This window comes from Salvelinus sp. IW2-2015, linkage group LG4q.1:29 (genome assembly GCF_002910315.2).
Source record: "Salvelinus sp. IW2-2015 linkage group LG4q.1:29, ASM291031v2, whole genome shotgun sequence".
Taxonomy (NCBI): Eukaryota; Metazoa; Chordata; class Actinopteri; order Salmoniformes; family Salmonidae; genus Salvelinus; species Salvelinus sp. IW2-2015.
Genome location: NC_036842.1, coordinates 23,470,501 through 23,542,589, shown reverse-complemented (window position 1 = coordinate 23,542,589; position 72,089 = coordinate 23,470,501). Strand labels below are relative to the sequence as shown.

The 72,089-nt window shown below is 43.6% G+C and overlaps 3 protein-coding genes across 5 annotated transcripts in view; all 3 read right to left on the bottom strand.

The window, feature by feature from the left end:
- LOC111961692 (calcium/calmodulin-dependent protein kinase kinase 2) overlaps positions 1–10,714 on the bottom strand; it is a 20,081-nt gene extending 9,367 nt beyond the window's left edge. Inside the window, exons 1-5 of one of the 3 annotated variants that reach the window (XM_070442421.1) lie at positions 10,170–10,714; positions 6,893–7,494; positions 6,293–6,340; positions 2,238–2,291; positions 1,571–1,622 (exon numbers count right to left, since the gene is read on the bottom strand). In XM_070442421.1, coding sequence (XP_070298522.1) covers positions 1,571–1,622; positions 2,238–2,291; positions 6,293–6,340; positions 6,893–7,426 — 688 coding nt within the window. In that variant the 5' untranslated portion in view covers positions 7,427–7,494; positions 10,170–10,714. The remainder of the gene's footprint in view (positions 1–1,570; positions 1,623–2,237; positions 2,292–6,292; positions 6,341–6,892; positions 7,495–10,169) is intronic. The other 2 variants (XM_023984148.2, XM_023984150.2) reach the window with 2 other exon arrangements.
- Positions 10,715–11,114: 400 nt separating this feature from the next.
- LOC111961691 (small nuclear ribonucleoprotein Sm D3) lies at positions 11,115–15,301 on the bottom strand. The gene is made up of 4 exons (XM_023984147.2): positions 15,046–15,301; positions 11,812–11,950; positions 11,495–11,687; positions 11,115–11,378 (listed from the first exon to the last, which is right to left on the bottom strand). Exons 2-4 carry the CDS (start codon positions 11,935–11,937, stop codon positions 11,311–11,313), a joined length of 387 nt encoding a protein of 128 aa, XP_023839915.1. The 5' UTR covers positions 11,938–11,950; positions 15,046–15,301; the 3' UTR covers positions 11,115–11,310.
- A 27,128-nt stretch (positions 15,302–42,429) lies between these two features.
- LOC111961690 (adenosine receptor A2b-like) lies at positions 42,430–64,512 on the bottom strand. Its single transcript, XM_023984146.2, has 2 exons — positions 64,083–64,512; positions 42,430–44,141 (listed from the first exon to the last, which is right to left on the bottom strand). The coding sequence occupies exons 1-2, from the start codon at positions 64,412–64,414 to the stop codon at positions 43,148–43,150; spliced, it is 1,326 nt and encodes a 441-aa protein (XP_023839914.1). The 5' UTR covers positions 64,415–64,512; the 3' UTR covers positions 42,430–43,147.
- Between the last annotated feature and the right edge of the window lie 7,577 nt (positions 64,513–72,089).

The following is a 72,089-nucleotide window of genomic DNA, read 5'->3' as shown; positions in this document are numbered from 1 at the left end:
TGAAACAATTTCAAAGATTTTACAATTACAGTTCATATAACAAAATCAGTATATTTAAATAAATTCATTAGGCCCTAATTTATGTATTTCACAGATATGCATCAGTTGGTCAGACACCTTAAAAAAAAGTGGGGGCGTAGATCAGAAAACCAGTCAGTATCTGGTGTGACCACCATTTGCTTTATGCAGCGTGACACATCTTCGCATGGAGTTGATCAGGCTGTTGATTGTGGTCTGTGTAATGTTGTACCACTCTTCAATGGCTGTGTGAAGTTGCTGCATATTGTCGGGAACTGAAACACACTGTCATACACGTCGATCCAGGGCATCCCAAACGGGCTCAATGGGTGACATGTCTGGTGAGTATGCAGGTCTTGGAAGAACTGGGACATTTTCAGCTTCCAGGAATTGTGTACAAATCCTTGCGACATGGGCAGTGCATTATAACGCTGAAACATGAGGGGGTGGCAGCGGATGAATGGCACGACAATGGGCCTCAGGATCTCGTCACGGTATCTCTGTGCATTCAAATAGCCATAGATATAATGCAATTGTGTTTGTTGTCCGTATCTTATGCCTGCCCATACCATAACCCCACCGCCATCATGGGGTACTTTGTTCATATCAGCAAACCGCTTGCTCACACGATGCCATACATGTATGTCTGCCATCTGCCCGGTACAGCTGAAACCGGGATTAATCTGTGAAGAGCACACTTCTCCAGCGTGCCAGTAGCCATCAAAGGTGAGCATTTGCCCAGTAAAGTCAGTTTACGATGCTGATCTGCAGTCAGGTCAAGAACCTGGTGAGGACAATGTACACACAGATGAGTTTCCCTGAGAAGGTTTCTGACAGTTTGTGCCTGGGTCGTTGGTCTCAGACGATCCCACAGGTGAAGAATCCAGATGTGGAGGTCCTGGGCTGGCATGGTTACACATGGTCTGCGGTTGTGAGGCCGGTTGGATGTACTGCCAAATTCTCTAAAAGTACGTTGGAGGCGGCTTATGGTACCTCTTTGTGCATACTGCACTATAGGCTATATTATTCACCATTTGAGGACGTGGGAACTCAAAACCCTTAGCAAGAATGCTAACTCTAAATATGATTTTTTTGCTATATAGCCATGTAGGCTAATTAATGAATCTATCAGTAAATGTAGGCTAATGACCTACAAAAACTTTCCAGCGCTAGGCCTAGACTACTTGATGAACAACAAGATCTCATGGTTTTACCAATTTGACTTCGGATTCTGATGTTAATCCACATTTCTCCAAACGTAAAATTTCTAAGTTGCTTAAACGTCAAATTTCGAAGTGTTTTTGACACCCTGGGTTGCTTCTGCTGCTCTGTATCTTTCCAGGCAGATACTTTCAAAGCAGGAATCAACATAATGCATAGGTTTTAGAACAATCTACATGAACGTTGTGTAGCAAAATCACAGAAAACTACTCACGTACGGAAAATGCTTCGGTAAGAGGAAGGGAATGTTGGTAATTTTGCGTTTATTGTCCAAGAACTAGGCTATGTACTCCCCGATGGATTGCCTATCTGCCCTAGGCTCTGTACTTACGTGGGAAACCTGCCTGCCTCATCAGCCTCTTCTTGGACAGCACTTTCATTGCCTGGAGGAGGGGAGGAGAGAGAAAGAGAGGGAGGGAGGAGGAGAGAAGTCTGACATCAAAGTATGGAGAGAGGTACAGTAAAAAGAAGTGTAGTTACATGCTTCTCTGGATAGAGGAAGGAGTAGATGTGAAACATTACCCTACTTTTACACAATACAAGAAACACATTACAGAACTACAGAACAACCAATTGCCTCTGTTATGCTTCACATACTGTCACATCTCATAGCGATAGGGTTGTCATGATAACAGTATCGCGATACTACAATACCGGATTTTACATGGCAAAAAGGTAAACACAAAGCAAACTAAACTTTTTGGTCCTTTAAAAAACCTACTGTATGTAACATATTGTGTAAAATAGCTTGGAAAATAAACATGTGACCTGCGTGAAAACATAAGGCTGCTTGTTTCTAACAGTAGGGCTGTTTTCCTCAAGAAGATTTGGGCCGCTTCATGTTTTGTTTCTTTGCCACGATACCTCTGAGTATGGCGATAATGGTATCGTGACAACACTACAGAGCGATCAGTCCTAATGATGACAGTGCGAGAGAGTGAGTGTGTGTGTGTGTGTGTGTGTGTGTGTGTGTGTATACGGTGGCCAGCAGGACTCACATAGTAGGTGTTGTCATCTTCATTGTAGGCCAGCTTGACAACACCATATGAGCCCTTGTCAGAGAACAGGAGAACAGTTAGACAGAGTGTGACATTCAGCAGCTGTCAATCATCCACACAAATAAACACTACAAACACGGATGCACGCACACACAGAATAGCTATCCCAAGTTGACCCATCGGAAATGTATGGACTGAGTACTCAATGAGGAACAGCTTCAAAATCAACAGTCTAATTCAAATCTACCCACCCACATCTTAGATTTGTGCCTAATTAGTGCAACACAATCTAGTTTGTCTATCAAGCTTCTCTACCCACCCACATATACAGAGCTTAGCCAAATTAGTTGGAAAGACTATTCCTTCACACACACACACACACGTGCAGGTCCCAGCTGGGAGAACAGATTGGAGCTACAGCAGGAAGCCCATCCCAGACTAGAGATGAGGTGATAGCAGGACACAACTCTCTCCAACTCCATCCTGACAGGCTCCCATTGTCTACTACTCCACACAGAACAGAACAGACCCACTCAGCACCATGCACACTACTCAAGGAGAAGACAGAAGACTAGGGCTATTTATACCAGCCTCTCATGCTCCTCTAACTCTCTCTGGGCCGGGGATTTTCAGGGAATTTGAAATTAGGACAAGGCTGGCAAGGAGAACTGAGAATGATGGCAACTGCCCCTTAATGATCCTCCATCTTTTTAACATGCAGTGGGAAATAGATAGAGGAATGGGGACTTCTTCAAAATAAAATCAAAACGGATAGAAATGGGGACTCTTTTATTCCAACAGCCACTAAGAACAGTTTGCAGTTCTCCCAGGGTCAGTTCGGTGAGTTGAAACAGGAGAACGGCAAGATGACAGTAATCTGAAAGTGATTGAGAGAGGACATCAGTTCTGTGTGTGAATCCATGATAAAAATGACAGATAATCTGATTTATATCTCGAGGGACAATCAAGGCAGAACAACATGGTTGTGGACGGAATTGCAGAATCTCCACATGAGACCTGGAGGGCGTCAGAGGACAAAGTGAGGGAAATGATCTCTGAGAAATTGAAGATGGACAACAGGAAGATTAAGGTGGAGCGCGCCCACAGGACTGGAAAACCCACAACCAGCCCAAGTGATAGGCCCAGGTGATAGGCCCAGGCTGATAGTGGTCAAGTTCCTGAGGTTCAAGGACAAGGTAGCTGTTCTGGAAAGAGCCAAGAACTTGAAAGGAATGTATATCTTCCTCGTTGAGGACTATCCTGAAGCTGTGCACCAGAAGAGGAAAGAACTGATCCCAGCCATGAAAGCTGCCAGAGCCCGTGGGGACATTGCTTACATCTGCTACGACAGGCTCATTGTCCACCCTCCCTCCCAGAAGCCTGGAAGGGATGAGAGAGCCAAGCCTATGGGTTCATAGCTTCAACCCCGCAGCACGTGCACGTGTGTGTGCACGTACCCACCCACCCNTTGCTTTGTCTGCTCTTTTCAGTATTATGTCTATATCTGATAAGCTACACAGGAAAGGGCTGAAAATAGCCCATATTAATATATGTAGCCTTAGCAATATTGTTCATTAAATCAATAACTAGCTAACATCAGATAACCTTCATATGTTAGCCATTTCTGAGAATCACTTGGATAATTCATTTGATGATACATCAGTAGCAATACAAGGATATAACATTTATAGAAGAGACAGAAATGCTTATGGGGGAGGTGTTGCTGTATATTTTCAGAGCCATATCCCTGTAATGCTTAGAGAAGATCTTATGTCAAGTGTTATTGAAGTGTTGTGGTTGCAGGTTCACTTGGCACATCTAAAGCCTTTTCTTTTGGGGTGTTGCTATAGGCCACCAAGTGCTAACAGTCAGTATCTAAATAATATGTGGGAAATGCTTGATACTGTACAGTATGTGATGCAAACAGAGAGGTCTACTTTCTTGGGGATGATGGGGAAAAACTTGATGGAAAAAAACTTGAGTACTTTAAATGAAATTATGGGCAGAAAGACACATTCAACTCCATCTTTCATCAAATCAGATGGCTTATTCATCACAAAACCATTTGATGTTGCCAATTATTTTAATGATTACTTTATTGGCAAAGTGGGCAAACTTAGGCAGGAAATGCCAACAACGAACAGTGAGCCACCACATTCATGCATAAAAAAACAAATAATGAAAGAAAACCATTGCAAGTTTGAATTTTGTAAAGTTAGTGTGGGAAAGGTGGAAAAATGATGGTTATCGATCAATAATGACAAACCTCCTGGCATTGACAACTTAGATGGAAAGCTACTGAGGATGGTAGCTGACTCTATAGACTACTATCTGTCATATCTTTAATCTGAGCCTAGAGGAAAGTCTTTGTCCTCAGGCCTGGACAGAAGACAAAGTAATTCCACTACTTTAATGGTTCTAATAGCAGACCAGAAGCTTGCTGCCAGCTCTTAGCAAACTGTTGGGAAAAAATTGTGTTTGACCAAATAAAATTTTATATCACTGTAAACAAATTAACAACAGACTTTCAGCATGCTTATAGAGAAGGGCACTCAACACGTACTGCACTGACACAAATGACTGATGCTTGGTTGAAAGAAATTGATAGTAAGAAGATTGTGGGAGCTGTATTGTTAGATTTCAGTGCAGCCTTTGATACTAATGACCATAACCTGTTGTTGAAAAAACGTATGTGTTGTGGCTTTTCACCCTCTGCCATATCGTGGATTCAGAGCTATCTATCTAATGGAACTCAAAGGGTTTTCTTTAATGGAAGCTTCTCTAATGTCAAATATGTAAAGTGTGGTGTACCGCAGGGCAGCTCTCTAGGCCCTCTACTCTTTTCTATTTTTACCAATGACTTGCCACTGGCATTAAACAAAGCATGTGTGTCCATGTATGCTGATGATTTAAACATATACACATCAGCAACCACAGCTAATGAAGTCACTGATACCCTTAACAAAGAGTTGCAGTCTGTTTTGGAATGGGTGGACAGTAATACACTGGTCCTGAACATCTCTAAAACTAAGAGCATTGTATTTGGTACAAATCATTCCTTAAGTTCTAGACTTCAGCTGAATCTGGTAATGAATGGTGTGGCTGTTGAACAAGTTGAGACTAAATTACTTTAAGTTCTGCAGGCTCTAGTTTAGTCTAATCTTGATTATTGTCCAGTCGTGTGGTCGAGTGCTGCAAGGAAATACCTAGTTAAGCTGCAGCTGGCCCAGAACAGAGAGGCACGTTTTGCTCTTAATTGTAATCAGAGGGCTGATATAAATACTATACATGCCAGTCTCTCTTTGCTAAGAGTTGAGGAGAGACTGACTGCATCACTTCTTTTTATAAGAAACATTAATGTGTTGAAAATCCCAAATTGTTTGCATAGTCAACTTACACACAGCTCTGACACACACACTTATCCCACCAGACATACCACCAGGGGTCTTTTCACAATTCCCAAACCAGAACAAATTCAAGAAAGCGTACAGTATTATATAGACCCCTTATTGCATGGAATTTCATTCCATCTCATATTGCTCAAATAAACAGCAAACCCAGTTTCAAAAAACAGATAAAGCAACACGTCGCGGCACAACGCCTCTCCCCTATTTGACCTAGATAGTTTGTGTGTATGCATTGATATGTAGGCTACGTGTGCCATTTTAAAAAATGTATGTAGTTCTGTCCTTGAGCTGTTCTTGTCTATTGATGATCTGTATTATGTCATTCTGTATTATGTTTCATGTTTTGTGTGGACCCCAGGAAGAGTAGCTACTGCTTTTACAACAGCTAATGGGGATCCTAATAAAATACCAAATACCAAAAAATACCAATACCAACAGATAGTCTGGTTCCTTGAGTATACAGCATATTGCACTTCCACTTTAAATGTGTAGCTTCAGTATGGCAATTTTAATGAATTCTATTGTGTAGTTTCTGTGTTTTCATATTTTATGTACCGTCTTTTTAAGCACATGACCAAATGAATTTCCCCCTGGTGGTATAATAAAGTTGATCTGAATCTGAAGTGCTTTGAAGAGCGACGACAGTACCTTTCCGATTTCATCTTTGAGCTTGTACTGGTTGAGCTGCACGCAGTCCTTTGAGAGAAAAAAAAGAAATTGGCTGACTAATGCATTTTTCTTGGTCTGCAACAATCATCACATTAAGTATAGCATTAGCAGAACCAACAATCCATGTAAAAGCAATGTGCTGACCAACACAACCTTCATTATGGACAACCTTGGAAAACAAACTACCAAAAGTCAGCATGACTAAACATACAAAATTGAAGTCTGTACAAACCATCAGTAATGGGATCTGCTAGTTTATATTGAGTCAAGTATAGAAGTGTTCAAGGAGCAGGGTAACAACCTAGCTAGAGACCATATGGTGCAATTTGGGATACAGATCATCTCTACATGGAGTCTACTAGACTATGCTTCTGAGATCTAATGGGGAGTGAGCTGGCATCTAATGAGACCATGGACCTTACCTTCATATAGAATCAACCTTTATACCAGTATGCTGCTTCATTTACCACTGGGGACAAATGCACATGTTCAGCTGATGTGCGTTCATAGAATTTGGCTAATACAAAAATGGTGTTTTATTAAAAACACCAGGTGGGAGGGTAAAAGGCCGTAGCCTACCTGCAGGTCAGTGATGGAGACGCGGTGAGACTCCACGGTGGGTCTACGGGGCAGCCGGGGGGAGGAGTGGGGCGAGGTGATGGGCGAGTAGGGAAGCGAGGGGTAGATGAAGCGGCCGTTGAGCCCTGGGGAGCCGCAGGGAGACGAGGCCGTCTGGGAGCGCTCCTGCAGGGACAGCTTCCTGTCCGACAGGTTTAGTCTTCCCCGGTGCTCCTGGGGCTTGGGGAACAGGGCCACGGGGCGGCCCACAGCGTGGGACAGCTGGTCGCAGGAGGGGGTTCTGAAGAGGGGTGCGCCAGGCTCAGGGGTCTCGGAGCTGTCCATGTCCTCCACCTCCTCACCCCCCTTGGGCTCGTACTCGGTCACCACGATGAGGGACTCCATGTAGTCTGGGACAGGGTGGGGGTGAGGGTTCATCGTTGGGGCAAGGCCGCTGCACAGCAGGGGCTGTGTGTGAGTGTGTGTGGGCAGGGGGGCATGGCCACAGGGCGACGGGGCCTCAGCAGAGGGCCAGGAGGAAACACACGGAAACATTACGTAGACTGTCCCCAGAGCCTATTGGCCACTGCTCCATCAGTGGTCTACCTCAGGAGAGCAGACAGCTAAGAGAAAACACACAATAAAATGATATTTCACCTTTCAACACAGAGAACTTTAGGGATGAAAAAAATATATAATAATGTCTGAAATTTAGGCTATCAGTTACAACACAGGTCTGTCGACAGACATAGAGCCTAGGTCCTGACCGTGTTCATGGGCAAAATAGCAAGATGAGCCAGACCCCCCTGGAATTCCAACCTGCAACAACTTTTTAGCTCTTTCAACTCAAAACATGTTGAGGTGCCAACAAACAAATCCTAGGAAAATGATGCTAACACAGAGCAAGTTCATAACTTGAGAACCAATCAACCAACACCTGTATGGACTTAGGCTAGGCTACGACATTACTAGCATACAGTTTCTCCATGTGCTAACAACTCCAAATATGGCTGGAATCAGAAACAACATCTCTGAACAGTTGGACTCATTCAAGCCTCCATAAGGGGTTTGGTTATCTATTCTAGCCAACCAAGGTTGTTAACCTCTATCTCAAGTACCCCCCCCCCCCATATCTTAGCCCATTATCTGTTCTGATGTTGACTCTGCCTTTCAGGGGTGTGGGAGCTGAGTGTGCCACATAGATAGGGAAAATCAAAGCAGCCAGAATAAGATAAACACTCCTCCCCAAGTCAAGATCACAATGAGGAAAACATGTGTGGGAAGAGAAGCCCCCTCCAGGTGGCCCCCTTTCTCCTATCCATCCATCTCTCTTTACCACCACAGTCTTGGAGTACATTTATTTTGCTCTCTCCCTGACTCTTTTTCAACACTCTTTCACATTTTCTCTATTCATAAAACTCCCTCTAGCTGCCTCGCTATAATCGCTGTCTGTGTGTGTCTCCTGCTCTGCCTCTCCCTGTCCCCTCAGTCACGTCTCCCACTCAGCTTGATGTGGGTGCTCATAGCTCGTGTTGTCAGTGGTGGCTCTCTCTCTCCAGCCTTTCTCCCTGCTGTACTTCACCACTGACCCCTAGCTCATTATATCCACAAGACAGCCTCCTACTAAACACCCCCACACACACTCACTGGCAGTCTACATCTGCTGGGGGAGAGTCAACAACAAGGTAGTGTGCGTTTATCTTTTGATGAAGAGAAACATTTCCAGAACATGCAGTGGATTAGATAACCCTTGTGAATTTTCCTCCGTCCCTCGTCACCAAGTAACAATACAATATCAAACAGGGGCCAGTTTCAACAGATCACAGAGAATAAAGGATATCAGAACCAACAATGAAGTGCCCCCTCGTTCTTTTCAGAGCAGAGTAGCACTGTAACCTCCCCTGGTGTCACAACTAAACTCTGATAGCCTGATTTAGCTTGAGGAAAGTAGAGGAACTATGTGAGACGTGGCCAAAGATGTAGGCCTAGCTAGCCTGCATAACCCACTGTGTACATTAGCCTTTCTATAATCGGAGTGCAGTCAACTACCCATGACCTACTTTGATCTCAGATGGTTGACGAGGCAGAGCTCAACACCTATTTCCACTCGCATGAGATGCTAATGCACACAGTCCGTGGTTGAGATATTCACAGACACTCCAGAGTTACATACTAACACATTTTCTTGTCCATATTCTTGTCAAGTCGGCTGAAATGGAGTCCAAAGACAACTTACTTCCTTGTTCCTAGAGATCTGAGGCTGAAACCATTACACTACACTGATTCCTCATTACACTGGATCGCTGAAGAAGCAGCTTCCAGGCCTGGAAACAAACAGATGCTACTCTGCTCCAGGTGCCACTTGCTCTTATCATAACAAAAGTCACATGATCTGACCTGGGGGGGGTTTCAATCTGAGGACACCACTCACACAGGGCCATCTATAGCAGAGGAGTATTCTCAACATCATTATTAACAGATCAACCCTGTCACTGATCTATAGCCCGAGACCAGATAAGCCCCTGTGAATGGCAAGAGGAATCTCCTCTCTCAAGCAGACTATAGCTGATGTGACTACTGTAATATTTATGCAGTGGGCTCAATGGGATTGACGACTAAACATCTGGGAACCCATTAGCCCTATTTCAAATATACTTGACCAAACAGTTGTTGCAAACACTTGGCAAGTTTGGTATCATGATGTTAACTTGGTGCCTATGACGTATCGATATGGTCTGTTGACAATTGAATGGGAAGTAATTTGCATTAAATGTCAACGTTATTCTGCAAGCCCACACTTCGGTACCCAGGTGGCTCATTCCGAGGAAGATGCTTATAACCTGTACATGCACACACCAACACACAAAACAGAGAACCATGCAAGGTTCACATTCACAACAGCTTACAGAAAACGAGCAAACGTTACTGCTGTACAGGATATGTTACATAGCTAACGTTCTAGTTAATAGCTAGTTTGCTAACCCTAAAGAAGATTGCAATTTAAAATAGTTTAGCTATAGTTTAGGGTATTTATTGCTAAATAAGGTCATGGTTTAGCTAATTGCATATTTATGTAAGCGATATTAAAACGTTACATTTTCAATACACCTTGACATATTTCCCACGTATCGTCGTATTTGGTTGTAGAGCTAACGTTAGCTAGCCAACGTAGTTAGCTTTACGAGACAGAAATATGTTGGGGGAAAAGCGACGCTCGCGCTTCACAAAAACAATCCTTCGACCCTAACGTGATGGGTGGTAGAAATACTTACTAGCTAATCGTTGCACAAGAACTTACCTTGTCATACAGTGCAACTGTCAACGTTAATGGTGTTCCGCGCACTAGCCACTTGAGGTATGAAGTATCGCTGATGTTGCCGGTTAGCTACATAGAGAAACAGAACCGGGGTATTGTGATAGTTAGCAAAATTCCTGTTGGACCAATGCAGACACCGTGTGGCCGGTGGGTGAAATGCTGTGGGTGATGGACCCTCTCAAACAAACGGTTGTATTATTTCCTCCTGAAGTCACAAAAGAAAATAGCTTTTCGGAGCATAACCGAAACAAACTTGCCATGGAATTGCCCTTTCTTGGCATAGGAGAATATAGCCTTGATGATTTCTGGCTCCAGTGTGGTACAAAAACGACATGACCAAAAGTATGTCGACAACTGGTCGAACATCTCATGGAAACCCATTTCATGAAGCTCCCGATGAACAGTTATTGTACCGACGTTACTTCGAGGCAGGTTGTTACTCGGTAGTCAGTGTTGCAACCGAGGACAATTGATTTTTACACTGCTTCAGCACTCGCGTTCTGTAAGCTTGTGTGAGCTTGCACTCGCGTTCTGAGCAGTTGCTGCTCCTAGACGTTTCCACCTCACAATAACAGCACTTAGTTGACCGGAGCAGCAAGTCACCGAGCTCTTCAGTAAGGCCAATTCTACTGCCAATGTTTGTCTAAGGAGATTGCATGGCTGTGTTCAATTCTATAAACCTGTCATTAACAGGTGTGGCTGAAATAGCCAAATCCACTCATTTGAAGGGGTGTCCACATACTTTTTGTGTATGTGTGTAATATATATATATATAACATACACACGTAAGAGTAATTTTACAACCCAGATAGCTAGGTAAAGGGTGGTCAAATATGAAAGTTCTTCAAAAAGTAATTGCATGCCACAGCCATAGACATTAAGGGTCATATCACAATCACCCAATAAGAGACCAAAAGGCACCTCAAATAGAAGTTAGCAGACAGGGGAACTGACAATTTATTACAAATATACATTTATATATATAAAAAAAAAATTACAATGTCAAAAACATGTGTCCGTCTTGCAAAATGTAAAAGTCTGGCTAAAGAAAAAAAGTGTTCTCTTAAGAAAAAAAGATTAAAAACACTACCATGCAATCATTTTTAATTAACCATTGCAGATACTATCGCCTCTTCTGGAAAATGGTTCCTCTTCCAATTCCTCCGCCACGACCCCGTCCTCTTGCAGCAACTGCAGAAATACCAGAGATAAAAATATTACGTTACTACTCATAGTCGAGTGAAAATGAGTGTTATTGACCCTCAACAATTTCCCATACTGGTATATGTAGAAGCAGTAGCACTCACCCTGGGCTTTGAGAATGGCTGCCTTCCCCCTTCCTGCTCCGGTGCCCTGGTTCTTGTTTTTCATGCTCTTTAACATAGGAGCATTCTTTAACATGTCCGGTAAAATCAGGAAGCGAATCTTGCTGCCCCGGATGTAGACCTGCTCTAGTTGGGCTACACGGCCATCCCGATGAGTCACAGTGATATTGGACATCTGAAAGGAAGAGGTAAGAGTTAATATACTTCCTACACACAATTCTGTAAAAGGGACAAACAAATCCCTCACATAATAATAAAATAACTATTGCCTGAACCCTAAAGGCAGCCAGATGACACACCTGGCAGTTCATGTTGTCCTCAGCCTCAATGAGCTTGCCTCTGTACACTTCACCAGTGTTGGTCTCACAGGTCACAATGTGACCCTCTGCTTCATGCAGAATCTTGATGGGCACGCCGATGGACATATTTGCAGAGGTCCTGTAGAAACAATGAGACAAGGTTTAGATTGACAGTGTCTCCAGAGATAGAAAACTATTTGTCGTTTATTACGGGTCGGCAAGGGTAGCCTAGCGGTTAGAGCGTTGGGCCAGAAACCCAGGTAGCCTAATATCTCAAAGACTAGTGATAAATGTTCATAAGAAGAGAGTGAAATGCTAATAGAATGTTTCACATGATGTCATTAGGCAGAGCAGGCAACATATGGCACACAGACAGCAGAGCTGGGGACAGACTGGAGAGACAGGGAGTCTCAGGTAAGTTTGTTGAGTCTTTGTTTGGCAACATTATGAAAGGTTCTTTCTTTTTTTGACTTGTAAATAGGGACATAATTGGAAAATGCCATGGATACCCCATTCTCAACTTAAACTGGTGACTGACTCAAATTGTTTAAGGCAATGGTATTGCTGTTGTGATTGTGTAGTTTTGGGTACGGTAGTAATGAGTATGGAAACACCTTATTTATTTTCTAGGAGACACGACTGAGTCAGTGAGGGTGGTGAAAGAGAAAAGAGCCAGGGAGAGAGACTTCAGAGGACAGTGTCACAGCCACGGCAGGACCAGGTGTCAACCTTGTTGCCAGCAGCACCAGTATAGGGGACAGTGGCACAGCATTGTCCAGTTATCTCAGGGATGGTACAAAAACCATATCAGCCACACCCACAATTTATAGAACCACAAACTCTTGCCAACTGAGTGTTGACGTTTCGAGATGGTTTCGCGATTTCCCTCTGGTACATTATAATCCATCAATAAAAGGAGTGTTGTATTTTCACTGTAGCCAGGGTTTTCAAGCCAGCCATCTTTTGGCCAAAGAGCAGATGTTGCCTTCATAAGTGCGGATTTGGAACTGGAGAAAAGCCATTAAAATGCACAGACAATCAAAACTGCAACCCACCGCCACTTTGTAACTGTAACAGCACACCAGCTAAATCTAATCCAGTGCCCAGTTATCCAGCACGTGGGGTAATACAGCAGGAATGACAAAAGCTACCTTGCCATTGTATGGGAGAAGAAGCAACGACATTGATTGAATCCATTGAGAACAACCCAAGACGATTTTGCTGCAAGAGCAGTGGATCACTATAGGGCAGATTTTTAAAAAGGTTGGATGGTGTGGAGGTTCAGTTTGGGCGACCGTTTTGACCAGGACAGTCTAAACGTCCTGCAAAAGTTGGAAAGAGCGCTTCTCACGGGGGAGTTGGATGAGTCTCTAGATCAGTACCTGACGACTGACTAACATAGATTCTCTTTTCAGTGCAGTTGCCTCTTTCGCATCAAATACCTCCTGTAGCAGCAGTGGAGAGGCAGCAGAGGTCCTCAGGAGGCTTCCAGTGGAGGTGCGGGGGTTGGTTGACCAAATTGAGGTGTGATAGAATTTTGTCTGAAATGTACATAGACAGACTGGACAGTCACTCGAGGGAAATATCTGCCAGCAATGTTGGATCATTGAAACCCGCAAACATATGTTCGGTTCTTTTGTTCAGTAGTGTGTATAGCAGTGGTTCTCAACCTTTTTTGGGTACTGGAACCCCTGCATATTTTGAGGCAAGGCAGGCAATGGTTTTGAGCGGTCCTCAGGGACCTCCACCCCTCTATATTATATGTAAAGGTACTGGAATCCTTGTGCTGCTGAATACTTCATTACACTTTTTTATTTCACGGACCCTTGCAATTACAACCAGGGACCCCTGTTTGAGAACCCCTGGTGTATAGTATGATATTTGTTATTTGTTTAGTAGTTTTTAGTACAATGACAAGTACACTTACTAATTATTTATTTTATTTTAAATTGCATACTTTGTGTGACATACTTGTCCATAGCTGTTTGGAGAGTTGAGACGCTGACTGAACAACTAAGTATTTCTGAAGGATATTTTGGTTGAGTTGTTTGGGTTATTCATTGAAGTAGTTCTCGCTTTTAGAACTGTACTTATTCTGAGTGTTTTGTTCTTGTAAAGATGTTGTAATAGACTCAGGCCAGTGGCACATTTAATGACTATATAAATGAATCAGAAAAAGTTAAATAAAAAGGTCAGTTCAGTGCGGAGACCAACTTTGTGATGGTTCTCAATGGAGATTCTTTGAGATGAGATCGCACCATGTTCATTGTATTTATGAAAACTGCACCCATAGTGCCACCTACTGGCCTTTTTTTGGTATTGCTGGTTGTAAATACAAATGCCTGCATACATACTGGACTGATAAGGAACACTGCTAGGAACTATTATTAGTAGTAGTATTATAATGATTTAAACAAGTTGGGACAACCCTTCAGTTAACTACTGTACCTATCAATTATCCAGTAGTAGTAATTATGGTTCCTCAATATACATTTAACATATTACAACGTAGGCTGTATTACAGCACTACTTTGTGTCCCCCCCAGGAATTGCTCTTGAGAAAATTTCATGTAATTGTCCCCTCCAAAGTTGACATCAGATTTTCGCCCCTGGTGGTGGTCGCAGTAATCTGATTTTCTACTTGGCCATGGAGTTCAGTTTCTTTGTCACCTCTGCTTGCTGGTTTAGGCCTGGGTTACAATTGTATTAACATTATGTGATTGAGCCTGCGCATAGCTTTCACGGTGGCCTAAATTGAAAACAAACATGTTCAATTCTACTGGAAAGTGCGTATCAAGGTTAATCGCTACCGCCACAATTGAGCCAGGTGAATAAGAAAAATGTTCAATTCAAAACATTGTCACATACGTTACACCGGATAGGCGCTGTGAAATGTGTTGTTTTACAGGGTCAGCCATCGTAGTTACGGCGCCCTTGGAGCAAATGCAGGTTAAGTGTCTTGCACACATCGACAGAATTTTCACCTTGTAGATTCGGGTATTTGAACTATCGACCTTTCGTCACTGTGTTAACGCTCTAACCGCATTGCTACCTGCCTCCCAAACATATTTAAACTGCAAAATGTAGTTAGCTAGGTAGCTACATAGCTAGCTTACTCAACTGTGGCCGGGGATCTCTACTTTAGCTAACTGGCAAGGATGGGTGTGTTGGTTTGGGCTCGCTGGATAGTATAAGCAATCTAGCAACTTGCTTAAAATATAGCATTGTTTTTACCTTAATTTCAAGTTGTTCTTTGTTGATTTCCGCGGTCTTCCAACTTTCAAGCTTCTGCAACGTGCGACCAATGAATCAGCGGCGAGAGTATTTCGTGCGTTTTACGACTACCCAGAATGCAACTGGAGAAAGGAAGAACTTCCGGTTAAAACATAAAGCGATGCCACATGTGACTTGTTGTCTTCCTCGATATATGATTATATATCTTACGTTTGCTAAAGAAGTTGAGGCTCCCCCACTTTTTTAGATGGAGACGACCCATTTGTAATATGAACGTGTTTAGATAAATTAAACATACAGACAATCTGACAGGCCATTTCCTCTTGATTCCACTACAGTCACAGACAGAAGGGGAAACCCAGGCTCGTCACAGGAGCATAGCATCCGTTTACGTTTTTTTCACCACCAAATATGGTCGTGAGAGGAAGTCCAGTGGCGGGTAGTGGGAGAGGATGGTGTGAATGAATGAAACTGGGCCGATATTCTGATAATTCTGATAATTTTCTCATCGATGAAACATCTGATCTCAAAACTTTTTATGTTTCCAAAACTGAAATCTGTTACGAACAGAGTGCACTAAGTTTGATAGACTTTGACGGTTTTTAGAATGAGTGTAAGGTCAAATTGAGTTTGCGCTCACTTCAAAAAAGGCGTTCCCTAACGGCAATATGCAAATATATGATACAACGCGCCATTAGGATATCTCGCTAGCTCGAGTTTGGCTTTGCCCACCTTGCTTGTTCTACCCACAATGCTTAATTTGCTCCCACTGTAAACGACACAGATGAACTATCTTGGGTTAGTTATACATATCTTTGCTACAGTACTTTAAGATCCTATAGTACACTGATACTGACAGTAAGAAGCAGTATTGAGTTGGTGCATTGCTTAGAATAAATCACAGTAGCCTACTTCATCCAGTGGCAGCCAGTGTCATGGCAATGTAAAGAAGCTGATAATACAAATGGGCTTCTTTTATAGGAACATGTCCTGCCTCTCACTAAATATTAGAAAGCAGATTATTCAGTTGATGTTCCTAAACCGTCAGATGCAGTTTATCATAGCGCACGCACTGCGCTTTATTATGGGCAACAGTTGTAGTACTCATCACTGCATTCTCTACCAGAAAGTTGGTTGGCCTTCTTTGATGTCAAATAGGTTGATACATTGCTATATTTTCATTTATAAAGCCATTTTACAAAAAGTCCCACTGTACCTAACATCCAGGGTTGGGGAGTAACAGATTACATGTAATCTGTTACATGTAAGAGATTACCAAAAAAACAGTAACTGTAATCCGTTACATTACCAGCAAAAATATTGTAATCAGATTACAGATGCTTTTGAAAAACTAGATGATTACTTCAAAGACTACTTTTAAATTCAGAAAGGATGTTTGCAACAAAAAATCTTTGACACTTCACTGTTTTCTCAATGACATTCAAATCAGCATTGAAAAAAGGCGCAAGTTTAAGTTTGTTCCACCTGAGCGAGTCTGACCACAAGTCAGAGACCACTATGATGACACACCAAATTTGTTTGATGGATCGCGGGAAAAAAGCAGGAATAGGCTTTTGTAGGCTACAGTCCAAGCTATGTCTTCCAATGGTGCGACTGCTGTCGGCATCCAAAGATGATCCAACTTGATTAAATGCTTAGAGGTAAGGATGACAGCAGTGGTGTAGTCTAAGGCGATACGGATATAGCTTATTATTGATATCTACTAGAGGTCGACAGATTATGATTTTTCAACGCCGATACCGATACTGATTATTGGAGGACAAATAAAAAGCCGATTAATCGGCCGATTAAAAAAATATATATATATATATATCATACACACACACACACATTTTTGTAATAATGACAATTGCAACAATACTGAATGAACAATGAACACTTTTATTTTAACTTAATATAATACATAAATAAAATCAATTTAGTCTCAAATAACATGAGAACATATGTTAAAACAAACCACCAGCTTTCATGGGTCTTCAATATTTCCAGTTAAGTTTTAGGTTGTAGTGCAGAAAGCAGAGCTTGTCTGCATGGTCCCCTGTCAGTCTGCTCCTCGGCGAAACACAGACCTTATTTGAAGTAGATYAAGACATTCTCTATGGAAGACATGAACGGTAAAATAACGAAGGAACCCCTTTCAAGTTCAGCCGCAAGTTATTACAGGAATTATAACGCGTCGACTATTTCTCTCTAAACCATATACCTTTGACTAATCCGGAAACTATCACCTCGAAAACAAAACGTTTATTCCGTTCCGTATTTTATCTAACGGGTAGAATCCATGAGTCTAAATATTCCTGTTACGTTGCACAACCTTCAATGTTATGTCATAATTACGTAAAATTCTGGCAAATTAGTTCGCAAAGAGCCAGGCGGCCCAAACTGTTGCATATACCCTGACTCTGCGTGCAATGAACGCAAGAGAAATTACACAATTTCACCTGGTTAATATTGCCTGCTAACCTGGATTTCAGCTAAATATGCTTGTTTAAAAATATATACTTGTGTATTGGTTTTAAGAAAGGCATTGATGTTTATGGTTAAGTACACATTGGAGCAATGACAGTCATTGATTGATTGTTTTTTATAAGAWAAGTTTAATGCTAGCTAGCAACTTACCTTAGCTTACTGCATTCGCGTAACAGGCAGGCTCCTCGTGGAGTGCAATGAGAGGCAGGTGGTTAGAGCGTTGGACTAGTTAACCGTAAAGTTGCAAGATTGAATCCCCGAGCTGACAAGGTAAAAATATGTCGTTCTGCCCCTGAACAAGGCAGTTAACCCACCGTTCCTAGGCCGTCATTGAAAATAAGAGTGTGTTCTTAACTGACTTGCCTAGTTAAATAAAGGTGTAAAAAAAAATCAGTGTCCAAAAATACCGATTTCCGATTGTTATGAAAACTTGAAATCGGCCCTAATTAATCGGCCATCCCGATTAATCGGTCAACCTCTAATTTCAACCCAATAATGGTTGAATTCAAGAAGTTTAAGCTTCCTATCAATTGTTGGTTTTGAAACCAGTGGACAGCCAGTAAAAAATATGCTCTTACAACAGCTGCATAATGTGGATCCAAGCCTATGGAATAAAAGTGGTGCTTTTATTGCTCAATCTAATTAATGCTGATACATTTATTTTTATACATAGGCCTAATGGACAAATGCACACTTTTTATAGACTTAAAGGGGCAATCTGTAGTTACTACATACATTTTGGGACTTATAAATTATATATACAGTACCAGTCAAAAGTTTGGATACACCTACTCATTCAAGGGTTTTTCTTTATTTTTACTATTTTATACATTGTAGAATAATAGTGAAGACCTCAAAACTATGAAATAACACATATGGAATCATGTAGTAACCAAAGAAATTGTTAAACAAATCAAAATATATTTGAGATTTTAGACTCTTCAAAGTAGCCACACTTTGCCTTGATGACAGCTTTGCACAGTCTTGGCATTCTCTCAACCAGCTTCATGAGGTAGTCACCTGGAATGCATTTCAATTAACAGGTGTACCTTGCTAAAAGTTAATTTGTGGAATTTCTTTCCTTAATGAGTTTGAGCCAATCAGTTGTGTTGTGACAAGGTAGGGGTGGTATACAGAAGATAGCCCCTATTTGGTAAAATACAAAGTCCATATTATGGCAAGAACAACTCAAATAAGCAAAGAGAAACGACAGCCAGTCATTATTTTATGACCTGAAGTTCAGTCAATCTGGAAAATTTCAAGAACTTTGAAAGTTTCTTCAAGTGCAGTCACAAAAACCATCAAGCACTATGATGAAACTGGCTCTCTTTCCTGGCCACAGGAAAGGAAGACCCAGAGTTACCTCTGCTGYAGAGGATAAGTTCATTAGAGTTACCAGCCTCAGAAATTGCCCGCCAAATAAATGCTTCACAGAGTTCAAGTAACASACACATCTCAACATCAACTGTTCAGAGGAGACTGTCTGAATCAGGCCTTCATGGTCGAATTGCTGCAAAGAAACCACAATTACAGGACACCCATAAGAAGAAGAGACTTGCTTGGGCCAAGAAACACGAGCAATGGACATTAGACCATTGGAAATCTGTCCTTTGTATGTGTGGTAAGTCCCCTCACTGTAAGTAACGATACAAAGGAAACAAAGCCATACTATACTAACTCTTTCTCTATAACTGACCATGGACAAGTCTGGACTGAGGTTTTAAAGAATTTTTCTCTCTCTATCACACACACACAAAATTCAGAATGGTGCCGGAGGGAATGGCTGCTGTTTTACAGGCTCCTGACCAACTGTGTTATTTTGTTAATTTTTTCCGCATTGTTTGTAACTTATTTTGTAACTTATTTTGTTCATAATGTTGCTGCTACCGTCTCTTATGACCGAAAATAACTTCTGTACATCAGAACAGCAATTACTCATCTTTAAATGGACAAAGATTTCTTCTTTAACGAGTCCGACGCGAAGGATATACTGCTTTCTCAGGAACGGGCCCAAATCCCCATAATTTACACAAAGAAAAAACAGAGAAAAAGAGGACAGAGGTCGGGCTACCTTCTGAGAATTCGTAGGCGAGTGAGTAAACCTCCACTACCATCCGTTCTATTGGCCAACGTGCAATCATTGGAAAACAAATTGGATGAAATACGATCAAGACTATCCTACCAACGGGACATTAAACATTTTAATATCTTATGTTTCACCGAGATGTGGCTGAATGACAACATGGATAATATAGAGCTGGCTGGATTTTCCATGGATCGGCAGGACAGAGAAGACGAGGGGCGTGGGTGTGAGTCTATTTGTCGATAACAAATGGTACGCAATGTCTAATATTAAAGAAGTCTCGAGGTATTGCTCTCCTGAGGTAGAGTACCTTATGATAAACTGTAGACCACACTATCTACCAAGAGAGTTCTCATCTATATTATTCGTAGCAGTCTATTTACCTCCACCAACCAAAGCTGGCACTAAGACTGTTACTCAATGAGCAGTATAAGGCCATAGGTAAACAAGAAAATGCTCATCCAGAAGCGGGGCTCCTAGTGGCCGGGGACTTTAATGCAGGCAAACTTAAATCCGTTTTACCTCATTTCTACCAGCATGTCTCATGTGCAACCAGAGTAAAAAAAAACTCTAGACCACCTTTACTCCACACACAGAGACGCATACAAAGCTCTCACTCGCCCTGCATTTGGCAAATCTGACCATAATTCTATCCTCCTGATTCCTGCTTACAAGCAAAAACTAAAGCAGGAAGTACCAGTGACTCGCTCAATATGGAAGTGGTCAGATGACGCGGATGCTACGCTACTGGACTGTTTTGCTAGCACAGACTGGAATATGTTCCTGGGATTCATTCAATGGCATTGAGGAGTATACCACCTCAGTCATTGGCTTCATAAATAAGTGCAAAGACGACGTTGTTTCCAAAGTGACTGTATGTACATATCCCAACCAGAAGCGCCATGGATTACAGGCAACATCCGCATCGAGCTAAAGGCTAGAGCTGCCACTTTCAAGGAGCGGGACACTAATCCGAACGATTATAAGAAATCCCGCTACGCCTTCAGACGAGCCATTAAACATGCAAAGCGTCAATACAGGATTAAGATTGAATCCTACTACACCGGCTTTGACGCTTGTTGGATGTGGCAAAGCTTGAAAACTATTACGGACTACGAAGGGAAAACCAGCCGCGAGCTGTCCTGTAACGCGATGCTACCAGACGAGCTAAATGCCTTTTATGCTCGCTTCGAGGCAAGCAACACTGAAGCATGCATGGAAGTACCAGCTGTTCCGAACGACTGTGTGATAATGCTCTCGGTAGCCGATGTGAGCAAGCCCTTTAAACAGGTCAACATTCACAAAGCCGCGGGGCCAGACGGATTACCAGGATGTGTACTTAAAGCATGCGTGGACCAACTGGTAAGTGTCTCACTGACATTTTCAACCTCTCCCTGACCGAGTCAGTAATACCTACATGTTTCAAGTAGACCGCCATAGTCTCTGTGCCCAAGGAAGTGAAGGAAACCTGCCTAAATGATTACCACCCCGTAGCACTCACGTCGGTAGCCATGAAGTGCTTTGAAAGGCTGGTCATGGCTCACATCTACTGCATCATCCTGGATACCCTAGACCCACTCCAATTTGCATACCGCCCAAACAGATCCACAGATGACGCAATCTCAATCGCACTCCACAATGCCCTTTCCCACCTGGAAAAAAGGAACACCTATGTGAGAATGCTGTTCATTGACTACAGCTCGGCATCGGCACGCCGATGGACATATTTGCAGAGGTCCTGTAGAAACAATGAGACAAGGTTTAGATTGACAGTGTCTCCAGAGATAGAAAACTATTTGACCTATTACGGGTCGGCAGGTAGCCTAGCGGTTAGAGCGTTGGGCCAGAACCCAGGTAGCCTACTATCTCAAAGACTAGTTGATAAAATGTTCATAAGAAAGAAGTGAAATGCTAATAGAATGTTTCACAATGATGTCATTAGGCAGAGCAGGCAACATATGGCACACAGACAGCAGAGCTGGGGACAGACTGGCAGAGACAGGGAGTCTCAGGTAAGTTTTGTTGAGTCTTTGTTTGGCAACAATTGAAAGGTTCTTTCTTTTTTTGACTTGTAAAATAGGGACATAATTGGAAAATGCCATGGATACCCCCATCTCAACTTAAACTGGTGACTGAACTCAAATTTGTTTAAGGCAATGGTATTGCTGTTGTGATTGTAGTTTTGGGTACGTAGTAATGAGTATGGCAACCACATTATTTATTTTCTAGGAGACAGACTGAGTCATGAGGGTGGTGAAAGAGAAAGAGCACGAGAGAGACTTCAGAGGACAGTGCAACACACGCCGCAGACAGGTGTCAACCTTGTTGCCAGCAGCACCAGTATAGGGACAGTGGCACAGCATTGTCCAGTTATCTCAGGGATGGTAACAAAACCATATCAGCCACACCCAACATTTTATAGAACCACAAACTCTTGCCAACTGAGTGTTGACGTTTGAATGGTTTCGCGATTTCCCCTGGCTACATTATAATCCATCAATAAAAGGAGTGTTGTATTTTCACTGTAGCCAAGGGTTTAGCCAAGGTTTTCAAGCCAGCCATCTTTTGGCCAAAGAGCAGATGCTGCCTTCATAAGTGCAGGATTTAGGAACTGGAGAAAAGCCATTAAAATGCACAGCACATCAAAACTGCCAACCCACCGCCACTTTGTAACTGTAACAGCACACCAGCTAAATCTAATCAGTGCCCAGTTATCCAGCACGTGGGGTAACCAGCAGGAATGACAAAAGCTACCTTGCACTGTATGAGAAAGCAACGACACTGATTGAATCCATTGAGACACACCCAAGACGATTGCTGGCAAAGCAGTGGATCACTATAGGCAGATTTTTTTAAAGTGTTGGATGGTGTGGAGGTTCAGTTTGGCGACCGTTTTGACCAGGACAGTCTAAACGTCCTGCAAAAGTTGGAAAGAGCGCTTCTCACGGGGGAGTTGGATGAGTCTCTGATCAGTACCCTGAGCTGAAATAGATTCTCTTTCAGTGCAGTTGCCTCTTTCGCATCAAATACCCTGTAGCAGCAGTGAGAGGCAGCGAGGTCCTCAGGAGGCTTCCAGGGAGGTGCGGGGGTTGGTTGACCAAATTGAGGTCTGATCAGAATTTTGTCTGAAATGTACATAAAGACAGACTGGACAGTCCGAGGGAAAATATCTGCCAGCAATGTTGGATCCATTGAAACCCGCAAACATATGTTCGGTTCTTTTGTTCAGTAGTGTGTAAGTCAGTATGTCTCAACCTTTTTGGTACTGGAACCCCTGCATATTTTGAGGCAAGGCAGGCAAGGTTTTGAGCGGTCCTCAGGACCTCCACCCCCTCTATATTGTATGTAAAGTACTGGAATCCTTGTGCTGCTGAATACCTTCATTACACTTTTTTATTCACGGACCCCTTGCAATTACACCAGGACCCCTGTTTGAGAACCCCTGGTGTATAGTATGATATTTGTTATTTTGTTTAGTAGTTGTTAGTACATGACAGTACAGCTTACTAATTATTTATTTTATTTTAAATTGCATACTTTGTGTGACATACTTGTCCATAGCTGTTTGGAGAGTTGAGACGCTGACTGAACATAAACTAAGTATTTCTGAAGGATATTTTGGTTGATTTGTTTGGGTTATTCATTGAAGTAGTTCTCACTTTTAGAACTGTACTTATTCTGAGTGTTTTGTTCTTGTAAAGATGTTGTAATAGACTCAGGCCAGTGGCACATATTTAATGACTATATAAATGAATCAGAAAAAGACGCAATCTCAATCGCACTCCACAATGCCCTTTCCCACCTGGAAAAAAGGAACACCTATGTGAGAATGCTGTTCATTGACTACAGCTCAGCGTTCAACACCATAGTGCCCACGAAGCTCATAACTAAGCTAAGGATCCTAGGATTAAACACCTCCCTCTGCAACTGGATCCTGGACTTCCTGACGGGCCGCCCCCAGATGGTAAGGGTAGGCAACAACATATCTGCCACAATCCTCAACACTGGTGCCCCTCAGGGGTGTGCTTAGTCCCCTCCTGTAGTCCCTGTTCAACCACGACTGCGTGGCCAAAGATGACTCAAACACCATCATTAAGTTTGTTGATGACATAACAGTGGTAGGCCTGATCACTGACAACAATGAGACGGCCTATAGGGAGGAGGTCAGAGACATGGCAGTGTGGTGCCAGGACAACAAACTCTCCCTCAATGTGAGCAAGACAAAGGAGCTGATGGTGAAAAGGGCACGACAAAACCTTTTCCCCCTTCAGGAGACTGAAGAGATTTGGCATGGGTCCCCAGATCCTCAAAAAGTTCTACAGCTGCACCATCGACAGCATCCTGACCAGGTGCATCACCGCCTGGTATGGCAACTGCTCAGCATCTGACCGTAAGGTGTTACAGAGTGTAGTGCGTACGGCCCAGTACATCACTGGGGCTAAGCTTCCTACCGTCCATGACCTATATACTAGGCGGTGTCAGAAGAAAGCCCAAAAAATTGTCGAAGACTCCAGTCACCCAAGTCATAGACTGTTCTCTGCTACCGCACGGCAAGCCGTACCGGAGCGCCAAGTCTAGGTCCACAAAGCTTGAAAAGTGTGCCCAAAGTAAACTGCCTGTTACTCAGGCCCAGAAGCTAGTATGTGCATATAATTTGTAGATTTGGATAGCAAATACTCTAAAGTTTCTAAAACTGTTAAAATAATGTCTGTGAGTATAACAGAACTGATTTGGCAGGCGAAACCCCGGGGACAAACCATCCAGGGAAAAAAAGAATTGAGGGCATAGTATTTCCCAATGATTTCTATAGGAAGCCCTATTTAATATGAACCTGGTTGCAATTCCTATGCCTTCCACTAGATGTCAACAGTCGTTAGAAATTGGTTGATGTTTTTCTTTTGAGAAATGAAGAAGTATGGTTGTTCTTTGTAAGTGTCACTCCAGGTGGACTCTACTGTTTTGTGTGCGTGAACTGGAACGCGCCTTATCTGCTATTGGAAACAGTTTATCCCGTCTTAAATTTTATCGATTATTTACATTTTAGGATACCTGAGGTTGGATTAGGAACGTTGTTTGAAATGTTTGGACCAAGTTTACAGGTAACTTATTAGATACTTTGTAGTCATGTTGGGCGAGTTGGAACTGGTGTATTTCTGAATCAAACGCTCTAAATAAATGGACATTTTGGGGATATAAAGAAGGACATTATCGAACAAAAGGACCATTTGTAATGTTTCTGGGAAATTTTGGAGTGCCAACAGAAGAAGATCTTCAAAGGTAAGGCATTTATTATATCGTTATTTCTGACTTTTGTGTCGCCACCTGCCTGGTTGAAAATGATTTTCATGTGTTTGTATGTGGGGCGCTGTCTTCAGATAATCACATGGTCTTCTTTCGCCGTAAAGCCTTTTTGAAATCTGACACTGCGGCTGGTTTAACAAGAAGTTAAGCTTATTTTGATGTATTACACTTCTATTTTCGGGAATTTTGAATATTGATATTTCTGTAGTTTGAATTTGGCGCTCTGCAATTTCACTGGATGTTGTCAAATCGATCCCGCTAAAGGGATTGGCGTGCGAAGGGATCACTAATTAACAGCTTCTACCCCCAAGCCATAAGACTGTTGAATAATTTATCAAATTGCCACCCAGACAAATGCCCCCCCCATTTGTTTTCACACTGCTGCTACTTGCTGTTTATAATCTATGCATAGTTACTTTACCCCTACATGTACAAATTACCTCGATTAACCTTTACCCCTGCACATTGACTTGATACCGGTACCCACTGTATATAGCCCCGTTATTGTTATTTTATTGTGTTACTTTTTATTAAAGTTTGATTTGATTTGAAACACACACATCTACACCATCTACAGACTGAATATACTCTCCTGTAACCCGCCTCACCCAATGTTGTACGGATCTGCTATTTTATACTTTAGAACCGGAACCCACATCAGAAGCTAGCTAGCTAGCTACTAGCTAGTAGTCAGTTAGCCACTGCTAGCGGTCTTCACTGTTAACTCGGACACCAGCCAGCCTCAGCTCTGTCAATACCTGCCAGTCTGCACAGCGCGATATCAACCCAGTGCATATCGGAATGCTTTTTCTCTACCACATCTCCGGATTCCTACCGTAAGCTTTGAACCTTTACACCGAATCATCGCAGCAAGCTAACTGCAATCCGAGTGGCTACTCCTGGCTAACGTCTCTGTCCCAAAGCAAGCACCAGTTAGCCTTGAGCTAGCCTCAAGCTAGGCCCATCTCCCAGCTAGCCGAAGAGGTCCATCAGCTAATTATTGGGCTACAATACCTCTTTTGCCAATTGGCCTGGACCCTTTACTGCCGACACGGAGCCCCGCCGATCCATCACGACTGGTCTGCCGACGTAATCGTCCGAGGTGGTTTCAACAGGCCCTTCCATTGCGACTATGACGAAGGCCCATCTGCTAGCCCCGGCCCGCTAGCTGTCTGAATCGCCGTGTCTCCAGCTCGCCTAGCGTAGTTGCAATTACTGAATCGGCTCCCTGACTCAGCAATTGCTACTCATTGGACCCTATGTCAATATGCCTTGTCTTTTGCTGTTTTAGTAAGTGATTATTGTCTTATTTCACTGTAGAGCCCCCAGCCCTGCCCAATATGCCTAAGATAGCCCTTTTGTCCCACCCCCCACACATGCGGTGACCTCACATGGCTTAACTGGTGCCTCTAGAGACCAAACCTCTCTCATCGTCAATGCCTAGGTTTACCTCCACTGTACTCACATCCTACCATACCCTTGTCTTGAATCTATTCTTCCACGCCCAGAAATCTGCTCCTTTTACTCTCTGTTCCGAACGCACTAGACAACCAGTTCTTAAAGCCTTTAGCCGTACCCTTATCCTACACCTCCTTTGTTCCTCTGGTGATGTAGAGGTTAACCCAGGCCTTGTGTGTCCCCGGGCGCTCTCATTTGTTGACTTCTGCAACCGTAAAAGCCTTGGTTTCATGCATGTTAACATCAGAAGCCTCCTCCCTAAGTTTGTTTTATTCACTGCTTTAGCACACTCTGCCAACCCTGATGTCCTAGCCGTGTCTGACTCCTGGCTTAGGAAGGCCTCCAAAAATCCAGAAATTTCCATCCTCAACTACAACATTTTCCGACAAGATAGAACTGCCAAAGGGGGCTGAGTTGCAATCTACTGCAGAGATAGCCTGCAGAGATCTGTCATACTATCCAGGTCTATACTCAAACAATTCAAGCTTCTACTTTAAAAAAAACACCTTTCCAGAAACAAGTCTCTCACCGTTGCCGCTTGTTATAGACCCCCCTCAGCCCCCAGCTGTGCCCTGGACACCATATGTGAATTGATTGCCCCCCATCTATCTTCAGAGTTTGTACTGTTAGGTGACCTCAACTGGGATATGCTTAACACCCCGTCCGTCCTACAATCTAAACTAGATGCCCTCAATTTCACACAAATTATCAAGGAACCTACCAGGTACAACTCTAAATTCGGAACCATGGGCACCCTCTTAGATATCATCCTGACCAACTTGCCCTCTAAATACACCTCTGCTGTCGTCAACCAGGATCTCAGCGATCACTGCCTCATTGCCTGCATCCGTAATGGGTCCGCGGTCAAACAATCAGCCCTCATCACTGTCAAACGCTCCCTAAAACACTTCAGCAAGTACGCCTTTCTAATCGACCTGGCCGGGGTATCCTGGAAGGATATTGACCTCATCCCGTGAGTAGAGGATGCCTGGTTACTCTTTAAAAGTGCTTTCCTCGCCATCTTAAATAAGCATGCCCCATTCAAAAAATGTAGAACTAAGAACAGATATGGCCCTTGGTTCACCCCAGACTTGACTGCCCTTGAACAGCACAAAAACATCCTGTGGCGTTCTGCACTAGCATCGAATAGCCCCCGCGATATGCAACTTTTCAGGGAAGTCAGGAACCAATATACACAGTCAGTTAGGAAAGCTAAGGCTAGCTTTTTCAAACAGAAATTTGCATCTTGTAGCACTAATTCAAAGAGTTTTGGGACACTAAAGTCCATGGAGTATAAGAGCACCTCCTCCCAGCTGCCCACTGCACTGAGGCTAGGAAACACTGTCACAATAAGCATTTTTCCACAGCTGGCCATGCTTTCCACCTGGCTACCCCTACCCCGGCCAACACCTCAGCACCCCCTGCAGCAACTTGCCCAAACTCCCCCCGCTTCTCCTTCACCCAAATCCAGACAGCTGATGTTCTGAAAGAGCTGCAAAATCTGGATCCCTACAAATCAGCTGGGCTAGACAATCTGGACCCTCTCTTTCTAAAATTATCTGCCGAAATTGTTGCAACCCCTATTACTAGCCTGTTTAACCTCTCTTTTGTATCATCTGAGATCCCCAAAGATTGGAAAGCTGCCCCGGTCATCCCCCTCTTCATAGGGGGAGACACTCTAGACCCAAACTGTTACAGACCTATATCCATCCTGCCCTGCCTTTCTAAGGTCTTCGAAAGCCAAGTTAACAAACAGATCACCGACCATTTCGAATCCCACCGTACTCTGCTGCCAATGACTGGAACGAAATCCAAAAATCACTGAAGCTGGAGACTTATATCTCCCTCTCTAACTTTAAGGATCAGCTGTCTGTCACGTTCGCTGGAAGCATACTCGGACCAACGTGCAGCGTGATCTGGGTTCCACATCTTTTATTAGAAATAAGTKAACCACACAACAAAACAATAAAGACTAAACGAAACGTGACAGCAATGGAGTGCTAATATGCAACTACACATAAACAATATCCAAACAAAACACAGATGGAAAAATGCTACTTAAATATGATCCCCAATTAGAGACAACGATAGCCAGCTGTCTCTAATTGGGAATCATACCAAACACCAACATAGAAAACAAAACTAGAACCCCACATAGAAAGTATGAACTAGACTAACCTCCCAGTCACGCCCTGACCTACTATACCATAGAAAATAAGGACTCTCTATGGTCAGGGCGTGACACTGTCAGAGCAGCTTACCGATCACTACCTGTACTCAGCCAATCTGTAAATAGCACACCCAACTACCTCACCCCCATATTGTTATTTATCTTCTTGCTCTTTTGCACCCCAGTATCTCTACTTGCACATCATCATCTGCACATCTATCACTCCAGTGTTAATTCTAAATTGTAATTATTTTGCCTCTATGGCCTATTTATTGCCTTACCTCCCTAATCTTCTACATTTGCACACACTGTACATATATGTTTCTAATGTGTTATTGACTGTACGTTTGTTTATGTGTAACTCTGTGTTGTTGTTTTTGTCGAACTGCTTTGCTTCATCTTGGCCAGGTCGCAGTTGTAAATGAGAACTTGTTCTCAACTGGCCTACCTGTTTAAATAAATGTGAAATAAAAAATCTATAAAATAAACACACACACACACAGAGAAAGACAGACAAGGATTACTACCAACTCATTATATACTGTCTCTCAGCTCAAAACCTAATTCAAGCTTCAAATAAACCTGCCAGGGACCCTGATCTACACAGCTCTCTGTCCCTCTAATCACTTATTCAGTCAGTGCCAATAATCTAGAGACATGCATCAGAGGGAAATGTCTCCTCTTCTCCATTTACAGCAGTAGCAATAAAGCCATAGAATCAACCGTGACAGAGGGGCTTGTAAAGGCATGCTTACAAACAAATAACCATAGAGATTATCAGGTAGGCTAATTATGTCCCTAATAATTTGTATATTCTAACAAGGCACCCACTAGACTCATGTTGTATGCTAAAGCATACAGGCTCCCTGTATGTTAATTATTACTGTATTACTCGCTGTAAAGGTTGCCCACTTGAATGAGACATTGTTTTCTTACACGATATCATGTCGCCAAAGCCTCCACCTGAAACATGTCTTCTTTCACCATGTTTAGTCTACAATTGATTATGCCATTCAGGATGCAAAAATATTCCACAGTGTTTGATTAGGATTTTTATAAGATGGTTACGGCATTGACTGTAGGTTGTAGAGCTCATTTTCATATTTCCTTCATCTCATGTTTATTATAATAACACAACACAAAACATTTTTAAGAGTAAATTGCCACCTTCCATTTTCATTCACTGCATAATGCAATGCATCATTACTGAATAAACACACACAGTACATGACCTGCTTAATGCAGGCCGTTCCCACAGGGGAAGAGTATTTCAATGAGGAAAGCGTAATGGCATACTAAAAGATAATCAAATGCACCTTCATTTGATTTCCATTGAATTAGAACCAGTGACTGGCGTCAGCAACTACTCTGTAAACACAATCCCACCAGTTGGTGAGCGTGTGATTGTGTGTGTGTGTGTGTGTGTGTTTCAGCTCTCCAGGGGTAGGTTAAAGTTGTGCCCACTTATTTGAGCAGTGAGAAAAAATCCTGTGTGTTCCTTTGTTTTGGCTTGTTGGCAACACTTGTAGGGGGATCTGGCTCTGAAATCATACAATGACTTTGATGACGTATTCAATAGAGTTGTGACGTGTGACTGGTGCTTTTGTCCAGGTTATCAATCTGACAACCTCATATGTTCAGTAGATATAGACAGAGTATAATTGGCTGTAAAATCAGCAAGTTACAGAGGCTATACAGTGCATTCGGTAAGTATTCAGACCCCTTGACTTTTCCAACATTTTGTTACATTACAACCGTACTCGTAACTTGATACAAAAAAATGTTCATCAATCTACACACAATACCCCATAATGACAAAGAGAAAACAGGTTTTTAGACATTTTTGCTAATATATAAAAATTAAAAAAACATTTATTCATATAATTATTCAGACCCTTTGCTATGAGACTCGAAATTGAGCTCAGGTGTATCCTGTTTCCATTGATCATCCGTCAGATGTTTATACAACTTGATTAGAGTCCACCTGTGGTAAATTCAATTGATTGGACAAGATTTGGAAAGGCACACACCTGTCTATATACTGTATGGTCCCACAGTTGACAGTGCATGACAGAGCAAAAACCAAGCCTTGAGATCGAAGGAACGGTCCATAGAGCTCAGAGAAAGGATTGTGTCAAGGCACAGATCTGGGGAAGGGTACCAAAAAATGGCTGCATCATTGAAGATCCCCAAGAAAACAGTGGCCTCCATCATTCTTAAATGGAAGAAGTTTTGATCAACCAAGACTCTTCCTAGAGCTGACCGCTTGGCCAAACTGAGCAATCGGGGGAGAAGGGCCTTGGTAAGGGAGTTGACCAAGAACTCAATGGTCACTCTGACAGAGCTCCAGAGTTCCTCTGTGGAGATGGGAGAACCTTCCAGAAGGACAACCATCTCTGCAGCCCTCCACCAATCATGTCTTTATGGTAGAGTGGCCACTTGGAGTTTGCCAAAACGCACCTAAAGGACTCTCAGACTATGAGAAACAAGATTCTCTGGTCTGATGAAACCAAGATTGAACTCTTTGGCCTGAATGCCAAGCGTCACATCTAGAGGAAACCTGACACCATTCCTACGGTGAAGCATGGTGGTGGCAGCATCATGCTCTGGGGATGTTTTTCAGTGGCAGGGACTGGGAGACTAGTCAGGATCGAGGGAAAAATGAACGGAGAAAGGCACAGTGAGATCCTTGATGAAAACCTGCTCCAAAGTGCTCAGGACCTCAGACTGGGGGCGAAGGTTCACCTTCCAACAGGACAACGACCCTAAGAACATAGCCAAGACAACGCATGAGTGGCTTCGGGACAAGTCTCGGAATGTCCTTGAGTGGCCCAGCCAGAGCCTGGACTTGAACCCGATCAAACATCTCTGGAGAGACCTGAAAATAGCTGTTCAGCAACGCTCCCCATCTAACCTGACAAAGCTTGAGAGGATCTGCAAAAAAGAATGGGAGAAACTTCCCAAATACAGGTGTGCCAAGCTTGTAGAGTCATACCCAAGAAGACTTGAGGCTGTAATCGCTGCCAAAAGTGCTTCAACAAAGTACTGAGTAGTGTCTCTTTTGTAGATACTGTGTAGCGTTGCCAGTGGTATCAATTGATATTGTTATTATTAGGTAACGTTAGTGCCTTAGTTCTGGTGAGTCAATTCTCCCTTTATTTTAACGTTTTATTTTATTACCATGAAGCTGCTCATTTCTATTTATCGATGGTACCCATATCCAGGGTAGATAAAGCACAGTTTTATTATTACGTTACGTAATTTCTTTAAAGGCATTGCTGCTAACTTAGTGGTATTGCTGTAAGATCTGATTTATAAAAATGTTAATACTTTCTTCTAAAACAGCCTAGTTTTGGGTTGTAAATAACTATATCTTATTTAATTATTCTGTGCAACTTGTCAAATACTTCACAACTTCAGCGGGGCTCTCTACTCGATAGGTTTAGTGTTCCCCACTACAAGCACATTATGTGTGGTTATCTTTGCGTGGGGATTAGCGGTTACCTTATTGCATTAGATGACCCGTGTGGGTTTTCTTTTTCATACCAGACTTCAGAGTAATGTTTGTTCATGTTTTTTATTCTTCTCCTTCAACTTTCTGGATTTTTATTTGCTATTTTGGAAAAATGTTTAATGGATCAGTTGTTATTGTAATCTGGCATCTATTCTTTTCCCACCTGGCTTTACATGGCTAGACCTAATATCATGAGAGGGACAGCTGGTTGCTCTGTCACTTTTGCTAGCTGGAATGTTAAATCTTTAAATCACCCAGTGAAACGTAAAAGTGTTATTTCTCATTTAAATCAACTTAAAGTAGATATCGCCTTTCTTCAGGAGACACATCTCAGCACTTTCGATCACTCTCATCCTCTTTGGGATAGGTTAGGCGCTAGCGCCCCATCTCGACAACATCCGGTGAAATTGCAGAGCGTGAAATTCAAAATACAAAAATCGTAATATTAAACATTCATGAAAGTGTCTTACATTGTTTAAAAGCTTAACTTCTTTATGGCGAAAGCATACCATGTGATTATCTGAGGACAGCGCCCCGCGTACAAAAGCATTAAAAACATTTTCCAAACAAGCAGAGGCGTCACGAAAGTCAGAAATAGCGATAAAATAAATCACTTACCTTTGAAGATCTTCCTTGGTTTGCAATCCCAAGGGTCCCAGCTACATAAAAAATGGTTGTTTTGTTCGATAAAGTCCTTCTTTATATCCCCAAAAAGTCTGTTTACTTGGCACGCTTGATTCAGTATTCCACCTGTTCCCCTCGTTCAAAATGCATACAAAGGAATCCCAAAAGTGACCAATAAACTTCGTCCAAAGACATCAAACAACGTTTCTAATCAATCCTCAGGTACCCTAATATGTAAATAAATGATCAAATTTAAGACGGAGAACAGTATATTCATTACCGGAGATAAATAACGAAGTGCGCACCCTCATCCACGCACGCCACAAGACTACAGTCAAAATGAGAGCCACCTACAAAAACTACAAATTCTAGCTCATTTTTCTAGTGGAAGCCCTAGGAACTGCAATCTGGGAAGTATTCCTTTGATCTTCCCATAAACAAGCATTTGAATGGGCGGACACCTCAACAACAATAAAAAATTGCCTGCCATATCAGTTCTGTTATACTCACAGACATTATTTTAACAGTTTTAGAAACTTCAGAGTGTTTTCTATCCAATACTACCAATTATATGCATATCCTAGCTTCTGGGCCTGAGTAACAGGCAGTTTACTTTGGGCACCTCAGTCATCCGAACTTCTGAATACTGCCCCCTATCCCGAAGAAGGACGGTGGATCAGTCAATCATATCATTCCAATTTTCATTCTAAAACCAGAGGAGCAGCCATTTTAATTAGTAAAAACATACCGTTCGCAGTATCAGGTGTAGAGGCTAATCTTCTTAACTCTTAAGGATTAGCGCCTTTTTTTCAATTTTTGCCTAAAATGACATGCCCAAATCTAACTGCCTGTAGCTCAGGCCCTGAAGCAAGGATATGCATATTATTGGTACCATTTGAAAGGAAACACTTTGAAGTTTTTGGAAATGTGAAAGGAATGTAGTAAAATATAACACATTAGATCTGGTAAAAGATAATACAAAGAAAAAAACATCTACCTGTACCATCTTTGAAATGCAAGAGAAAAGCCATAATGTATGATTCCAGCCCAGGTGCAATTTAGATTTTGGCCACTAGATGGCATCAGTGTATGTGCAAAGTTTTAGACTGATCCAATGAACCATTGTATTTCTGTTCAAAATGTTGTAAGTTGGTGGTTGAAGATATCCCTCTAGTGGTGTGGGGGCTGTGCTTTGGCAAAGTGGGTGGGGTTATATCCTTCCTGTTTGGCCCTGTCCGGGGGTATCATCGGATGGGGCCACAGTGTCTCCTGACCCCTCCTGTCTCAGCCTCCAGTATTTATGCTGCAGTAGTTTATGTGTCGGGGAGCTAGGGTCAGTTTGTTGTATCTGGAGTACTTCTCCTGTCTTATCCGGTGTCCTGTGTGAATTGAAGTATGGTCTCTCTAATTCTCTCTTTCTTTCTCTCTCTCGGAGGACCTGAGCCCTAGGACCGTGCCTCAGGACTACCTGGCATGATGACTCCTTGCTGTCCCCAGTCCATCTGGCCCTGCTGCTGCTCCAGTTTCAACTGTTCTGCCTGCGGCTATGGAACCCTGACCTGTTCACGGGACGTGCTACCTGTCCCAGACCTGCTGTTTTCAACTCTCTAGAGACAGCAGGAGCGGTAGAGATACTCTTAATGATCGGCTATGAAAAGCCAACTGACATTTACTCCTGAGGTGCTGACTTGCTGCACCCTCGACAACTACTGTGATTATTATTATTTGACCATGCTGGTCATTTATGAACATTTGAACATCTTGGCCATGTTCTGTTATAATCTCCACCCGGCACAGCCAGAAGAGGACTGGCCACCCCTCATAGCCTGGTTCCTCTCTAGGTTTCTTCCTAGGTTTTGGCCTTTCTAGGGAGTTTTTCCTAGCCACCGTGCTTTTACACCTGCATTGCTTGCTGTTTGGGGTTTTAGGCTGGGTTTCTGTACAGCACTTTGAGATATCAGCTGATGTAAGAAGGGCTATATAAATACATTTGATTTGATTTGATTTGTATCAAGACTGCCCAAATGTGCCTAATTTGTTTATTAATAACTTTTCATGTTAAAAATTGTGCACTCTCCTCAAACAATAGCATGGTATTCTTTCACTGTAATAGCTACTGTAAATTGAACAGTGCAGTTAGATTAACAAGAATTTAAGCTTTCTGCCAATATCAAATATGTCTATGTCCTGGGAAATTTTCTTGTTACTTACAACCTCATGCTAATCGAATTAGCCTACGTTAGCTCAACCGTCCCGTGGAAGGGACACCGATCCCGAATAAGTTTTTTAAGGTATGTAACCTTCATTTAACTAGGCAAGTCAGTTAAGAACACATTCTTATTTACATTCCAATGACAGCCTACTGGGGAACAGTGGGTTAAGTGCCTTGTTCAGGGGCAGAATGACAGATTTTTACCTTGTCAGCTCGGGGATTCGATCAAGCAACCTTTCGGTTACTGGCCCAATGCTCTAAGCATTAGGCTACCTGCCGCCCCAAAAGGTAGTAGGAAGAATGTACACCTGTTATCTTGGCTAACATTTATGCACCAAATTGGGATAACAGTTCATTCTTACAAGAATGTATTTTCTCAATTACCAAATATGAATTGTGTACTGTCGCCCGATCTGGATAGTAGCTCTCCTAAGGTATCATCTTCATCAAAAACATTATCCACGATTCAGCTATTTCTTAAGACATATGGCATATCTGATGCTTGGCATTTCCGCAATCGCACAGCTAGGGAGTATTGTTTTTTTCTCACCAGTTCATGAGACCTTCTCACGTATAGACTACTTTTTCCTAGACAATAGATGTCTACCACTTATCACAGAGTGTGATTACCAAGCTATAGTCATTTCGGATCATTCTCTTCTTACTAGGAAACTACTTAAACGAATACACAGCCTAATTATCTACCTTGGGGGCTTAACTCACTACTGCTATCAGAAGAAACATTTGGTGATTTTATAACACCTCAAATTGAGCTATTTCTCGAGCTTAATCAAACCCATGGAATGTCTCCTACAACAGTATGGGAATCAATGAAGGCTTATGTAAGGGGCCAAATTATTTCATACAGCGCAAGATTAAGGAAGTGCAATATTCAATGCCTAGGAGAACTTACAAATAAAATCTTGGATTTGGATATGGTATATTCACACTATTCATCCGCAGATTTACTAAAACAACATTTGACACTTCAGACAGAGTTTGATCTTCTTTAACTTCACAAGCTGAAAATCTAATTATATAACTGATGAGCTGGGTAACAAATGTATTGATCATTTAGAGGTCAATTCAAGCTTTCATAACTTTCACTCCCAATTATACACTTCGGAATCCGCTGGTAATGTTACCTTACACAACACCTTCTTTGAGAACTTAGATATTCCTAGAGTTGAACCTGAGATAGTGTCACGACTTCCGCCGAAGTCGGCCCCTCTCCTTGTTCGAGCGGTGTTCGGCGGTCGACGTCACCGATCTTCTAGCTATCACTGATCCATTTTTCATTTTCTATTGGTTTTGTCTTGTCTTCCATCACACCTGGTTCCAATCCCATCAATTACATGTTGTGTATTTAACCCTCTGTTTCCCCTCATGTCCCTGTCGGTGATTGTTCGTTGTATGTATTGGTGCTTTGTATGTTATGGTGTGCGACGGGTTTTGTCCCCACTTTCTTTATTTTGTATATGTTGGTTTTCGGAGTTTGTGAGCTGAATTAGAAGAACAGTTCTCTGTAGAAGAGATTGTGTTGGCAATTCAATCTTTGCAGTGTGGTAAATCCCCTGGACCAGACGGATTTACAAGCAAATTCTTAAAGAAATTCTCAACTCATCTGTCTCATCTCTTGCTTTCCGTATTTGAGGAATCATTCTCCTCAAATTCTTTACCCTCAACAATGAGACAAGCATGCATTTCACTTATTCTGAAAAAGGGGAAAAAAACTATTGGGTGTGGTTCATATAGGCCAATTGCTTTACTGAATTGCGATGTGAAGATACTTTCTAAGATGATTGCCTGCCGTTTTGAGTTAGTCCTTCTTTCCATTATCTCTACAGATCAAACTGATTTCATTAAAAGTCGTCATTATTTTTTCAACATCAGACGTCTTTATAATATATTTTATAATCCCTCTTCATTTGACACTCCAGAGATGTTGTTATCACTTGATGCTGAGAAGGCATTTGATCTGGTGGAGTGGGATTATCTATTTTATACCCTCAAACAATTTGGACTCGGTCCCAATTTTATGTCTTGGATCAAAGTCCTTTACTCCTCCCTATAGCTGCAGTGCGCACAAATAATAACCTTTCATCCTATTATCAACTTCAACGTGGGACAAGACAGGGTTGTCCTCTATCCCCTCAGCTGTTTGCCATTGCAGTTAAGCCTTTAGCCATAGCAATGTGTAATAACACCAATATCAAAGGTATTCGAAGAGAGGGCTTAGAGCATAAAGTTTCACTCTATGCAGATGTCATGCTATTATATATGGCTGACCCTTTAACCGGTCTTCCAGAGATCCAGGTTCTACTAGACATTTGGTAAAGTATGAGGTTAATCTACAAAAAATGAATTGATGCCTATTAATCCTTCTGCCATGCAAAATGATTTTAGTCATGTGCCCTTCAGAGTGACTATACAGAAATTGAAATATTTGAGAATTTGGGTCACACACAGTTTCAAAGATATCTATAAAGCCAATTCCCCTCCCTTGATACTTATTTCAATGTATTCCTATCTTTCTGACAAACATTTTTTATCCCCATAGAAAAACTGATATCTGCTTTTATCTGGAACAAGAAAAACCTTTGGATACGTAAGAGCGTATTGCAGAGATCTCGTCCCCAGGGTGGTCTAGCACTTCTGAACTTTCAATATTATTACTGGGCAGCTAATATAAGAATCATTCAATATTGGATTACAGAAATCCCTGATGTTACAGGCCCAAAATGGTTGACCTTGGAGATTTCATCCTGTTGCCCCACCTCCTTAGCTGCCTTACTCTGCTCAAAACTTGCATTTGCCTGTTTCCAAATACACTAAAAACCCTATTGTTCAACATTCTCTAAACATCTGGAAACAGTTCAGGTGATCGTTTGGTCTCAGTGAATTTTCAACTTCTGCCCGATTATTAAAGAACCATACATTCTCTCCATCATTATTAGACCGGGTGTTTCATATCTGGTCTGGAAAAGGGATCTCCTCACTGAACGACTTGTACATTGATATGGATTTTGCATCTTTTGAACAGTTAGTACAAAAGTTCAATATTCCTAAATCCATCTACATTTCTTTAGATACCTGCAATTGCGTAGTTTTGTATCTTCATACTCTAGTCACTTCCCATCACGCCCAACTACCTCCCTTCTAGATAGTTTAAAAAAAAATGTTGACCCTTATATCAAAGGGGGCACAAGCTTGATCTATTGTCACGCCCTGACCTTAGAGAGCCTTTTTATTCTCTATTTTGGTTAGGTCAGGGTGTGACTAGGGTGGGTACTCTAGTTTGTGTATTTCTATGTTGGCTTGGTATGGTTCCCAATCAGAGGCAGCTGTCTATCGTTGTCTCTGATTGGGGATCATATTTAGGTAGCCTTTTTCCACCTGTAGTGTGTGGGATCTTGATTTTGTATTGTTGCTTTTTAGCCCTACAAAGCTGTACGTTTCGTTTGTTACTCTTTCTTGTTTTGTGCCGGTTATCATAAATAAAAAATGATTAACCTACCCCTCGCTACCTCTTGGTCCGACCATCCTTCCAACAACGATCGTTACATCTATACATTATTAAACTTGCACAATCTGGATTCCCTGAACTGTCTTAAGAACCAATGGGAAGAGGATTTAGGTGAACAACTTACAGACAAAACTTGGCAGAGTAAGCTTCAGAGAATACATTTCTCATTTATATGTCTAAGACATGCTGTAATTCAATTTAAACTATTTCATCGGCTGCATTGGTCAAAGGCAAAATTATCCAAGAATAGATCCCACTTGTGACCGATGTACGCAGGCCCCTGCTACTTTAATACACGTTTTGGACATACCAGAAATTGACAGATTTCTGGATAAAAGTTTGAGACGTTTTCTAAGATATTGGAGAGACCTATAGAAACTTTGCCTTTATTGCATTATTCGGAGTGGCACCACAGGAGGCCCCTATAAACAGTTCTATAGAGTGGCACCACAGGAGGCCCCTCTAAACAGTTCTATGGAGTGGCACCACAGGAGGCCCCTCTAAACAGTTCTATAGAGTGGCACCACAGGAGGCCCCTATAAACAGTTCTATAGAGTGGCACCACAGGAGGCCCCTATAAACAGTTCTATGGAGTCAGACCACAGGAGGCCCCTCTAAACAGTTCTAAGGGCAGCATGCTGGCCTTTCCTACTCTTCTAGTATCTAAGTGGAAGGATTGTTTTTTTCCTACTTTTAACCATTGGATAAAGGAGGTTATGCAACATCTTAAGCTAGAGAAAATACGCTACTCTGTTTGGGGATCTGCAATTACATTTGATAATATCTTGCAACCTTTCCTATCCTTTGTAGAAGACATGGACCCATAAACCAACCCAAATTATAATTTGTATCATTATTTTTATATATTTTTAACTTTTTGTTTTATAATATCTTTGTATTGTTTTTACTTTTTGATTATATTACTCATTGTATATCATGCCTGCTTTAAGTCTGGTTTTGGGGTGGTTCTCTGTTAGAGCATGGGGGGATTGGGGTGGGTTTTATTTTGTAGGGGATCCGTGTGTGTTCTGCCCTCTACCTGTTCTGTCTGTTTTCTCTGCTACCGCACGGCAAGCGGTACTGGAGCGCGAAGTCTGTGACCAAAAGGCTCCTTAACAGCTTCTATCCCCAAGCCATGAGACTGCTGAACAATTAATAAAATGGCCTTCGGACAATTTACATTGTCACCCCCTCCCCCACCCTCCATTTGTTTTGTAAACTGCTGCTACTCAGTTTATTATCTATGCATAGACACTTCACCCCTACCTAACTGTACAAATTGCCTCAACTAACCTGTGGCACTGATTCCTGCTTACAAGCGAAAATTTAAGCGGGAAGCACCAGTGACTCGGTGGATAAAAAAGTGGTCAGATGAAGCAGATGCTAAACTACAGGACTGTTTTGCTATAACAGACTGGAACATGTTCCGGGATTCTTCCGATGGCATTGAGGAGTACACCACATCAGTCACTGGCTTTATCAATAAGTGCATCGAGGACGTCGTCCCCACAGTGACTGTACGTACATACCCCAACCAGAAGCCATGGATTACAGGCAACATTCGCACTGAGCTAAAGGGTAGAGCTGCCGCTTTCAAGGTGCGGGACTCTAACCCGGAAGCTTACAAGAAATCCTGCTATGCCCTGCAACGAACCATCAAGCAGGCAAAGCGTCAATGCAGGGCTAAGATTGAATCATACTACACCGGCTCCGACTCTCGTCTTATGTGGCATGGCTTGAAAACTGTTACAGACTACAAAGGGAAGCACAGGCGAGAGCTGTCTAGTGACACGAGCCTACCAGACGAGCTAAATCACTTCTATGCTCGCTTCGAGGCAAGCAACACTGAGGCATGCATGAGAGCATCAGCTGTTCCGGACGACTGTGTGATCAAACTCTCCGTAGCCGACGTGAGGAAGACCTTTAAACAGGTCAACATACACAGGGCTGTGGGGCCAGACGGATTACCAGGACGTGTGCTCCGGGCATGTGCCGACCAACTGGCAGGTGTCTTCACTGACATTTTCAACATGTCCCTGATTGAGTCTGTAATACCAACTTGTTTCAAGCAGACCACCATAGTCCCTGTGCCCAAGAACACAAAGGCAACCTGCCTAAATGACTACAGTTCCGTAGCACTCACGTCCGTAGCCATGAAGTGCTTTGAAAGGTTGGTAATGGCTCACATCAACACCATTATCCCAGAAACCCTAGACCCACTCCAATTTTCATGCCGCTCAAACAGATCCACAGATGATGCAATCTCTATTGCACTCCACACTGCCCTTTTTCCCACCTGGACAAAAGGAACACTTATGTGAGAATGCTATTCATTGACTACAGCTCAGCGTTCAACACCATAGTGCCCTCAAAGCTCATCACTAAGCTAAGGATCCTGGGACTAAACACCTCCCTCTGCAACTGGATCCTGGACCTCCTGACGGGCTGCCCCCAGGTGGTGAGGGTAGGTAGCAACACATCTGCCATGCTGATCCTCAACACTGGAGCTCCACAGGGGTGCGTGCTCAGTCCCCTCCTGTACTCCCTGTTCACCCACGACTGCATGGCCAGGCACGACTCCAACACCATCATTACGTTTGCTGATGACGCAACAGTGGAAGGCCTGATCACCGACAACAACGAGACAGCCTATAGAGAGGAGGTCAGAGACCTGGCCGTGTGGTGCCAGAATAACAACCTATCCCTGAACGTAACCAAGACTAAGGAGATGATTGTGGACTACAGGAAAAGGAGGACCGAGCACGCCCCCATTCTCACCGAAGGGGCTGTAGTGGAGCAGGTTGAGAGCTTCAAGTTCTTTGGTGTCCACATCAACAACAAACTAGAATGGTCCAAACACACCAAGACAGTTGTGAAGAGGGCACAACAAAGCCTATTCCCCCTCAGGAGACTAAAAAGATTTGGCATGGGTCCTGAGATACTCAAAAGGTTCTACATCTGCAACGTTGAGAGCATCCTGACTGGTGGCATCGCTGTCTGGTACGGCAATTGCTCGGCCTCTACGGCCCAGTACATCACTGGGGCTAAGCTGCCTGCCATCCAGGACCTCTACACCAGGCGGTGTCAGAGGAAGGCCCTAAAAACTTTCAAAGACCCCAGCCACCCCAGTCATAGACTGTTCTCTCTACTACCGCATGGCAAGCGATACCGGAGTGCCAAGTCTAGGACAAAAAGGCTTCTCAACAGTTTTTACCCCCAAGCCATAAGACTCCTGAACAGGTAATCAAATGGCTACCCGGACTATTTGCATTGTGTGCCCCCCCCAACCCCTCTTTTTACGCTGCTGCTACTCTCTGTTTATCATATATGCATAGTCACTTTAACTATACATTCATGTACATACTACCTCAATTGGGCCGACCAACCAGTGCTCCCGCACATTGGCTAACCAGGCTATCTGCATTGTGTCCCGCCACCCACCAACCCCTCTTTTACGCTACTGCTACTCTCTGTTCATCATATATGCATAGTCACTTTAACCATATCTACATGTACATACCACCTCAATCAGCCTGACTAACCGGTGTCTGTATGTAGCCTCGCTACTTTTATAGCCTCTCTACTGTATATAGCCTGTCTTTTTACTGTTGTTTTATTTCTTTACTTACCTATTGTTCACCTAATACCTTTTTTGCACTATTGGTTAAAGCCTGTAAGTAAGCATTTCGGCGCACGTGACAAATAAACTTTGATTTGCATCTCAGTGCAAGAGGCTGTATCACAATCCAGGCTGTATCACAACTGGCCGTGATTGGGAGTCCCATAGGGCAGTGCACAATTGGCCCAGCGTCGTCCGGGTTTGGCCGGTGTAGTGAGCGTGCAATCACAAGATGCTGCGATTTACTCTCCAATCAGATGCAGTATCACAGCTTTCAATATAAATTACTGGACATCTAGAGCATCATCACATCTTAGTGATGTGTGATTTGCTGTATGTTACTCTCTCCCCACCAGGACTCACTTAAAAAACAACACACAGTGATAATAGAGCTTAATTAAGACTTTTAATAATCTGACAAGTAAACACAAGGGACCAGCTTTTGAAAACAGGATATGACAGAATTGGAATACTGCATTGCAAAAGGGAGAGAATACATTTCAGAAGCTTCACACTGACATACAGTAGTTTCATTAACTGCATAGTGGTTGACCAGCAATACTGGATATTGTATCATACAGTGTTGCGCAGTCGTTGGGGTCATTATGGTTTTGGTCATAATCTGTCAGCATGCAACAGGTGTTCGTTAGACCAGTCCATTCATTTATAATGTGATCAATCTTTCAATTTAGAAAGACTATTAGCCTACAGTAAAAAGCCTCAGAGGTGACGTATACAAAATATGTCCACAAATAACAGCTATGTGAATAACAAATACAATCATTTGAAGAAAGAAAAAAGTTCAATGGCTGGAAGTAATTTAATACCAGTTTGTTGTTTCCTTTCCAGGCTAAGGAGTCTCCCTCCTATTGAAAGAAATGCTATTTCTTCTCAGTGCAAGCATTTCCAAGATTTAGGTCAATTTTTTACAGGCGTAGGGAACATGCTTTAAGTTTGGTCCCTCACTTCTCCCCCTTGTAGTTGATGATGTACGTTGGGGTATCAGTAACTTGTCAATCATGGGGATAACTATATCATGACACCTCAATGAGTTCTACTGAGTGGTTAGAGCTGGTTTGTGAGGGGGACAGAGGCCTGACGTGCACTAATTAGATGTTCCCACTGTCACCTCCATCACCTCTGTTGTTCCCCCAAGGTTCTTAGTCTCAACCCCACTTTGGACCGCACATCCCATGATGCACTGCTTCCGCCTAAGCGACAGTGGGGCATCCCCTCTGTGGTATCCATTTTGGATGTAGCTGATTGGTGCAGGGTCTGACCGTGGTGGCGACCACTGACAGAAGGCAGAGGAAGCCTCTTTCTCAGCTCTATGGGTCCCTATGGGACGCCTAGTGGGGCTGAGTTTGGGGCTGGGCTCCAGGGCATAACTGTTCACCATGGTGCCACATGATCCATCCACCATGCTGATGCTAGTGGTGGTGCGCATGGCACTAATGCTGCCGCCCACCCCTCTGTCACCCCCATTCACCTCCTGGTGGCCCAGCACGTGCTGGTGCAGGATCCTGCGGAAGGTGTGGCGGAACTCCCGGATGCGGTATGCGTAGATGAAGGGGTTGACCACGGAGTTGGCGTGGGACAGGATGATGGTGATGTTCATCACCCATATGTGTGGGCGCCCACAGTCCTGGCAGAACAGGTTGAAGCAGTTGATGATGTGCAGGGGCAGCCAGCAGAAGGCGAACAGACCCACGATAATGGCCAGAGACTTGGCCGCGTGGACCTCCTTCTGCAGTGTGGAGCGGGAAGACGAACTTGTCCCGTGGGTGTGCATGTGAGCCAGCTTCAGGTCCATCAGCCTCAGTTGGCACCGCGCCGCCATGAAGATGCGGGCGTAGATGGCCAGCATGACCAGCAGAGGCACCAGCACACAGCCAAAGAAGTTAAAGTAGACCATGTAGTGCATGGTCACCACACCCTCAAACAGGCACTCTGTCATGCCCTCGGGGCATGAGCTGCTGTTGGTGGCATTGACACCCCTGTTCCAACCTAGCATGGGCGTGAGCCCGATGCCCACAGAGAGAACCCAGCACACTGCGACGATGCTCTTCGCCCTCCCGGCCGTCACAAGGCTGTTATACCTAAAGATCACATGAAAACACAAGAGAGGAATTCAGACAGGTGCTTTATATTGTTACATGACAAACATTGACGTTCCCAGGATGAGAGAGTTCCTTTTTTCAAGCCCAGACATTCCCAGACAGACTAACAAAGCACCAATGGCTTCCTGTGATCAGAGAGCTCTACAGAATGTATGGGACAGGCTTCAGAGCGTAACAGCCTTTATACAGAGAATGTACCAGTATCTATTTATATGGGAAATGAGTCCATTGTTTGACAGACTCGACTAACCCTGCCATACTAGAAGATGGAGCAGCGGATATCAGCTCATGTACTATATGTGGACTTAAGAACTGTAACTCTCTACTGTAAGTCGCTCTGGATAAGAGCGTCTGCTCTTGGCCGGTAGGGATATCCTTGTCTCAGTATGTAAAAAAAAATGTAATAAAATGTATGCACTCTACTGTAAGTCGCTCTGGATAAGAGCGTCTGCTAAATGACTAAAATGTAAAAAAGCATTTCCTGTGATTTAAGGAACATTGCACAAAGCTTATCTACCCTTTGTTTGTGCCCCAGACATTACACAAATTAAAATCTGTGTTCTATGTAATATGCAGAATGAGATCAACCGATTTCTATATTTATTTATTTATTTAATCTTTATTTAACTAGGCAAGTCAGTTAAGAACAAATCATTTAATTTAATAATATCACAAACCACTCAATATTGTGATACCACAGTTATAGTAATTTGAGGCAAATATTCACTCAGCATTAAAGCAAATATTAAGGAAATTAGTCAGTCAAGGCCAATAGTTGTAATGAACAGAATATCAAGCTGTTGTCAGGTCTTTCTGTCTGTTTTCTTCCATTGGCCATGTCTAAACCAGAGTTCATAATGTAAAATCTCAAAGGGCAGCGCCACAGACACATGACCCAGTTGTTTGTGGTTAAGGGGTGGGTTGAGGGGTCCAGGAGGGCTTAGGCCCCTTTGACTGAGACCTCTGTGGACCAGCGTGGCTCTGGAGCTCAGGATGTAATGAAAGCTCATTCATATCCACGCACATGCAAATGCACACACACACACACAGGTTGGGTCCCTAACCTGCTATGACTTTAACACGAAGGCAATGCCTTCCCACGGGAGAATCAAAATTGCAGTTGTGACTGTGACCAAACAGTAGCTTTGGTTACCCACATGCTTGTAGTATGAGGCACAATATTTCCCATGAGGCACCCTATTTCATTCCAGTTTCACTCTTTAAGAAAGGGGAGATTTCAAGTTGAACATTTTGGTTGTTGTTGCCAAGTTTTTGGGTTGACTTGTTTGGTTGTAGTCTGCAGGAAATATCCATTAACATACAGTCATGGTCAAAAGCTTTGAGAATGACACAAATATAAATTTTCACAAAGTCTGCTGCCTCAGTTTGTATGATGGCAATTTGCATATACTCCAGAATGTTATGAAGAGTGATCAGATGAATTGCAATTAATTGCAAAGTCCCTCTTTGCCATGCAAATTAACTGAATCCCCCCAAAAAAACATTTCCACTGCATTTCAGCCCTGCCACAAAAGGACCAGCTGACATCATGTCAATGATTCTCTCGTTAACACAGGTGTGGTAGGCCGGACACTCCTGGGAAGGTACACCACTGTTCCAAATTTTCTCCATTTGTGGATAATGGCTCTCACCGTGGTTCGCTGGAGTCCCAAAGCTTTAGAAATGGCTTTGTAACCCTTTCCAGACTGATAGATGTCAATTACTTTGTTTCTCATCTGTTCCTGAATTTCTGTGGATCGCGGCATGATGTCTTGCTTTTTGAGATCTTTTGGCCTACTTCACTTTGTCAGACAGGTTCTATTTAAGTGATTTCTTGATTCAACAGGTCTGGCAGTAATCATGCCTGTGCGTGGCTAGTTAAATTTAACTCAGCTTTCCAAAAAATGTGATTAACCACAGTAAATTCATGATTTAACAAGGGGGGGCAATTAATTTGTCACATAGGGCCATGAAGGTTCGGATAGCTTTTTTCCCTTAATAAATAAAATGATCACTTAAAAACTGCATTTTGTGTTTACTGGGGTTATCTTTGTGTAATATTAAAATTAGTTTGATGATCTGAAACATTTAAGTGTGACAAATGTGAAGAAAAAAAAAAAGAAATCAGGAAGGGGGCAAATACTTTTTCACAGCACTGTATATAATTATATTCCCAGTCTTATAACAGGCATTGAGAGAGAAAATAAATCAAATGTATCAAGGCTCTCAACCAAAAACCTAATTTGAAGTAAGCAAATAAGCATGACCAAAAAGTAAAATGTCAACATAATAGTAGAGAGAATGATTTATTTAAGGTTTTATTTCTTTCATCACATTCCCAGTGTTTCAGAAGTTTACATACACTCAATTAGCATTTGGTAGCATTGCATTTCAATTGTTTAACTTGCGTAAAACGTTTCCGGTAGCCTTCCACAAGCTTCCCACAATCAGTTGGGTAAATTTAGGCCCATTCCTCCTGACAGAGCTGGTGTAACTGAGTCAGGTTTGTAGGCCTCCTTGCTCGCACACGCTTTTTCAGTTCTGCTCACAAATTTTCTATAGGATTGAGGTCAGGGCTTTGTGATGGCCACTCCAATATCTTGACTTTGTAGTCCTTAAGCCATTTTGCCACAACTTTGGATGTATGCTTGGGGTCATTGTCCATTTGGAAGACCCATTTGCGACCAAGCTTTAACTTCCTGACTGATGTCTTGAGATGTTGCTTTAATATATCCACATCATTTTCCTGCCTCATGATGTTGTCTATTTTGTGAAGTGCACCAGTTCCTCCTGCAGCAAAGCACCCCCACAACATGATGCTGCCACCCCCATGCTTCACGGTTGGGATGGTGTTCTTCGGCTTGCAAGCCTTCCCCTTTTTTCCTCCAAACATAACAATGGTCATTATGGCCAAACAGTTCTATTTTTGTTTCATCAGACCAGAGGACATTTCTTCAAAAAGTATGGTCTTTGGCCCCATGTGCAGTTGCAAACCGTAGTCTGTCTTTTTTATGGTGGTTCTGGAGCAGTGGCTTCTTCCTTGCTGAGCGGCCTTTCAGGATATGTCGATATAGGACTTGTTTTACTGTGGATATAGATACTTTTGTACCTGTTTCCTCCAGCATCTTCACAAGGTCCTTTGCTGTTGTTCTGGGATTGATTTGCACTTTTCGCACCAAAGTACGTTCATCTCTAGGAGACAGAACGCGTCTCCTTCCTGAGCGGTATGACGGCTGCGTGGTCCCATGGTGTTTATACTTGCGTACTATTGTTTGTACAGATGAACGTTGTACCTTCAGGCGTTTGGAAATTGCTCCCAAGGATGAACCAGACTTGTGGAGGTCTACACATTTTTTTCTGAGGTCTTGGCTGATTTCTTTTGATTTTTCCATGATGTCAAGCAAAGAGGCACTGATTTTGAAGGTCCTAAAGCCATTACATAATTTTCTGGAATTTTCCAAGATGTTTAAAGGCACAGTCAACTTAGTGTACGTAAACTTCTGACCCACTGGAATTGTGATACAGTGAATTATAAGTGAAATAATCTGTCTGTAAACAATTGTTGGAAAAATTACTTGTGTCATGCACAAAGTAGTTGTCCTAACCGACTTGCCAAAACTATAGTTTGTTAACAAGAAATTTGTGGAGTGGTTGAAAAACAAGTTTTAATGACTCCAACCTGTGTATGTAAACTTCCGACTTCAACTGTACTTACTATCCAAAGTTCGCAAGCAACAGATGCTGATCTAAGACTTCTTGATGTGACGTTGAATGTGAGCCATAGCCTCATTCAAAGGTGTAGTCTTTACCATCATGAGAAAGCCATAGACAGGCCGGGAATCGCAGTCCATACTTCACACTTGGATGGTCCCATAGTAGTGTTTTGGTCTGCCCAAAAGCTGTGCGCTGCCTGGACACAGTGGGGGAGTAGTCCTGGTAGATAGAGAAGCTCTGTCCTTGAAAGCTCAGAGTGGTATTGCAGGCTCGTTGGAGAATTTCCATCTTCTCATGGAAAAAGTGCACTCGAAGAATGATGTCATGGGGCCTCTCACCATCCCGGGGCTTTGGGCGCAGCGACCGGTGGGCACGTTCAATCAGGGGCTTCTCATCTATGGCAACAACATCCTTCAGCAGCTCAGAAATGAAATCTGTGGGCCGAGGCATTTCTGCTGACTGTTATTGCGGCGCGAGAATCCCTCTAAACTCACACAACTCTCCTGTACCTTTTTCAGAAACGCAGCCAGGCATTTCACATCAGCCTCCAGGGAGGTAGTTAGGTCGGAGGCATAGTAGCGGAGGTCTTCAGTGCTGCAATCGTCGTAGTGTGCAACTCTGTTGTTGTTTTGAGTGATGTGATTGCTGGCACGGTCTCGTTCCGCAGGATGGTTAGATCTGCTTTTAAAGTATCAGAAACCTCCTGTATTCGGGGCCTCAATTGTAGCAACTACCTCCGTTTTCCTTTCAACTATCTCAGAGTGTAGTAGTTTGATGGCCTCGAGGATGTTCATTTCAGCGCTGCCAGGCAGAGCCGCACCCCCAGGTAAAGTCTGAATCTCCGGGCCCTCAGACTCAGGAGAGGGCGGTGATAACAGTGGGTCTTGTAGGCTGGGTTTTCTCAAAGTCATGTTTTTGGCCTTATGTTTCGAAGACATGCTGACATTTGAAAGCAAAGTAGTCTTGGGTATTATGGAAAGGGATCACCAAATGAATATTTGAAAATAAATACAGTTTTGCTGCAAATTTCACATAAACTTTAAGAATACTGTGGGAGCAAACGGAAAACCCGTCAGTCGCACATTGCGCCTCTAGCGGCCACCTATCATTTGTTTTTCAACAAAACAATGACCCTCCAGGCTGTGTACTGGCTATTTGACCAAGAAGGAGAGTGATGGAGTGCTGCATCACATGACCTGGCCTCCACAATCACCCGACCTCAAACCAATTGATATGGTTTGGGATGAGTTGGACCGCAGAGTGAAGGAAAAGCAGCCAACAAGTGCTCAGTGTATGTGGGAACTCCTTCAAGACTGTTGGAAAAGCATTCCAGTGAAGCTGATTAAGAGAATGCCAAGAGTGTGCAAACCGGTCATCAAGGCAAAGGGTGGCTACTTTGAAAATCTAAAATCCCAAATATATTTTGATTTGTTTACGACTTTTTTGGTTACTACATGATTCCATATGTGTTATGTCATAGTTTTGATGTCTTCACTACTATTCTACAATGTAGAAAATAGTAAAAAGAAAGAAAAACACCTGTAATGAGCAGGTGTGTCCAAACTTTTGACTGGTACTAATATATATATATACACTGCTCAAAAAAATAAAGGGAACACTAAAATAACACATCCTAGATCTGAATGAATGAACTATTCTTATTAAATACTTTTTTCTTTACATAGTTGAATGTGCTGACAACAAAATCACACAAAAATTATCAATGGAAATCAAATTTATCAACCCATGGAGGTCTGGATTTGGAGTCACCCTCAAAATTAAAGTGGAAAACCACACTACAGGCTGATCCAACTTTGATGTAATGTCCTTAAAACAAGTCAAAATGAGGCTCAGTAGTGTGTGTGGCTCCAACTGCCTGTATGACCTCCCTACAAACGCCTGGGCATGCTCCTGATGAGGTGGCGGATGGTCTCCTGAGGCAATCTCCTCCCAGACCTGACTAAAGCATCCGCCAACTCCTGACAGTCTGTGGTGCAACGTGCGTTGGTGGATGGAGCGAGACATGATGTCCCAGATGTGCTCAATTGGATTCAGGTCTGGGGAACGGCGGGCCAGTCCATAGCATCAATGCCTTCCTCTTGCAGGAACTGCTGACACACTCCAGCCACATGAGGTCTAGCATTGTCTTGCATTAAGGAGGAACCCAGGGCCAACCGCAACAGCATATGGTCTCACAAGGGGTCTGAGGATCTCATCTCGGTACCTAATGGCAGTCAGGCACCTCTGGCGAGCCCATGGAGGCTGTCGGCCCCCCAAAGAAATGCCACCCCACACCATGACTGACCCACCGCCAACCGGTCATGCTGGAGGATGTCAGGCAGCAAACGTTCTCCACGGCGTCTCCAGACTGTCACATGTGCTCATGTAAACCTGCTTTTATCTGTGAAGAGCAACAGGGCGCCAGTGGCAAAATGCCAATCTTGGTGTTCTCTGCAAATGCCAAACGTCCTGCACGGTGTTGGCTGTAAGCACAGCCCCCACCTGTGACGTCGGGCCCTCATACCACCCTCATGGAGTTTTTCTGACCGTTTGAGCAGACACATGCACATTTGTGGCCTGCTGGAGGTCATTTTGCCAGGGCTCTGGCAGTGCTCCCCCTGCTCCTTCTTGCACAAAGGCGGAGTTAGCGGTCCTTCTCTGGGGTGTTGCCCTCCTACGGGCCTCCTCCACGTCTCAGACGTACTGCCTGTCCTGGTAGCGCGCTCCATGCTCTGGACACTACGCTGACAGACACAGCAAACCTTCTTGCCACAGCTCGCATTGATGTGCCATCCTGGATGAGCTGCACTACCTGAGCCACTTGTGTGGGTTGTAGACTCCGTCTCATGCTACCACTAGAGTGAAAGCACTGCCAGCATTCAAAAGTGACCAAAAACATCAGCCAGGAAGCATAGGAACTGAGAAGTGGTCTTGTGCCACCACCTGCAGAACCACTCCTTTATTGGGGGTGTCTTGCTAATTGCCTATAATTTCCACCTGTTGTCTATTCCATTTGCACAACAGCATGTGAAATTTATTGTCAATCAGTGTTGCTTCCTAAGTGGACAGTTTGATTTCACAGAAGTGTGATTGACTTGGAGTTACATTGTGTTGTTAAGTGTTCCTTTATTTTTTTGAGCAGTGTATATACTGTATATATATATATATAATACTGTATATATATATATATATATATATTAATATATATATAATATATATATATAATATAATATATAATATGTATGTGCATTATGTGTGTGTATATATATGTGTATGTGTGTATATATATATATATGTGTATGTGTGTATATATATATGTATGTGTGTATATATATATACATACACATACACATATACATACACATACATATATATAGATTTTGTTTTGTACTTTTACCCCTTTTTTCACCAATTTCGTGATATCCAATTGGTAGTTACAGTCTTAGCCCATCGCTGCAACTCCCCTACAGGCTCAGGAGAGGCGAAAGGCGAGAGCCATGCCAAACCACACTGCTCACTTAACCCGGAAGCCAACCACACCAATATGTCAGAGGAAACACCGTCCAGCTGTAGATCGACGTCAGCTTGCAGGCCCGGCCCGTCACAAAGAGTCGCTAGAGTGTGACGGGACAAGGAAATACCGGCCGGCCAAACCCTACCCTCACCTGGACGACACTGGGCCAATTGTGCGCTGCCTCATGTGATACAGCCTGGGATCGAACCTGGTTCTTTAGTGACACCTCAAGCACTGCGAGCAGTGCCTTAGACCGCTGCGTCACTCGGGAGGCACAACCCGGATTATCTACCTGCCATCACACCCTGAGGTAGATCTGGAAAACAGAAAAACACAAAGCTCTCTATCTCTGAACCAGTTGATCACCACCCTGTCAGGTTCTGGGTTCAGCGCACTTTAAATTCAGTGTACTTTAAATAACTACTTATGTTGTTTTTGTTCTTTACTTAACTATTTATAATTTTAACAACTTTTACTTTTACTTCACCACATTCCTAATGAAAATAATGTACTTTTACTCCATACAATTTCCCTGACACCCAAAAGGACAGGAAAATATCAATAGAACATCCCTGGTCATCCCTACTACCTCTGATTTGTCAATCACTAAACACAAATGTGACCCGTTTCAGTAAGATAGGTGTATGTCGCACGTCACTACTTCACAGGAGAGGCATTTGAAAGTGTACTTTTTTTTTATTTTATCAAAACGCATCCTTCCCGCTAGCCATGATTGGCTGAGATAATGGATGGGCTGGACATGCTGAGAGATGAGTTCAGATTGGTCTTCCATGTAGTATGCTTCCATCTATAACATGAGCTGCTCAGTATGTGTGGATGATAGTGAAAAAAGAGAAAATCTCTCTTGCTTCTCCTTCCTTTTTTAAGAAAATAATTTGTTAAAAACTGTTCAACTACTCACCACATTTTATGCACTGCAGCACTAGCTAGCTGTAGCTTATGCTTCAGTAATAGATTAATTCTCTGATCCTTTGATTGGGTGGACAACATGTTAGCTCCTAGGTTGGAGGACGTCCTCCGGAAGTTGTCATATTTACTGTGTAAGTCTATGGAAGGGTTGAAAACCAAGAGCGTCCTAGTTTTTTTTTAATATTATATTTTTATAGTGAAGTCAATATACCCAGAGGAGGACGGAAGCTAGCTGTCCCCGTTTACACCATGGTGCTAACCTACAGAGTGTTCTTGAGGCTGCTGTAGACCTTCATTGCAAAACATTGTGCTTTAATCAATTAATTGGTGACGTGAATATATTTAGTATACTTTTATCTAAAAACGATGACTTTTTTAATGTTTTACAATATGTATTTTTATGAAATTCACTGAGGATGGTCCTCCCCTTCCTCCTCTGAGGAGCCTCCACTGATCTGTGTAGTAATATTATTTGTATCTCAGAGAGCCATTTGCATTGCCAGTTATAGCCTAATGTTAGCTACCTAGCTAACACTGAACCTACACTACATTACCAAAAGTATGTGGGTACCTGCTCGTCAAACATCTTATTCCAAAATCTTGGGTATTAATATGGAGTTGCCCCCCCTTTGCTACCATAACAGCCTCCACTCTTCTGGGAAGGCTTTCCACTAGAACATTGCTGCGGGGACTTGCTTCCATTCAGCAACAAGAGCATTAGTGAGGTCGGGCACTGATGTTGGGCAATTAGGCCTAGCGCGCAGTTCCAATTCATCCCAAAGGCATTCGATGGGGTTGAGGTCAAGGCTCTGTGCAGGCCAGTCAAGTTCTTCCACACCGATCTCGACAAATCCTTTCTGTATGGAAATCGCTTTGTGAATGGGGGAATTGTCATGCTGAAACAAGGAAGGGCCTTCCCCAAACTGTTGCCACAAAGTTGGAAGCACAGAATCATCTAGAATGTCATTGTATACTGTATTTCCCTTCACTGGAACTAAAGGGCCAAGCCCGAACCATGAAAAAACAGCCCCAGACCATTATTCCTCCTCCACCAAACTTTACAGTTGGCACTATGCATTGGGGCAGGTAGCATTATCCTGGCAATCCCAGATTAGTCAGTCGGACTGCCAGATGTGTGGCCTACCACAAGTTTTACGTTCCTCTGCGTACATATCACGGACAAACTGAAATGGTCCAACCACACAGACAGTGTGGTGAAGAAACACAACAGCACCTCTTCAACCTCAGGAGGCTGAAGAAATTTGGCTTGTCACCTAAAACCCTCACAAAATTTTACTGATGCACAATTGAGAGAATCCTGTCGGGCTGCATCACCGCCTGGTACGGCAACTGCACCGCCCATAACCGCAGGGCTCTCCAGAGGGTGGTGCGGTCTGCACAACGCATCACGGGGGGCAAACTACCTGCCCTCCAGGACACCTACAGCAGCCGATGTCACAGGAAGGCCAAAAAGATCATCAAGGACAACAGCCTCCTGAGCCACTGCCTGTTCACTCCGCTACCATCCAGAAGGCGAGGTCAGTATACTGTAGGTGCATCAAAGCTGGGACCGAGAGACTGAAAAATAGCTTCTATCTCAAGGCCATCAGACTGCTAAACAGCCATCACTAACACAGTGAGGCTGCTGCCTACCTACAGACTTGAAATCATTGGCCACTTTAATAATTGGATCACTAGTCACTTTAATAATGCCACTTTAATAATGTTTACATATCTTGCATTACTCATCGTATATGTATATACTATATTTTATACCATCTATTGCATCTTGCCTATGCCGCTCGGTCATTGCTCATCCATATATTTATATGTATATATTCTTATCCATTCCTTTACTTATATTTGTGTGTATTAGGTAGTTGTTGTGGAATTGTTAGATTACTTGTTAGATATTGCTGCACTGCACTGACGTTCCCAATTTACAGTTGACCGGGGCAGCTCTAGCAGGGCAGAAATGTGACGAACTGTCTTGTTGGAAAGGTGGCATCCTATGATGGTGCCACGTTGAAAGTCACTGAGCTCTTCAGTAAGGAAATTCCACTTTCATGGCTGTGTGCTCGATTTTATATACCTGTTAGCAACGGGTGGCTGAAATAGCCGAATCAACTTATTTGAAGGGGTGTCGACATACTTTTGTAAATATAGTGTAGTTGGTTAGCTTTAGCTAGCTGCAGATTCATGCTACAGCCTTTCATGCATTGTGGCTAGCTAAGACAATCCATTTGTACTATATGCGTTAGGACAGTGGTTCCCAAACTTTTTATAGTCCCGTACCCCTTCAAATATTCAACCTCCAGCTGCGTACCCCCTCTAGCACCAAGGTCAGCGCACTTTCAAATGTTGTTTTTTGCCATCATTGTAAGCCTGCCAACCACACATTATACAATACATTTATTAAACATAAGAATGAGTGTGTTTTTGTCACAACCTGGCTCGTGGGAAGGGACAAAGAGCTCTTATAGGACCGGAGCACAAATAATAATATAATAATAATCAATAATTTTGCTCTTTATTTAACCATCTTACATATAAAACCTTATTTGTTCATAAAAAATTGTGATTAACTCACCACAGGTTAATGAGAAGGGTGTGCTTGAAAGGATGCTCATACCTCTGCAATGTTGGGTTGTATTGGAGAGAGTCTCAGTCTTAAATCATTTTCCACACACAGTCTGTGCCTGTATTTAGTTTTCAGTGAGGGCCGAGAATCCCCTCTCACCTAGCTACGTGTCTTAACAGCGCGATTTGCCAAGACAGGATACTCTGAGCGCAGCCTAATCCAGAAATCTGGCAGTGGCTTCTGATTAAATTCAATTTTCACAGAACCGCTTGTTGCAATTTCGATGAGGCTCTCTTGTTCAGATATCGGTAAGTGGACTAGAGGCAGGGCATGAAAGGGATAACAAATCCAGTTGTTTGTGTCATCCGTTTGGGGAAAGTACCTGCGTAATTGTGCACCCAACTCACTCAGGTGCTTTGATACATAACATTTGACATTTTCCGTAAGCTTGAGTTCCTTTGCACACAAGAAATCATACAATGATGGAAAGACCTGTGTGTTGTCCTTGTTAATGCAGACAGAGAAGAGCTCCAACTTCTTAATCATAGCCTCAATTTTGTCCCGCACATTGAATATAGTTGCGGAGAGTCCCTGTAATCCTAGATTCAGACCATTCAGGCGAGAAAAAACATCCCCCAGATAGGCCAGTCATGTGAGAAACTCGTCATCATGCAAGCGGTCAGACAAGTCAGTAAAGAAAACATTAAGCTCGTCTCTCAATTCAAAAAAACGTATCAATGCTTTGCCACTTGATAACCAACGCACTTCTGTATGTTGTAAAAGCGTTACATGGTCACTGCCCATATTATTGCATAGTGCATAAAATACACAAGAGATCAGGGGCCTTGCTTTAACAAAGTTAACCATTTTCACTGTAGTGTCCAAAATGACTTTCAAGCTGTCAGGCATTCCCTTGGCAGCAAGAGCCTCTCGGTGGACGCTGCAGTGTACCCAAGTGGCTTCGGGAGCAACTGCTTACATGCGCATTACCACTCCACTATGTCTCCCTGTCATGGCTTTTGCGCCATCAGTACAGATATACCAAAGTCCATTTGATGTCACAAAGCTGTCCAGTACTTAAAAAATATCCTCTCCTGTTGTCCTGGTTTCCAGTGGTTTGCAGAAGAGGATGTCTTCTTTAATTGACCCCCCATAAACGTAACAGACATATACCAGATGCTGTGCCAGGCCCGCCACGTCTGTTGACTCATCCAGCTGTAACGCATAGAATTCACTGGCTTGTATGCGAAGCAGTAATTGTTTCAAAACATCTCCTGCCATGTCACTGATGCGTCGTGAAACAGTGTTGTTTGATGAAGGCATTGTCTGTATAGTTTTTTTGGCTTTTCCCCCCAGCATTCTCCCAGCCATATCCACGGCAGCAGGAAGAATCAAGTCATCCACAATAGTATGTGGCTTGCCTGTCCTAGCCACTTGGTAGCTCACCATATAAGACGCTTCTAGTCCCTTCTTATTAATGGTATCTGTTGCTTTTATACATGTCTTACTACTCGAAAGTCGTCTTAATTCTCGCTTCAAAAACTCCTGTGGCTTATTTTTCAAATTGGCATGTTTTTGATTTCAAAATGTCTGCGCAAGAGTGAAGGTTTCATTGAGTTGTGAGATAGAACTTTTGCACATGTAACACACTGTGGCTGAGGAAAGGCACTACTCCCAATATAAGTGAACCCCAAATCAATGTAGTTCTCATCATATTTGCACCTCTTCGATGGTCCAACGTCCCTGTCCGTTGTTCGGTGCCTTTCCGGGTAAGGGGGCAGTAGCTCTTTGGCTGCATCAGATTCACAACTGTCAGTGTCCATGCTAGCTGGGCTAACAACAAATGTAGAATTACTGATGTTAGCATTGGATTTTCTCGTGGAAGCAGAACAACTTGTTGTCATGTTTTGTCTTTGATCATCATGTCTTGTCCCTGTGCTTCCCTCTGCTGGTCTTATTAGGTTCTTTCCCTCTTTCTCTCTCTCTCTCTCCTCCTCCCTCTCTCCCTCTCCCGCTCTCTCTCTCTGTCGTTCCGTTCCTGCTCCCAGCTGTTTCTCATTCTCCTAACGACCTCATTTACTCTTTCCACCACCTGTCCCTATTTTGCCTCTGATTAGAGTCCCTATTTCTCCTCTGTTTCCGCTTCTGTCCTTGTCGGATTCTTGTTTGATGTTGCTGTTCCTGTGTCCTTGTTCCGCCCTGTCGTGTTTTTGCCTTCTTCAGATGCTGCGTGGAGCAGGTGTCTATGTCAGCTACGGCCTGTGCCTTCCTGAAGCGACCTGCGTCTGTGGTCGCGTCTCTGTCGTTCTCTCTACTGACGAGAGGATTTCAGTTTCCTGTTTTGGATTTACCTTTGATATATCCAGGAGAATCATTGTTTGTTGATACTGGGATAAAGACTCTGTTTCTATTACGTCGCTTTTGGGTCCTCATTCACCTGCATAACAGAAGAATCCGACCAAGAATGGACCCAGCGACTACGGATTCTCGCAACACTGCCGTCGAGATCCAGGGAGCAATGCTCGGCAGACACGAGCAGGAATTGTCTGCTGCTCGTCATGCCGTTGAGACCCTGTCCGCTCAGGTCTCCGATCTCTCAGGACAGTTTCAGAGTCTTCGTCTCGTGCCACCAGCTACTTCCTGGTCTTCCGAGTCTCCGGAACCTAGGGTTAATACCCACCATGTTACTCTGGGCAGCCCACTGAGTGTCGCTCCTTTCTCACCCAGTGTGATATTGTGTTCCTCTCCAGCCCAACAAATACTCAAGAGAGGAGCTCGGATCGCTTACGTCATATCACTCCTTACGTGTCGGGCTCGGGAGTGGGGCACAGCTATCTGGGAGGCAAGGGCTGAGTGTTCTAACGTTTATCAGAACTTTAAAGAGGAGATGATACGGGTTTTTGATCGTTCAGTTTTTGGGAAGGAGGCTTCCAGGGCCCTGGCTTCCCTATGTCAAGGTGATCGATCCATAACGGATTACTCTATAGAGTTCGCACTCTTTGCTGCATCCAGTGACTGGAACGAGCCGGCGTTGCTCGCTCGTTTCTGGAGGGACTCCACGCTGAGGTTAGGGTGAGATTCTCTCCCGGGAGGTTCCTTCCAGCGTGGACTCTTTGATTGCACTCGCCATCCGCATAGAATGACGGGTAGATCTTCGTCACCGAGCTCGTGGAAGAGAGCTCGCGTTAACGGTGTTTCCCCTCTCCGCATCTCAACCATCTCCTCCCACCGGCTCAGAGACTGAGCCCATGCAGCTGGGAGGTATTCGCATCTCGACTAAGGAGAGGGAACGGAGAATCACCAACCGCCTTTGTCTCTATTGCGGTTGCTGGACATTTTGTCATGTCATGTCCAGTAAAGCCAGAGCTCATCAGTAAGCGGAGGGCTACTGGTGAGCGCTACTACTCAGGTCTCTCCATCCAGTCCTGTACTACCTTGTCGGTCCATCTACGCTGGACGCGTCGGCTGCTTCCTGCAGTGCCTTGATAGACTCTGGGCTGAGGGTTGTTTTATGGACGAAGCATGGGCTCGGAACATGACATTCCTCTCAGACAGTTAGGGAAGCCCACGCCCATGTTCGCCTTTAGATGTAGTCTTCTCCCAGTATCAGATGTGAGCACTACCTTTAACCCTCACAGTTTTGGTAACCACAGTGAGACCATTTCCTTTTTGATTTTTCGTTCACCTTTTACACCTGTTGTTTTGGGTCATCCCTGGCTAGTATGTCATAATCCTTCTATTAATTGGTCTAGTAATTCTATCTCTTCCTGGAACGTTTCTTGTCATGTGAAGTGTTTAATGTCTGCTATCCCCCTGTGTCTTCTGTCCCCTCTACTCAGGAGGAACCTGGTATTTACAGGAGTGCCGGAGGATATCATGATCTGCGCACGGTCTTCAGTCGGTCCAGAGCCAGCTCCTTCCTCTCACGCGTCGTATGATTGTTGTATTGATCTCTCTTCGGGGACACTCCCCCTCGGGGTAGACTATACTCTCTGTCGGCTCCCGAACGTAAGGCTCTCGAGGATTATCTGTCTGTTTCTCTCGACGCCGTACCGTGGTGCCTTCTTTCTCTCCGCCGGAGCGGGGTTTTTCTTTGTTAAGAAGAGGACGTACTCTGCGTCCCTGCGTGGTTATCGAGGGCTGAATGACATAACGGTTAAGAATGTTATCCGCTTCCCCTTATGTCGTCAGCCTTCGAGATTTTGCAGGGAGCCAGGTTCTTTACTAAGTTGGACCTTCGTAACGCTTACCATCTCGTACGCATCGAGAGGGGGACGATGGGGAAAACGGCGTTTAACACTCCGTTAGGGCATTTTGAATACCGGTTCTGCCGTTCGTCTCGCTAATGCTCCAGCTGTCTTTCAGGCATTAGTTAATGATGTACTGAGAGCATGCTGAACATTTTTGTTTTCGTTTACCTTGACGATATCCTGATTTTTTCACCGTCACTCGAGATTCATGTTCAGCACGTTCGACGTGTTACTCCAGCGCCTTTAGAGAATTGTCTCTACGTGAAGGCTGAGAAGTGCGCCTTCATGTCTCCTCTGTCACATTTCTCGGTTCTGTTATTTCCGCTGAAGGCATTCAGATGGATCCCGCTAAGGTCCAGGCTGTCAGCGATTGGCCCGTTCCTAAGTCACGTGTCGAGTTGCAGCGCTTTCTCGGTTTCGCTCTTTCTATCGGCGTTTCATTCGTAATTTTCGGTCAAGTGGCTGCCCTCTCACAGCTCTGACTTCTGTCAAGACTTGCTTTAAGTGGTCCGTGTCCGCCCGGGAGCTTTTGATCTCCTCAAGAAGGTTTTACATCCGCCCCTATCCTTGTTACTCCTGACGTCACTAAACAATTCATTGTCGAGGTTGACGCTTCAGAGTGGGCGTGGGAGCCATTCTGTCTCAGCGCTTCCAGTCTGACGATAAGGTCCATCCTTGCGCTTACTTTTCTCATCGCCTGTCGCCATCGGAACGCAACTATGATGTGGGAACCGCGAACTGCTCGCCATCCGCTTAGCCATAGGCGAATGGCGACAGTGGTTGGAGGGGGCGACCGTCCCTTTTGTCGTTTGGACTGCCAATAAGAACCTGAGTCATCCGTTCTGCCAAACGACTTAATGCACGTCAAGCTCGTTGGGCGTTGTTTTTCGCTCGTTTCGAGTTCGTGATTTCCTATCGTCCGGAATAAGAACACCAAGCCTGATGCCTTATCCCGTCTCTTTAGTTCTTCTGTGGCTTCTACCGACCCGAGGGGATTCTCCCTGGAAGGGCGTGTTGTTTGGGTTGACTGTCTGGGGAATTGAGAGACAGGTAAAGCAAGCACTCACTCACACTGCGTCGCCGCGCGCTTGTCCTGTAACCTTCTGTTCGTTCCTGTCTCTACTCGTCTGGCTGTTCTTCAGTGGCTCACTCTGCCAGTTAGCTGGCCACCCCGGCGTTCGGGGTACGCTTGCTTCTATTCGCAGCGGTTTTTGGTGGCCTACTCAGGAGCGGGACACGCGCCGTTTTCGTGGCTGCTGTTCGGACTGCGCGCAGACTAAGTCAGGTAACTCTTCCTCCGCGTCGTCTCAGACCGCTTCCCATTCCTTCTCGACCATGGTTCTACATCGCTTAGACTTTATTCGGTCTGCCTTCGTCTGCGGGGAAGACTGTGTTCTTACGGTTATCGATAGGTTCTCTAAGGCGCACATTTCATTCCCCTCGCTAAGCTTCCTTCGCTAAGGAGCGGCACAATCATCATTGAGAATGTGTTCAGAATTCATGGCTCCCGTTAGACGCCGTTTCAGCAGAGGTCCGCAATTCACGTCACAGTTTTGGAGGGAGTTCTGTCGTTTGATTGGTGCTTCCGTCAGTCTCTCTTCCGGTTTCATCCCCAGTCTAACGGTCAAGCAGAAAGGCCAATCAGTCGATTGGTCGCATATTACGCAGCTTTCGTTTCGAAACCCTGCGTCTTGGCAGAACAGTCCCCTGGGCTGAGTACGCTCCAACTCGCTTCCTTCGTCTGCTACCGGGCTATCCCCGTTTCAGAGTGTCTTGGGTACCAGCCTCCTCTGTTTCTCGTCCCAGCTCGCCGAGGTCCAGCGTTCCTCGCTCAGTGCTTTGTCCACGTTGTGAGCGCACTGGAGGGGTCAGGTCTGCACTTTTGCCGTTACAGGGCGCAGCTGTGAGAGCCGCCAAAAACGTAGGATTAGAGTCCTAGGTATTGTCGCGGGTCAGAGAGTGTGGCTTTCCACTCGTAACCTTCCCCTTACGACAGCTTCTCGCAAGTTGACTCCGCGGGTTCATTGGTCCGTTCCGTGTCTCTCAGGTCGTCAATCCTGTCGCTGTGCGACTGCTTCTTTCGCGACATCTTCGTCGGCGTCCACCCGTCTTCCATGTCTTGTGTCAAGCCTTCTTCGCGCCCCTGTTCGTCTTCCTCCCCCCCCCCGTCCTTGTCGAGGGCGCTCCTATTTACAAGGTACGGAAGATCATGGACATGCGTTCTCGGGGACGGGTCACCAGTACTTAGTTGGATTGGGAGGGTTACGGTCCTGAGGAGAGGAGTTGGTTCCATCTCGGGACGTGCTGGACCGTTCGTTGATTGATGATTTCCTTCGTTGCCGCCAGGTGTCCTCCTCGAGTGCGCAGGAGGCGCTCGGTGAGTGGGGGGTACTGTCATGTTTGTCTTTGATATATGTCGTTGTCCCTGTGCTTCCCTCTGCTGGTCTTATTAGGTTCTTTCCTCTTTCTCTCTCTCTCTCTCCTCCTCCCTCTCTCCCTCTCCCGCTCTCTCTCTCTATCGTTCCGTTCCTGCCTCCCAGCTGTTTCTCATTCTCCTAACGACCTCATTTACTCTTTCACACCTGTCCCCTTTTTTGCCCCTCTGATTAGAGTCCCTTATTTCTCGCCTCGTGTATTTCCGCTTCTGTCCTTGTCGGATTCTTGTTTGATGTTTGCTGTTCCTGTGTCCTTGTTCCGCCCTGTCGTGTTTTTGCCTTCTAAAGATGCTGCGTGTGAGCAGGTGTCTATGTCAGCTACGGCCTGTGCCTTCCTGAAGCGACCTGCAGTCTGTGGTCGCGTCTCCTGTCGTTCCTCTCTACTGACGAGAGGATTTCAGTTTCCTGTTTTGGATTTACCTTTGATATATCCAGGAGAATCATTGTTTGTTTGATACTGGAATAAAGACTCTGTTTCTATTACGTCGCTTTTGGGTCCTCATTCACCTGCATAACACTTGTGTCATCAACAGGTGCAGGTGTAGTACTACTGGTAGTAACAGTACTACCAGTAGAGCTGGTATGTGTCTCTATGGACACGGGCCTTACTTTTCTATAACCATTTATCAATTTTCGAGCAAACGGAATGAGCAGCAGCTACGTTTGGCTACATACGGACCGTTAATGGAATTCCCACAAGAGAGTAAAAGTTAATGTGATTGGATGTTAATTATTTGACTAGGCTACCTGTATTTGACATTGTGTTGTTATTTCGCTGAACATTAGATGGTTTGATTTTATTTTTGGCAGTGAAACTGTCACGCCCTGATCTGTTTCACCTGTCCTTGTTATTGTCTCCACCCCCTCCAGGTGTCGCTTATTTTCCCCAGTGTATTTATCCCTGTGTTTCCTGTCTCTCTGTGCCAGTTCGTCTTGTATGTTTCCAAGTCAAGTAGCGTTTTTTCCCGTTCTACTGCTTTTTGCATTTCTCCTTTTTCTAGTCCTCCCGGTTTTAACCCTTGCCTGTTTCCGGACTTTGTACCGCCTGCCTGACCATTCTGCCTGCCTTGACCACGAGCCTGTCTGCCACTCTGTACCTCCTGGACTCTGATCTGGTTTTGACCTTTTGCCTGTCCAAGACCATTCTCTTGCCTACTCCTTTCGGATTAATAAACATTGTAAGACTCCAACCATCTGCCTCCTGTGTCTGCATTTGGGTCTCGCCTTGTGTCATGATAGAAACGAGGCTACCCAGGCGAGTAAAAAAAACTCACCCAAATGTATAGCCCCGTTGGAAAATATAAATGGACTGTTTGAAAATGTGAAACACATTTTTATTTGGCGTACCCCCGATGGCATTACGCGTACCCCTGGGGGTACACATACCCCAGTTTGGAAATATATGTGTTAGGATGATAGTTCAATATCTTGCTACATGTCTAAACAAAAGACTCCACATAATTACATGACCCATCATGTTTGCCAGGTGTGTCTGGGGGTGATTACAGCCATCAATTGTATTTCATGAACATGTGTACATGTCTAGACAATAGAGACCCATCCACTTAGCTAGATGTGGCTGGTTGTTGGTTATAGCATTTATTTCGCATGGCACATCAATTTAGACGAGTGTGTCTGGGTAAGCATCATCTAATATTGATCAAATATGTGACCGCCATCCTGAAGCATTTTACCCAGTCATGCCAAGAGGTACTTGGAACATTCAACAAACATATAAAAAAATTAATTTAGACATAACAAATAAAGACAACAGTTAATTGTCAAGATTATCAACTAATCTAACCCTACTTGACAACCACGCAAATATTGTTCATTCCTCACAGACAAATTATTGTTATCTATAAACAATCTCCATTTTGTCATTAAAGGCAGGACTAAAGGACTATAAATGTACATTTAATTGTAAGGAAATTAAACCATTTTCTTATATCCTTTGGGGAAAATAATGACATTGATAGAGAGGCTACGTGAGAGTGTTCATGTTTCTGTTGGGGGGATCCAGGGCTGTTTGAGGTGAGAACACAGTCCTGTCTATCTATACTGTGCCTGGGGCCACCCCCTCACAGGTCTCCTCTGGTGTTAATGTACCAGGATGATAATGATCAAAGCCTTTAGTCCTTTTAATCCTTCCAACAGCACACAAACGCTAACCCAATGAAGCCTGTGGAGACATTTATCTCTGTCTGCCCTACGGTGGGGAGATTAGCTAATAGAATAACCCTGCTATAATTCAATGTGTTTTCAGACACAAATGCATTGTGCTGTGCACATTACTTATATCACAGCCAAGATATAACGGGACAGAGGACCTAAATAAAACAATATATCAAGCATAGATGATACCGGTTTATGTTTGATAGTTGTTATACTATATTTGATAGTTAGACCAGGAGCAGAGTGTCACCACCATGCTCAGCCCTGTCCCCAGCCAACACCCCCAGTCCCTTCCCTCTCCTCCCCTGCTAAGGTCATCACCTGAGAGGTCTCTTGATGGCAATGTAGCGGTCCACAGCGATGGCCAGCAGGCTGAAGATGGAGCTCTGAGTGAGCACCAGCACGAAGCAGGCGATGAACAGGCAGCCATGGAAGTTGGCGCAGAAGCCCGTGCTGATAGTGATGGCGAAGGGGATGGCCAGCAAGCCCACAGCGATGTCTGCCACTGCCAGGGACACCACAAAGTAGTTGGTGATGCTCTGCAGGGTGCTGTTGAGGCACACGGCCCAGCAGACCAGCACATTACCAGTCACGGCCAGGCAGGCGATCACCAGCTCCAGGACGATGTAGACCAGGGAGGCATTGTTCAACATGGTGGGGCCGGGGGCAAGTTGAAGGTCACAGCCAGAGTCTGAGTCAGGTAGCAGGGAAGGGACCTCTTCCTCTCTACACGCATCGCTACATGTGCAGACTCTGGTTCTCCACCAGGGACCGTCCGTTTGATGATTAGCAGGCCCAACCACCAGTAACAACTTCCTGTTTCTATAGCCGTTGCCCAGAAATGGTGCGACTACCAACCACAGAGCAAATGAAGAAGTGATTCGAGGTTCACTCTACTTTATTGTCACGCTACAGAAGGTTGTTTGGTTCTCTCCTTCTTCCAATCCTTCTGTCCAATCGAGTTCTCTGTTGCTAACCTCAGGGGCTGGACACTACATACTGGGAGGGGCCGTTGCCAACCGTTGCCAACCAACTGTCACATGAAGATCAGTATCCTGCAGTGAGAAAGAGAGAGTCATGTATACTGTTAATTTCTGATTGTTTATTTCACTTTTGTTTATTATCTATTAACATATGTTTCCCATGCCAATAGTCCCTTGAATTGAATTGAGAGAGAGAACAATCTCTTTACTAGTCCCTGTACAAACAGGCTGCAGGTCAACCAGCACACACACACACCAGGTCACAAAAGCAATTTGTCTCCCAAAGCCAGCAGCTCTGTTTCCCACACAGATCAAAGCACAGTCCAATAATACAGCTTTTATTTTAGGACAGCATCCCCCCCCCAAAAAAGGTCACACATCATCAGACCCTGTCACGCTTTTCTCTACAATCAAAAACCAAGAATTACGCCAATGAGCGTAGCTATATGAATTGTAGCGACACAGCTAGTACTATTATTGGAACAGATATTTAGAGCAGTGTTTCTACTGTAATCATTAACATGGCTGTTCCTATTCTTTTCGAGGTGTTGTCTTTTTCTCCAAAGCATTTCCATATTCAGCCAGGTTCTCCTATATCTAATGCAGTTGTTGGAAACTTTCTCTCCTGTTGCCAATACAAACCCCTTAGCAAGAGAGATTGAAATGTGGGCTAGTCTACTGAGTTTACTGGGTTTCACAAGCCCAGGGGAGCGAAGGAGAGACAGGGGAGCGAAGGAGAGACAGGGGAGCGAAGGAGAGACAGGGGAGCGAAGGAGAGACAGGGGAGCGAAGGAGAGTCATTCCTACGACAGTTATTACAGTGTATCAGCCTCACTTCAAAAGCCCGATAGTTTTGTACGCGCATACCCCTCTGGATATGTATACATGGATCAAATCAAATCAAATTGTATTCGTCACATGCTTCGTAAACAACAGGTGCAACAGTGAAATGCTTACTTACGGGTCCTTTTCCAATAATGCAGAGAGAAAGATAAAGATGGATACTAGCTATTACCTGAAAGTTCAGTATCATGACAGAAAGCGTAGACAGAGGGAAACTATGACGTAGTGTAAGATAAAGCATTCTCAATGTGAAAACACTGTTGTTCCCTTACTGATAATATACAGGGGGCAGTTTTCTTCTTCTATTTATAGCTAGTTGTTATCAGGCCTGACGGAACCCTCTTGGCTATCAAGTTTAGACAGAGATTAGACAGCATACCACCCAAAAATGTGCCTTCAATCAGGGAGACAGTGTGACTGCTCTTTTATCCTGGTCCAGAGGGTCTGTAACCCCTCAACCTCTCTCTCTCACCCCACATCCCCAGAGCCCCTATGGAGTGAGATAAGGAGAGTGGATTCTAAGGAGGGGGAGGCAAAGGGTTGTAGTAGGGGTGCTCGTCCAGGAAATCATTTCTCTGGAGTAGGTTAATGGGCAGACAGGCAGATAAATTGCATTGTCATTGTTGATGTGAAAGGGATCTGAAACCATAACCTGGTTTCCACTCTGTCACGACTACATTATATCATTTCTTATTGCTGACGGTGATGTAGTGGTAAAAGAAAATAGGTGGGTAAACTCTGATTGCCTGTTGGTAAGAAAAAAGTAAAGCTCACTTTACTTTAAATGCATATTCCTCAAAAGGTGGGTAAAGTTTTAGGCCAAAAAATTACTTGGGTAACCTAGAGGTGGGTAGCTGCAGCCCAATATGGCAACCGGAGTATGGGCAAGTGGGTGTGTCGAAAGGAAAGTAGTGGGCTTGTGAAAAGGAGTGGGTGTGTCGAAAGGAAAGTAGTGGGCTTGTGAAAAGGAGTGGGTGTGTCGAAAGGAAAGTAGTGGGCTTGTGAAAAAAAGGAGTGGGTGTGTCGAAAGGAAAGTAGTGGGCTTGTGAAAAGGAGTGGGTGTGTCGAAAGGAAAGTAGTGGGCTTGTGAAAAGGAGTGGGTGCGTCGAAAGCGCTTTGCTATAGACAGTTTTGATCACGCTGTTTGGTTTTTTCTGTTGCTTGTATGTGTGTGCTTACCGTGACCGTCACCCTGATATGGGCTACTAGGTAGCTACTTCGGAGCGAAAGACACATACCCTCCCCCCATTGAGTAGACTGTATGTATGTATCAAGGTGACATCTAGTGCCTTCAGAAAGTATTCACACCCCTTGACTTTTTCCACAGTGTTGTGCTACAACCTGAATTTAAAATGAATGAAAATGGAGATTTTGTGTCACTGGCCTACACTACACACAATACCCCATAATGTCAAAGTGGAATTATGTTTTTAGAAATGTTTACAAATTTACAAAAAACACCTTTGTTATGACAAGCCTAAATAAGTTCAGTAGCAGAAATCTGCTTGGCAAGTCACATACTAATACGTTGCATGGATTTTTGAATGACTACCTCATCTCTGTACCCCACACATACAATTATCTGTAAGGTCCCTCAGTCGAGCAGGGAATTTCAAATACAGATTCAACCACAAAGACCAGAGATGCATTCCAATGCCTCGCAAAGAAGGGCACCTATTGGTAGATGGGTAAAAATACAAAAATCAGACATTGAATATCCCTTTTATAATGGTGAAGTTATTGATTGCACTTTGGATGGTGTATCAATACACCCAGTCACTACAAAGATACAGGCGTCCTTCCTAACTCAGTTGCCGGATAGGAAGGAAACCGCTCATGGACTTCACCATGAGGCCAGTGGTGACATTAAAACAGTTCCAGAGTTTAATGGCTGTGATAGGAGAAAACTGAGGATGGATCAACAGCGTTATAGTTACTCCACAATACTAACCTAAATGACAAAGTGAAAAGGAAGCCTGTACATAATATTCCAAAACATGCATCCTGTTTGCAAAAATGCACTAAAGTAAAATTGCAAAACATGTGGCAAAGAAATGTACTTTATGTCCTGAATGCAAAAGCGTTATGTTTGGGGCAAATTCAACACAACACATCACCGAGTACCACTTTTTTCCAAGCATGGGGGTGGCTGCATCATGTTATGGTTATGCTTGTCATCGGCAAGGACTAAGGATTTTTTTTAGGATAAAAAGAAACAGAATAGAGCTCAGCACAGGCAAAATCCTAGAGGAAAACCTGGTTTTCAACAGACGCTGGGAGACAAATTCACCTTTCACCAGGACAATAACCTAAAACACAAGGCCAAATATACATTGGAGCTGCTTGCCAAGACGACATTGAAGGTTCATGTGGGGCCTAGTTACAGTTTTGACTTAAATCGGCTTGACAATCTATGGTGTCATGACTGTCCTGCTCAGCTCAGGTTACCAATGACCACAATCCTGCAGAGAGATTTCACCCCCACCAGAGGAGAAGGTTGGATCTCAAGGGATAGGAAGATGGGGGGGGGGGGTTTATGACACCTCACGCCCATTGTAAATCTAAGACTGGAGACCAAATTCCTTTGTCCTCTCACTATGGAGAACTATGGAGAACATTAACATGCAATAAATGGACTTTGGGACAAGGGGTTTCGTCAGCCACAATGCTGGTAATGACGATAGATGGAATATGAAAATTAATGTCAGTTTTGTTATTAAAAGTCAAAGGACGACATTATAACGAAAAACATTGTAACTTTAAGAGTTTTCCTAATATGTGCTTGATGTTTATACATTGTACGTTGGGGGGAAATGCCCAAATCAAAGAAAATGTTTTGGTAAAGATGAAATGTGAAGTTAGTTGTCTAAATTAGATCTGAGTAAAATCCAGACCTTGCATCATAACTTGTTACGCCCAGAGAATTGCCCTAAAGGCGGTTACGCCTCTGACCCGAGGGTATAAGACATGTGAGTTAAGAATTAACACATCAGACTAAGTGACCCGAGCTGCAGCCAAGGTCTGAGTAGTCAACGAACCCAAAACACAACACGAGGTTGAAGACAAAGGAACCCTTTTCTACCCATGCTACGGATGAGTAGCTGCGTCTAAGCGGGTGAATTCAAGTCGGACCACCCGGCTTCCACTCCCCATCGAATATCTACACTGTTTTCATTCCTACGCTGTGAGCCCTGAGCTACAGGGCTGGCTGTCCTCAGAAGACCCCTTTCAGAACAAGGGCGAGGAATCAGACCACTAAGCCAAAAGGACACTGACATCGTGAGGACAACCAGAGAGTTGCACTAGAGAAGTGCGTCATTGAGAAGCCTAAACGGCCCACGCGAAGACTCCCACCGAAGACCTTCAACACGTAATTACATCATTATATTATGACCCATAAGAGCGGCAGTTTGGGGCAAGGCTAGGGTTAAAATAAGCATAGCTGACAAATGCACCCAAATGTATATTTCTCTCGTGTACTTTCCCATTTTCTCTCTCTTTTAAATCCCCGTTTTGGGTAACACGCGCCAGAGTGTGTTGGCCCGTTGCACTAAGTTCTAACCAATAGCCTAGACTGTTTTTTTGTGTATGTGTATCTTTTATTATCATTTTAGCTTTCTAGTAAATAAATAATCAACTAAAATTGGTGTGGTACGAACTTAATCGTGGGACTCGGGTTTGTGCAGATTCCCGGATTATGCCACGTTCAGAATGAGACTGTAGAGGAAATTGATTAATTAGCGACTGTTGTAAAATTGATATTCTGATTTTCTTTGAGTTAATTTGGGAAATAGAAACTCAATAAAAACAATTTTCCCGGGCCTCCTGGGTGGCGCAGTGGTCTAGGGCACTGCATCGCAGCGCTAGCTGCGCCACCAGAGACTATGGGTTCGCGCCCAGGCTCTGTCGCAGCCGGCCGCGACCGGAAGGTCCGTGGGGCGACGCACAATTGGCCTAGCGTCGTCCGGGTTAGGGAGGGTTTGGCTGGTAGGGATATCCTTGTCTCATCGCGCACCAGCAACTCCTGTGGTGGGCCGGGCGCAGTGCGCGCTAATCAAGGGAGCCGGGTGCACGGTGTTTCCTCCAACACATTGGTGCGGCTGGCTTCCGGGTTGGATGCGCGCTGTGTTAAGAAGCAGTGCGGCTTGGTTGGGTTTCGGAAGACGCATGGCTTTCGACCTTCGTCTCTCCCGAGCCCGTACGGGAGTTGTAGCGATGAGACAAGATAGTAATTACTAACAATTGGATACCACGAAATTGGGGAGAAAAGGGGGTAACAAAAATAAAAAATAAAAAAAAATTCCCATGGTGCCCCAGGTTAATGAGTTAATAATTGCCTGATTCATTTAATCACGCAATTCTAAATCGTTAATCATTCAATGAGCAGCAGTCGTCACATTAACCGATACAACGTCATGGCAAGACTTGAAAATGGCTTTCTAGCAATGATCAACAACCATCTTGACGGGGCTTGAATTTTTGTTTAATGTGAACATATTGTACAATCCATGTGCGCAAGGTTCTTAGAGACATAACCAGAAAGACTCACAGCTGTAATCTCTGCCAGAGATAATTCTAACATGTATTGACTGTATTTCATTTTCAATATTTGCAAAAAAAACTAAAAAAAACATGTTTTCACATGATCATTATTGGGTATTGTGTGTAGATGGGTAAGATTTTTTAAAAATGTAATACGTTTTGGAATAAGTCAAGGAATATGAATACTTTCTGAAGGCACTGTAGATGGTTATAAATATTAGTTATTTCTTGTGTAAACTGCTATCATAGTTTAAATTAAATCACGGGAGGGACAAAAATGGCCACGTTAGCTACCACCGGCGTTTACCCTCCAATACACCACTGATCGCTGATGACATTTCAGTGATGTCATTTCAGTAGCTGTGACAACATGGTAGTTTCAACTACAATGACACATCACAACATGGACTCTTCACGCTGATATACACAGACTGTGCTCTTTGTATGACAGGCTGACCAGTTGAATCCAGGTGAATCCTAACTGGAAGGTTTACATTACACTGAGTGTAAAAAACATTAGGAACACCTGCTCTTTCCATGACACAGACTGACCAGGTAAATCCACGTGGAAACATATGATACCTTATTGAGGTCCCCTGTTAAATCCACTTCAAATCAGTGTAGATGAAGGGGAGGAGACAGGTTAAAGGAAGATTTTTAAGCCTTGAGACATGGATTGTGTATGTGTGTCATTCAGAGACTGAATGGGCAAGACAAAATATTGAATACCTGTGAACAGGGTATGGTAATAGGTGCCAGGCGCACTGGTTTGAGTGTGTCAAGAACTGCAATGGTGTGTATCAAGAATGGTTTACCACCCAAAGGACATCCAGTCAACTTGACACAACTGTGGGAAGCATTGGAGTCAACATGGGCCAGCATTCCTGTGGAACACTTTCGGCATCTTGTAGAGTCCATGCCCCAACGAATTGAGGCTGTTCTGAGGGCAAAAGGGGGTGCAACTCAATATTAGGAAGGTGTTCCTAATGTCACTCAGTGTATGTCCATTTATCTTGTTTGTATGTTTGTACGTGTGAGCCAATGAGTCAGTGTAAAATGTCTGCATTAGTCTCTGTGTGTGTGTGTGTAGTGCCTTGAAGGAAGAGATAAGCATGTGCACATCCTTTGGAAAGACTGTATTGCAGGCCCGTCAATCAAAGCACCAGTTAGGCACCACAGAGGAGAGTGAAAACAAATAGCAGGACTGTTGCTGTTGGCCATATCACTATATGAAATGCTGATGAAAGGAGAATTGGAGCTTGACTACATCTATGTCCTGAAGTGCAGACACAGATAGCAATAGAGACATAAACACAGCTCAAAGCCAAGCAAACAACGCAAGGGTAATTTATGGGTCCCTGCTCTACGGGATCCATGGGAAGGGTTAAGGTTAAAGGCTAGAGCTGGCCCTGCCAAAACAAGTGACCAATGGGCCAACTTAAAAAAAAAAAAATCCAAACACTGATAGAAATGAATTTCCTTAGAGCATTTTGTTGACGCTGAAAACCAAACGTATTTGTACTATATCAAGGTGATAAGTATGATAGACATTCTCAGTATAAAGTTTCCCAATATGTTAACATAATCAACCTGTTTTTATATTAATAGATGACAAGGTTGGGCTCAATTCCATTTCAGCTCAGTCAATTCAGGAAGACTGCAAAGAGTAGGACTCTAGAAGTACTATTGTAGTAATTGAGTTATGAAGCTTATTGTAGCCCGATTTTCTGAGTTACATTTTTGTTTACTATGATTTTAATGTAATGGGGAGGGAACAAGTTCATTAAATAACCAAAACAATTGTGTATAAAAAACGAAATTAAAGAACACAAAAATACACTCTGAACTTTTCACAATTTAGACACTTGTGTTTCACACAAATTACCTAAGAGACACTTTGAGATTGTGGATATTTGCCTCTTGACAACAAATAGTTATTCTTATTACTCTTTTTTACTCT

What these genes read in the sequence shown, in the direction of transcription:
- LOC111961691 (XM_023984147.2), bottom strand. Translation starts at nt 11,937, where the DNA reads ATGTCCATCGGCGTGCCCATCAAGATTCTGCATGAAGCAGAGGGTCAC. An exon ending in AGGACAACATGAACTGCCAG is followed by an intron (nt 11,688 to 11,811) that starts GTGTGTCATCTG and finishes TCTTCCTTTCAG; the next exon opens with ATGTCCAATATCACTGTGAC. An exon ending in AGCCATTCTCAAAGCCCAGG is followed by an intron (nt 11,379 to 11,494) that starts GTGAGTGCTACT and finishes GTATTTCTGCAG; the next exon opens with TTGCTGCAAGAGGACGGGGT.
- LOC111961690 (XM_023984146.2), bottom strand. Translation starts at nt 64,414, where the DNA reads ATGTTGAACAATGCCTCCCTGGTCTACATCGTCCTGGAGCTGGTGATC. An exon ending in GCCATCAAGAGACCTCTCAG is followed by an intron (nt 44,142 to 64,082) that starts GTGATGACCTTA and finishes TGTGATCTTTAG; the next exon opens with GTATAACAGCCTTGTGACGG.